At 32.3% G+C, this 72089-nt stretch overlaps 1 protein-coding gene across 1 annotated transcript; it reads left to right on the top strand.

The window, feature by feature from the left end:
* The first annotated feature begins 38633 nt into the window (after positions 1-38633).
* LOC128989491 (cholecystokinin receptor type A-like) lies at positions 38634-68593 on the top strand. The gene is made up of 10 exons (XM_054411385.1): positions 38634-38743; positions 56735-57112; positions 57794-57908; positions 58413-58607; positions 60041-60229; positions 60871-61043; positions 62137-62331; positions 63116-63360; positions 65971-66113; positions 68122-68593. Exons 2-10 carry the CDS (start codon positions 56846-56848, stop codon positions 68154-68156), a joined length of 1557 nt encoding a protein of 518 aa, XP_054267360.1. The 5' UTR covers positions 38634-38743; positions 56735-56845; the 3' UTR covers positions 68157-68593.
* Positions 68594-72089: the final 3496 nt, after the last annotated feature.

The raw sequence follows: 72089 nt of genomic DNA, 5'->3' as shown, positions 1-72089 counted from the left end.
TAAAAACTTTCCAAGTTTTGAGTTAATCTTTAAAATTTGTATATATGCTGGCTAAAATGATATTGATCAAGAAAATACCTTTACAGAAAATGGACAATTTAATACTTACCCTCCCTAAATCCCAGTTAAACCCTATTGTACTTCAAGGGTTGATAAATCGAACACTCTCTTGTCCTTTTTACCTTATGTTGAGCTATAAATCTACTTCTCGTTGGCTGAGAAATTTTCAAAGGTTTTTATTTCCCTTCCTACCCATACTTTTCGTATTATAAATTTACCAATTTCGTTGTCAATATAGACAATACTTTTAATTACGAATACAGTGATTCCTTAGTTTATTCTTGCTCAACTACCATTGTTGGTTTTAGCGAATTTCCCTATAGGGAAGTAGCTATTACCGTAGGTCTCATGGTAAGACTTAGGCCCGGGACCGATTTACTTTTTCATTTTAATGTCCCCAGAGGCCAAAAACACCATTCGTTCAAATTTTTGTATATGTATATATATATATATATATAGATTTATATATATATATATGTGTCCGTGAACACGATAACTTGAGTAATTTTTATCCGATTTTGATGAAATTTGGTTTGAAGGTGTAAGGCGGGATAAACTTGAATGAGTTCGCGATCCAGCATGATCGGACCATGGGAACAGGGTTTTATGGGGGGTTTTATGGGGTAAAAATTGGTTTTTCTCACTTTTTACCCTCAAAACACAAAATTTCCCAATTTTTCTCTAAACCGTCTTAAAGAGCTTAAAAAAACAAACAATTCAGTATATCAAAGTGTTTTTGTACGGTTATTGGTTACAGAGAAAACTAAAAAAATTGTAAATTTAAAATTCCCATGTTATTCTTATGGAGAATATTGTAAAATGTTGTAGTTTGCTTGTTTATGGATATATTTTGATCAAACTTGGTAAATTTATTTATTTTATAGTAAGCTATCAATATTTTACTAAAAACACACTACTTTATTAGTTTCCTTGTAGCAGCAAACCTAGGTACTCGTTAAACCTAATGTTATTTAAATAGATCAATTGAAAATCAATTCGGCCAAATGGAAATTCGCTTAGACGGCAGGTTTGCTGCGGCGGGGGTATTTTCTTTACATTACAAATACTACCTATGTTATTTTTTTAACTATTTCTCTTTTAAGATAGTTATTTAGTATATATACGAGAGGTAGTATTAAACTCTACAAGAAATATGTAATGTACAGACCTCTTTATTTTCACCCCACGCTGTAAATAAAACATGTGATTGAAATTTTTTTAATTTTTTTTGATTTTTCTTTAATATTTCGTCACCATCATGGCAACCCATAAGCCGAATGTTAATTTTTGTTTAATGTTAAATTAGTTGTTTGCTTGTTTTTGGGTCTATTTTAATTTATAAAGGGATTCTACACATCTACAGGAAAATATATTTCTAACAGTGTGCGTAGATTTTCCCAGCTATGTACACGAGCTGAGAAAAAAAGATTTTCATTAAATATGCTTGCCTTTTAATATGTAGGATATGTACATTATGAAGTGGCAGTGTAAGAAAATATGTGGGAGGGGGAAATAATTTTTACCTCAATAAAATCACATCTCAATACTGCTTTTCTGTTACACCATTCATTGAGCTTCAACGTAAATCAGGTTAAATCAGTAATTTAGTTTTGGTGGCACGTGGCTTACTCAACATCAAATCAAGGAAAATCCTAAAGACCAAGCACAAGTTAATTGATTTATTTAGTTAAATTGATGTAAATTGTACAATAAGGAAAGAGCATTGATTGTTTTCTCTCTCAATTCTGTTTTGAACTTTACGGAAGGATCTTGACATACAAAAACTTTGTTTTGTGATAGTAATTTAATTTAATATCGACATGGTATTTGTTTTGTTGTAAAAGTTTTGTTTTTATTGAAGTCATTGTCAACACACATATAGTTTTGGAAAAGCTTTGATTTTGTTGTCAATATTAAATGACACTACAAACAATATTCCTTGTCCTAAATGTCAAAATGTCTTAAATTAAATTTTAAGTCATAAATTAAACGTGCAAAATGTCTTGAAAAGGTTCAATTTGTAATTCATCCAAGGTCATATAACCTCATTATGTTTGTCGAGGAATATACACAAATCTGTTTAAATGCAATATTTACTAATACAGTGGAACCTCGATAAGAAGACCCTCGATAACAAGTCACTCTTGATAACAAGTATATTTTTCAAATCCCCTTGAATTTATTTTACCTCTAAACACATGTTATTGCAAACCTCAATAAGAAGTAGACCTTGAAAACCAGACTAATTTTACAAGCCCCATGAGAGTCTTGTTATCAAGGTTCTACTGTATACGTAAAATAAACACAATTAACATGCTGTAAAGTTATACATGTCATGAGGTTTTTTATTTCCTGAAACATAAATTTGGTAATTAACATTATAACAGAATACATAAGTTTTGTCTAATGAGATAAGTTGCTAAAGGCAAGATTGATTATTAATGAACAAAACTCCAAACGGTTCATTATTATGCAATCTATGCAGTATGCATACCTTCCAAACTAAAGCAATTGTGTTGACAACATGGTGTCTTGTGCTTACCATAGTCATTACAAAAATAATCATTTTAATTCACCTATGACCAATATTATAACTAGTGTTCTAATAGTATTCAAAGTTGCTTGATGCTAAATATATTTTTAAAGGAGGTAAACTAAACAATAATATATTTAGGTCAGATTAATAATTAGTGCAATATGATCAAAATGTATAAATCTATTTACAATAGTCACCCTTACCATCTACTATATGAAAGTGTAATTTTAAAGTTTGAAAAATAGTGACGGTTTAAATATAGTTACATTGCTTTTAACTCAGCTTTAAGTTCACTTTGACCATTCTATGCTATATTTTAGTAACGGAGTGATATTAAAAATAACAACTTATATTAATGAAAGTTTTATAAAACAATAATTACTTGTATAGTGATCAAGGAAGAGGTACATCTTTGTTAACTTAACAGCGTAAATTTAACTCAAGGTAAATTTATGTCACTTATATCACTCAGTATATGGCATAACAATATACATCATTGTATAACTTGTGTACGCTGCACATAGTGTATACACTGATATATTGATTATACATAAGCAATGGCCTTGGTTAGAACTAACCACATAGTAGTGTGAGAGATCCGAACAGTTGCATGTATACACGCACTATAGGAATCTATCTAGGTGGGTTGTAGGTTAGCAATGTTGGCATGACGTCACCTTGCTTATCACGAACGTCAAACGGAATGTAACCTATACAGTACCATTTGTCATATCTGTACCATGAAACTGATTTAATATTTAAATAGGTTCACTAGGAAGGTTTTTGCAGTTTTGTCAAATAAAAATGTCACACTGAATGTCTCATATGACACCCTTCTCAATCTTTAAACTGAACACTCTACCTTAGAAGTTAGTTATTGTTATTTTAGTGAAAACACTGTAAATGCCAACAACACATGAGTTGAAAACTAATTTCGTATTCCATGCTATTTCTTCAAAAACATCCTAAAATTTAAAATAATATAACAAATGGGATTAATTGTGGTTAATTGTAACTGTACTGGGTTCGTACTTGTAACTGTGTAGCTTTAATACCTCAATGGAATACAGTATTACATAGGTCTGTTATCGGGTGCTGAAGTCACTAGAAAAAGCAATTGCAAGTATCCATACAAAGGGCTTGCCATTAAATTATTGTACTCTAAAAGATATTTATCGTATGAGTTTTCATTTTTTCAATTGTAAAAATTAGTGTTAGTACTAGAAGGATATGGAACGAAATGTAATTTAAACATATTATGTTTACATTTCGTTCAATATAACCAAAAATAAAACCAATAAAACAACTAAATAACCAATAAAATGAATAAATCAAATATAGCCATATAAAAATAAAACAAAAAGATTCAAATTACAAATATTACATATGCATATTTTGGTTTGACCATAGATCATAAGTTTTACATAAATTGCATTAAAAAAAAATTTATTAGATCAAATAATATTCCGTTATAAAACATGGTAAAACACAGATGCTATAAAAGAATATTGGATCAAATAAGAATATGCAGTTGATCTTATCTTCCTCGATTCTGTTTTCCTCTCTTAGCCTGATACTGCTTCGTACTAATTAAAATGGCTGAAATTATATAATATATTTAATTTAGATATTTAATAAAAGCTTACTATTCCACACTTTACAATAATAAAAAAATCTACGATTTACTTTAGTTTAAAACAGGATCATACAATGAGTAACGGTTTTTAACTCAGTCTTTGGTTGAATATTTCCATAACTTGAACCAAATATACAACATAGTTTACTACTCTCACTGGCAGCAATAACTCTGCGGGGAGCCACTATGTTAACTTTATTAGTTAAGTTATGACCATAAATATTCCTTTAAGATACCTCAATTGTTTTTCGACCAATCACGTTCAGAGAAAATTGAAGATTTTAGTTCTTAAGCTATAGCTTTCATATAGTCTTCACCGTGGTGAAAAACATTCATTACGCCCTATAATTTTAGTTATTATTATCCTATTAATGAGGAAATTAAGTAGCCTACATGTTTTCTTGACATCGACTTATTATAAGTATTAATTAATTTAGGTGCCCTTTTGTTACTAAAGGGCACTAAACGTTTATTTAATTTGAAAACATCAATACTCTTTACAAATGTTAAATGTATTTGGGTTTGTAATAATCGCAGTCGCATAACACTATTGATTGACTTACCGCTAATTATTAATTATGTTCAAATTATTTCGTAATCCGTATAACAACCAAACATGTGGTGCGGCTCAAGCGATTACGTTTGGTGATTGGAGCAAAAACCAAACAGCAAATTAAATTAAAATACGTCTAATTGCACTTGAAACGTATATTTACACTCATGCTGGAAACGGTAAATGCTCTCAAAAGACGGTAAATACATATTACGGTGGGAATTATCAACTTAAATTGGACGCTCCATCATCATCACCCTATAGGCGAATCTTTACAGTCTTGCGAGTTAACAGTGTAAATAAGAGTTTCATGTGTTGTTAGATATATATTTTTATTTACTTTCTGTGAATAAAATAACACGTACAATGTTGGTCGAGAAGTAATTAAAAAATTAAATGATTTATTTTTCTAGTTGAAATAGTGGACATGAATTTAGGATAAACCAGGCATAAAAAAACACACCCGACCTGGGTATAATAAAACACTTTGTTATGCATCCTCAAGGGTTAGACGGTCCCGTCTGACTTTGACTGTCAAAATAAGTATCTATGATGAAAGCCCCGATAGTATCCCTATAATGGAAGTTAGAAGGAGGAGGAGGGGGAGGAGGAGAAGTAAAATATGTTCAAACATTGACTATATGGTTATGGTATATAGTCAATGGTGCAATGGATATTAAATATGTGACACAGAGTTTTGCTTCTGCACTATCTGTAAAATCAGTTACTTAATGTTCACCTATTTAATTTATAAAACTATGAGCAGTAGTAGACCTATATTTTTTAAATCGTAAAACCAAAATTACAGACATTTTAGAAAGAATAGTTTTTGGTATAACTTACAATATTTAAAATTATTCCGCTTATAGAACGTGTTTTAAAATCTTGGTTCCATCTGATGCTAGAAATATTCTCTTATAAAAACATAGACAAGCCTACAAAGATTAACCTAGTTTTAGTTTTCTTCCACCTGATGATTCGTCTAGGATTGGTTTTCTGGATCAATAAGTAATATTACTTATACAAGTAGGTACAAAAAATATGGGTTTAGGTCTCAAAATAGATACATTATCATGAATAATCTGTTGAAATGATTTGCTTTGTAGAAATCTTACAATATGTTTCTTTATTCAAAATATACCTTGGAAACCATTAAAGATATCTACATGCAATTCGGTATTCATTTAAGTAAGCAATAATCTATTTGTGAAAAATAATCATAAAATTATTTATTGTTTAGAAAATCGTACCTCTTAATTGCTTAGAAAATAACAATCACTTGAGAACCAACCAACTGTCCTCCCACACAAGACTCGTGATTCACAAATAGAGCACTTGATTTTATCCAGCTCAATAATTGTGATATCCCACACTAATACTTCTTTGATTTTTTAATTTAATTTAATTTTAATTTTCGTTATAAAGTTTTGAATCCTCGATTAAACCAAATTTTAGGGGGAAAACATATAGTTGGTAACGTTAAGACTGATTTTATACACGCATTTAGGCAAGATCGAAATCATATTTTTCTTCATCCAATAACGATGGGGAAGAATCACAAAAAACTTATATTCATAAAAGTATAACGCATAATTGTAATTGGTATAGAAGCTACAACTTCTGTAGCGGAGTCTCGGGATCAATTCCTTCAAATCACAAGCACGCTCTATATCAGACACATTGAGAAGTAAAATGATAGGTATGTCAATCAAACGCTTAGGAAACTTGTTCTTAAATTGTTCCTGAATTCTGTGTTTTAAAGTTGTATAACATTTGCACAGACTATAGGGAGTTAGACTAAACTTGCTTCAAAACGTGAGAAGCGTGGAAAGTCAACAAAAGTGTCTATCTGGAAAATATTCTTTTACTGAGTAGTGCTATTTTCTTCCACGTAATCTAATAAATGTTATGTCTTGATTATGATAGAAAATATAATTCTAAGTCTCTTATAAAATCTCAAGTATTTAAATTTGAATCTATTCATTTTGTGATTTCAAATCGTCTCCAGCTATTTAACCACAATAAACTACTTTACATAGTACATTCACTTTTTTGCTGTTAGTTAATAGTAACTTCATGTTTAGCAATGATAATTTGCTTAGTTATTCAAAAACTGTGTCACAATTAATACTAGTAAGCCATTTATAATTATAAAAATCCTCGATCAACAAAAATAGGCTAAAACAACTACTATTAACTAAATGGAAAATGTTAGCATTATGTGTAGCAACAAACTCATCATACTGAATGTCAATTACTGGATTTTTAGTGAGGCATCATCTATTTACATTTTGGAGGTTGGAAAAACGTTAAATTAAGGGAGCGACAAAGAGCACGCCAAGTTAATTGCTTATTCCTGGTAAATTGAGGTAAATTAAACAGTAAAAATCAGCAATGTCAGCTCTCTCAGATGTGTACATTTGATTGCGGGTAGGTTTGTGAGAAGGTTAACATTTACTTTTGGTAACATTTTAGCAGTATTTTACAAGTACCATTGTAAATACTACTGATCTTATCTTTGTAAGCAGAGCTGCAGGAATTAGCCTATCTACTCTTATGATAACTCAGTTTTAAAAATATTTGCTCAACTTAATCTACAGTTCTGGACCAATTGTGGTTATTAATGGGCCGTTTGAAAGCTTAACTCGTGTAGATTTGGAAATAATCATAAACATTATATTTTATTGGAGGTTTGTGGCGAAAAAGTAGAAACAAAAGAATACATTAAACATGGTTTTATCTATTTTCTATTAGTAGCCAAGTCTAGGCTACCTTAATTGAGTATTTCCAAGAAATGCTCAATAGTAATTTGTAGGAAATTGTATTCTCTTTTAGAATATATTACCTTCCACTTTGGTCGATTTCCTCACAATTTAAAAGTTATTTGCCAAAAGCTGAGCATCCTCCTAATTTATAGTAGTGAGTAAATACTGAGTTAGATATATTGTGTAAAATTTTGTACTACTAAATCTACAGTCCTACTGGAACAATTTTATTAATTAATATACCAATGGATAGCTTCTTCCGTAAGATTTGCAAAAATGTAACAGTTTGCTACAAACATTTACTGACTTGGTTGACATTAAACATTTACTATTTGAAATTGGGTTGGCGTAAATATTACAATGGAAAAAGCGAGAGAGCCTGGATAATTTTATATACTAAAAAGAAAACTGAATTAACACTGTGCTGAATTTCTTGGTAATCAATGAAAGAGCCGATTTGCAAACTATGGAAACATAGGAAAGTCATAAAACACTACCAAGGAGAAGAAATAGAAATAATGTTTTTTTTATATATTTATAATTGTTATTATGGACAACCTAATGCGGCTATAAGTAAGGCTATTTGTAGAAAACACTAAAAAACAAGATCAGTGTATTTTTTAGAGACCTTTGTATTTAATCACAGCGGGCTCTGTTGCTAGTTGAAGTCTAATAATTTTCCTGTCCCCCCCCATAACAGCAAACAAACTTTATGCAAACAAACTTAGCTGATGCTTCTGGCGTAACAGTCAACTCGATCTCCTCACAGCGTAGGTATGTCCACAAGTTGGTATGAGCACTTCAATATAATTAAAATGATACGTTTAAATTAGTAATAGTCTTACTATTAATATTCCTACACGTGTTTTTAGCTTAATCGTTATCACCTCGGACATAGACAAATTTGTCTTACTTCGTTCTCGTGATGCCTCACCCTACTGGACTGAGGCTGTTTTAGGACCCCCTCTTCAGCCAAGGATATATTTTGCTGTTTGGATCGCTTTTTCTAAATTGTTAAAGGCAAAAATGCAAATGAGTTCTGCCTAACCAGTCAAAAATTATGAATGGAGTGGTTTAGATTTTGGTAAATCAACTATTATGCACTTATATTTCGATGAACTCTTTTTTCATCTGATGTTCTTTTCCAGAACTTATATACTTGTGTGATTAAATAGTGAACAAAATGGTGTAGGCAGAATCGGGCAGAATCCTAGTGAAGCGAGCTGGTCTAGAGAGAGGTAGTGCACGGGATTCAGTCACCAAGATCCCGGGTACGAATCCTGCCAAACACCTAAGGGCAATTCCACGATCCAAACCGTTCTGGTGACGTTGCTCCTTACTCATGCTAAATAAATTCTGTGTACCGTGTAAGTGATACCACAGCATGGTGCTTTGTTTAGTGTTTTGTTGTTTTGGGCTAGAACAAAATAGGTTGCGTACCAATATTAAGACAGGTAAAGTAATATATGCAGGGGAAGAATATGAGGTTGTGGTTCCCAAGTTGACTTGTTGACACGGGTGTGTTTTCGCTTGCCAAAGCACGTTAAATATAGTGCACCTGGTACAACATTGATTGGACTTGAGTAAACATTAACGATTTGTTTAACACGTTCTTTTCAGAGAAATATTATGTACGACTCACATTTCTTCACATATTTGTACGTCCACGTAATTTACATGTCTAAATGTTGATAGGTTACACATTTCATGTCATATAACATGATTAACATACTTAACATGATCCATGTTTGCCTTTACATTAAATTTATATCTTGATTTAGGTTTTTTTAATAATCAATTTTACCAAAAAAATATGATTAAGCAATATAACATCAAATATAACATATAACCAATATAAGACTGGAATCGGTTTTCTTGGGTTTCTTTGAACTAGTTTTATTCTTGTTTCAGTCGTTCCAGGAACATATTTTTTGCTTCTAATGGAAAATCGTCGAGGTGCAAACGTATTAATCAAAACTTGTTGCAGGTTTGAAAGAGTTATTCTAAAAAAACAAAATAACATTTCCTTTAAAAGTTTATAGTTTAAATAATTTTTTGAGCAGCCATCTTATCTTAAGTTCTTGAATTAATTCGAATAATTCGCCATACTAATAAAAAACTAATTCCGATGCTTATATCAACAAATATTTTTTGCAGTTATGGCAATATTTTTAGCAATAGTAGCCTAATGCTGTTATACTTATTGTTCTAAAAACCAACTGTGTTATCAAACATAACTTGTCTAACACATAATGGATGTAGGTACTTATATTCATAGGCATCTCATCATATCATCACTAGACTTATGGATATATTGGTTTCCAATGCTTATGCTAAAATAAATTGTCTGTTTTATGTATTTAATGTACCGTAATACATTTTTACTTTTTCAAGAATAAATTTAAAATCTTGCACATGGTGTACAATATAGACTTCATGAGTAAGACCCTTAGAGTTAGACCAAATAAAAATACGAGGCATGTTTTTTAAGTAAGTACCGTTTTTAAATTTCTCCGTTCCAGCACTGCGATTGGCATTTCGGACATTTGCACTGTATATGTGCATCTATTGGCTAGCTCTAGCCGGAAATTCGACAAAAATCGGCCCTGTTTACATCCGGTTTCAAGCAATTCAAAATGGTGCCGCCAAATGAGACTGCCGCGAAATGTGAAGTGCGCGCTGTAATTAGATTTTTAAGTGCTAAAGGTGTGAACTCTATTGAAATTTATCGACAGATTAGTGAGGTGTATGGCGAGAACATTATGAGTGACGGAATGGTACGCAAGTGGGTAAGGGCATCTAAAGACGGCCCCACCAACGTTAATGATGAGCAACGCACTTGGTACTGGGGACATTGACGCCGCCCAGTGCGTTGCTCATGATGGACGTTGGTGGGGCCGTCTTTAGATGCCCTTACCCACTTGCGTACCATTCCGTCACTCATAATGTTCTCGCCATACACCTCACTAATCTGTCGATAAATTTCAATGGAGTTCACACCTTTAGCACTTAAAAATCTAATTACAGCGCGCACTTCACAGTCGGCGGCAGTCTCATTTGGCGGCACCATTTTGAATTGCTCGAAACCGGATGTAAACAGGGCCGATTTTTGTCGAATTTCCGGCTAGAGCTAGCCAATAGATGCACATATACAGTGCAAATGTCCGAAATGCCAATTGCAGTGTTGGAACGGAGAAATTTAAAAACGGTACTTACTTAAAAAACATGCCACGTAGCTTCGTACTATTCTGTATTGAATTTAGAATACATTCGACAAAAATATTCGAACAAATACAACACACAGCACCACTAAGCAGATATGGGGAATATATATTTGACCAATTCATATAAATAAAGTTACAAAACTTTACTGTTTTGTCCGTATTTAAGTATTGAGCTAAACCCTATTGCAGAAACAATGTAAATATTGTTTTATTTGATATAATTCTGTTAACTTTTCAGTTAAAATACGTTTTTGAATGTAGACTAGTCAACACAAATAATATTATAATATAATAATAATATAATATTATGTAATATTATCTATATAATATGTGTTGTGGAAATATTAGAGTACTAGTTAACACTGTCTAGCCTATTTTGTATTATGTCCTTTTAAGTTGTTCATGGTATACAAATATATATTTACCAAACATAAGAGAAGGATGTAATGTAAGAGATCAACAACGTATGAACTTAGGCTTGACAAGTTCGCATGTCGCTGCTCACTAAGAGATGATGGATGTGTTGAAATGAGAACTGTTGAAATGATACTGGAATTCTATTATACAGGTATGAGAAAAATATATTAGCTAACAGTACTAACGTGAATTATGGTGCAGGTAGGAGTTTTATTTACACATATACATTATGTATAGAAATAATTTATTATTTCCTAAAAAATACAGTTAGAAAAGAAGCATTTCAACCTCATAGCAAAGATTGGCAGATTGGCATAAAATTACATACAGATATCCAAAATTATATGCAAAATTATATCCCAAACCTAAAAATGTACTTTTGAAAAATGAAAAAAAAAAACTGTACATCCTATCAGTACAGCCTATAGATGCCATAAGCGCCACGTAATTATTTAGTATAACCAAAAATGGTTTCTTGGCATGTTGTAGTAAGAAGTACACCATTATTTTATTTGAAATATACAATTATATGGATGTAAAAGCTTCGAGAGAAATCATCCTATATTCTTATTCACCCCAAACCAAACTTTGGACCTAATTAGCTCAGCTAATTATGTTAATTAATCTACTTGGCAAACATAGTTAACTAGATGAGGTTCAAGCTGATGTCACGTGTTCAAACACCCTTGAGTAGAGGGGAACTGGGCGTTTAAAAACAGCGCGTGCAAATATATTATTTTAGCATGTTAGATGGGCAGTATGAGGAGTCAAGGAGTTGAGATGTGTAGGTGAGTGTAGAGGCGCGTGGCGCGGCGGTCCGGAACGGTAGGTGTGGGTTGGGCGAGGTATAATCAGAAGGTAGTATGTTATTATTATAATAGCTAGGGATGGGATGTTGTGATGAGCGTGTGATTATAGAGTAGAAGCGGCGCATTTTGATGGTGCTGTGATGGGTGTGTAATTATAGAGTAGAAGTGGAACATGTTGATGGTTATGTGACCCTAGTGTGGGAATGGGGTTTTATGATGAACGGCACGTGTAATGCTATAACTGAGGGTGGACCTAAATCATGATGTAATATTATATAGCTGATGGTTCTGTTGACTTTTTAATAATTTCTAAAGTTGTTTTATTTAAATAAATTGTTTTAATATTTTAACTGGGGTAAACCGATATGTTTAGGTGTAGATATGTCAATATAAGGATAGATGTTTAACATTATGGTAACATGGAGATGGAATGTCTAGTTTTGTTAATAGTTTAAGGTTTGAGTCATATTAGTTATTAGTCGGATTATTTTATTTGTGTAATGTGTAAAAAAGTAGTATAATGTTTACTATTAGTGCATATAAAATGTTGTATTATCATCTGCTTTTAATAAGCATATTAGGTAAACATAATAATTTTAACACACCATTGTGAGTGAATATAATTTAATTCTTATGGTAGAATGTTTATTATTGTTTTATATGGGAAATCATAAATCATAGGTTAACATAATATTAACCATTGTTTTATAACAAGTTAGTTTATTTGCTAATGTAGGATAGTTAAATATGTGAGCTAAGATGGTAATACATATTCCGGTTTTATTTTTTAAGAGGATAGTTTTAAAGGTAATAACGCGTATTAAATATGTTTGAGATATATAGTATTGTTATTTTTAAAATGTCCTACTCCACATTTAAATTTAGATTAATGGAAATTTTTGATTGCTAAATTTCATGTAGTGAGGACGTGCACTCGTATCTTGGCTGATACTGTTCTGCGCACTCGTCCACGTGACTGGGTGATGCTGATACCCACGTGTCAGCTACCGTCCGCATGTGCTAGTTCAGTCCGTCGAGCAACGACCTCGTGCGACCTCCGCGTCCGGGTATATATACTTCGATATTCTTATCGGGCTCCATCAGTCCCACTACAGCACCACGATGGCTTCAACTGCGTTGACTACTCCTTCAGTCTGGGACATCAGCTATGTTGAGGGAGCTGGGATCGAGTGCGCTGACGACCTTTACATAATCTTAAAGAGTATTTTTCCTCAAGGAAATATCGAGGTATGTGTAGTATATCCTAGTTTCGAACTTTTAACTAATAAATTTTTAATATTTGAGTTTTATACGAAGATTTCATCCCTAAACTATTAAGTTGTTCAGATTTTTGTCTGTAAACTAAACAATTAATTGTTTTTTACCTATATTATCTTTTTATTAACTTGTAAATGATTTTTTGAAAGAAATCCAACTCTGTGAAATAACAATAGTAGTTCTACACCTAATAATATTATTTGGTATTAAATTATGTAAGTACATACTTGGATTAGTTAATATTACATCTCATTTAATATGAATTGTAAACCATTTCTGTATTAAACTAAAACATATTGTTTTAATAATTTAAATTTTCTATTTACTAAAAATATTTACTAATAATATTATATATTGATTTTAGTTTACTCATATTGAAGCTGATAAAGGATTTTAATATAAGCTAGTTGCTACTCACGGGCTTTATTCCATTTAACTTCATAAGTGTTAATAAAACTATTGATTTGTTAATTTAAGCTGAAATAAGCAAAACATAATATAACAATATAAACAAAATATAATCTGACCTGATTTTAATAAATAAATTAGAAGAAAAACATATAGATGAATACAGCTGAGGTATTTTTAATACTAGGCATATGGAAAGTTATCTTTAGAAAGTAATTGCGACCTTATAAGGTAATTTAAGATATAATGGATATAATATAGTTTTGTGTAAGGTTTCTTGTTATGACGAACATTTTAAGTATATGGTTTATGAGGGTGTGACTTATAGTTTTCTTAAAAAGTTCATAGATACTTCTGACTTTATAGATATAATCGTGAGAGAGTATACTCATCAATCATATGTTTATTTAACCATTTTGAAAAGTTAAAATGTATACATAACCCACTTGATGTTTATTTCTGTTTGGGTATGGTTAACAAACCTCAATTAATTTGATTTAAATGGAGATTGAATTCTTTTATTAGCTGTTTTTATAATGTATTAACTATTAATATTTTAAAACATACTATTTTAAAATGACTTTTTTTAAATATATATATAATATGAGTTGATAAAGTTCATTATTACTTCATGCATAAATCATAATAATATTTATTAAAACTGTTTTAATGTTTGACAAATATAATTAAGCTATTTATTTATCCATATTCAAAAGTTTAATTAAACACATAGCCCACTTGATACTTATTTATGTTTAAATATAGTAAAAAAAAACTTCAATTAATTTAAATGGGGAATGATTTGTTTTACTAACCGCTTTTAAGATTTGACCAAGTTTATTACTGTATGAAAAAAGTTTATGTACAGATCAAAATATTATTTATTGAGCTGTTTTATTGTTTGTTAAATTTAATAAAGCTATTTTTTCTGTTTTGTTTAGATCACTAAGCGGGATGAAATTACCTACAGGGTGAAACTCCCATACTGTACAAAACATGCATCGATCATCTGCAAGTTTGGGGAGTTCGCTGCGGCCGTCACCGTGGTGTGTTCCGGGGCAGATTTGACCATGGCTCAGACCAGGAGGTTGGCGTTCCTAAAGGCTAACTTGAAGAGAATCCACTACGGTGACGGTCAGTAACAAAACATACTGAAATAGTATACCACTGTAGAAGCTAACGGCCATTAGTGATAGACATGAAGATTAGTAAATAGTAGTGAACTGTAGTTAAAGTGAAAATTAATAAAAGTTAATTGTGGAAAATGAGACTAGTATTTTCTAACCTTTAAAGTGTTAGGTAAGAAGATAAAAAGACTAATTCAAAAATGCAGTCATACATTTCAACTATAAAGTGCAAACGTTGCACGGTTTGTGATTTGTGGTACCGCGAAAGTGATGCACATTTAAAAAGCCTTGAACATTTTACTAAGCTATATGGGTTTTGCCCAATAGTTGAAACTGAAAGTGCTGCTAAATGCAGACTACAGACATTTTTTCTAAAAAATGGACTTGATATTTTAGACTATGTCGGCTTTTTTGACCATTGTAAACCGTTTATCATTGATAAACTAGAGGAAAAGCTTGCTACATGTAAGGCAGTGAAATGTAATTTTATTTTAAAATCTGTCTATGTGAAAGATGGTATCCTGAAAGATAGGAAAGAGTTAGCTTTTAAAACCCGTAATGAGGCAGTGTTTGAATCAACAGATTTAGATCAATTTTGTGACGAGTTCTTTGTTAAATTAACAAAGGAGGAAAACAATTTTCTAAGTAAAGGATCAGGTTGGAGTCTTAGTAAAATTATTGGTATTGAAATCAGAATAAACAAATACACACCTCTTAAAGGTAAAAAACATATTCCCCTTCCTGCGGATATAGCTTCTAAACATGCAGTTATAAATGTTGTAAATGATGACCCCAATTGTTTTAAATATGCGATATTGTCAAAATTTGTTGAAGGTGGTAATGCACATAGAGTTTCAAAATATAACAATCCAGAGCTAGAAAATAAATATAATTGGGATGTCATTCAATTTCCTGTTTCTGTAAAAGATATACCCAAGTTTGAAAAAGCTAATAACATTAGTGTGAATGTGTTCGGGTTGGAAAAAGATTTGAAAACTAAAAAACATTATGTATTTCCAATCAAAATTTGTAAAACTGAAAAATCAGACCATAGGGATTTGTTACTGTTAAAAAATGATATAACAACACATTTTGCATATATAAGTAATTTTGAAAAACTAGTATGTCACCAAATTACAAATCATCATGGAAGAATTTATGTGTGTAAGAGTTGCCTCATTCATTTCACAACAAAAACGGGTTTTGAAAAGCATAAAATAATGTGTAATTCAAATACGCCAGTAAAAGTTGAAATGCCGGATGAAACAGAAAGTAAATTACGTTTTACTAACTTTAAAAATAAACAAATTGTGCCCTTTGTAGTTTATGCTGATTTTGAGGCATTACTAGTTAAACAAAATCCTTGCCCGATTTGTAATGAGGCAACTTGTTCAGAACCCAAAGTGTGCTTTTTAAAATCTAAAGAAATAGATGAAAATCATTCATATACTGAGAAACAAACTAAACATGTTCCTATGAGCTTTGCTTATCATATAGTAAATACATTAGGAATAAGATCAGAACCAGTGGTGTACCGTGGTGAAGATGCAGGTAGGGTTTTTGTGGAAAAATTAAAACAGGAAGCTCTAAAAGTTATGGATATTTATAATGATATAGTTCCCATGAGGGATTTAACTACTGATGAAATAAATACATTTGAATCGTCAACAAAATGTCATATATGCGAATTAGATTTTGAAGCAGATGATGTAATTGTAAAAGATCATTGTCATATATCTGGCTGTTTTAGAGGGGCGGCACATAATAAATGTAACTTACTCTTTCAAAATCCAAACTTTTTACCCGTTATAATGCACAATCTTAGTTCATATGACCTCCACTTCGTGTGCCAAAATTTAAATATTGACGATTATGCTATTAAAGTCATACCAAACACAGAGGAGAAATACATTTCACTCAGTAAAAAAGTTAGTAATAAGTTTGAAATCAGATTTATTGACTCTTTTAGATTTATGAGTAGTAGTTTAGACGCATTGTCACAAAATCTAAGTCATGACCAATTTAGGGAAACAAAAGCACACTTTGGGGATGAATGTAACCTAGTAACTAAAAAAGGTATCTTTTGTTATGAATATTGCTCAAGTTGGGATAAATTGAGTGAAACTTGTTTGCCTGCTAAAAATCAATTTTTTAGCACATTAAATAACTCTGATATAACTCAAAGTCAATATGAGCACGCTCATAAAGTATGGGAAAAGTTTAATATTAAGAACTTGGGTGAATACTCAGATTTGTATCTTAAAACAGATACATTGATTCTTGCGGATATATTTGAAAATTTCAGGAAAGTGTGTAAATCAAATTATGATCTGGACCCTGCGTGGTATTATACTGCACCGGGCCTCTCTTGGGACGCCTGTTTAAAGATGACTGGTATTGAATTAGATTTAATTACGGATTATGAACAATTTATGTTAATAGAGAAGGGTATTAGAGGTGGCATCTCGCAAGTAATAACTCGTTTTAGCGAGGCAAAGAACAAATATATTGATAGTACATCCTCAGATTTGAATGTTGATGATTTAGATTCCACTTATTTAATGTATTACGACGTTAATAATCTTTATGGTTGGGCCATGTCCCAACCGATGCCTCATAAAGATTTTTCATGGTGTTCAAACGAGGAGCTAAAATCATTACCGGATAGAATTTTACAAACTAAAAAATCCGATGAATTTGGATATATTCTAGAAGTAGATTTAACATATCCACAATCGCTGCATGATAAACATGCAGCGTTTCCTTTCTGCCCAGAGAACAAGAAACCTCCAAATGGTAGGTTTGAAAAACTTTTGACAACCCTAGATAATAAAACGAATTATGTTTTACACGTCCAAAATCTGAAACAGGCTATGAAACACGGTCTAGTCCTAACTAAAATACACCGAGCTATAAAGTTCCGTCAATCGAATTGGTTAGAACAGTATATAAACAAAAATACTGAACTTAGAGCGGCTGCCAAGAATCCTTTTGAAAAGGATTTCTTTAAACTCATGAATAATTCCTATTTTGGGAAAACAATGGAAAATGTCCGTAAGAGGTTAAATATGGAGTTAGTTTGTAACAACAATCGGAGACTTTCCAAATTAATTTCAAAACCTAATTTCTTAGACAGAACAATCTTTTCAAATGACTTGGTAGCCGTTCACCTGTCAAAAACAAGGGTAAAATTCAATAAACCAATTTATATCGGTTTAGCTGTGCTAGAACTAAGTAAAAAATTGATGTATAGGTATCATTACCAAACCTTTGCGAAAGTTTTTGGATTCGAAAACATGCAATTAAACTACCAAGATACCGATAGTTTTGTGTATACAATTAAATGTCATGATGTGTATAATTTAATGAAAGAAAACCCTGAGATTTTTGATTTTAGCAATTACTCTGAAACCCATCCTTGCTTTTCATTAGCAAGAAAAGCACAGGTTGGACTTATGAAAGATGAATATGGTGCAATTGTATTGCGAAAATTCTTAGGATTAAGAAGTAAATTGTATTCAATATTAACTGCAGAATTCTCATGTACAAAAAGAGCTAAAGGTGTAAAGAAATCCGTAGTTCAAAAAGAAATAGATTTTTCAGATTTTGAAAATACTCTGTTTAATAATGTAACACAATATAGGAGTATGCATTTGTTTAGAAGTTTTAAACATATTTTGTATACTTGTAATTTAAGTAAAGTAGCACTATCATCATTTGATGATAAAAGGTTTGTAATGAATGATAATATACACACATTACCTCATGGTCATTTTTCAATAAAAAATGATCGTAAAAGAAAACAAGCCATTCATAATGAACTCAAAGTAAAAAGAATGAAAATTAATTGATTTATAGTTCTTGTTACTGTTAATGATAATATTATTGCACATATAGTTTAACATGTTGTTGTTAAAAGTTTTTTTCTTTTTCAGATAAAATCGTTTTTGTCGTAAAAATGAGCAAATTTAACTTTTTTGATACCGATTGTTTTATCACCCAATTAAAATAAACGTTATTATAGTTACATAATTATACATAGACTCATCTTCTTCTATTTACAGAAAATGCGGTGACAGTTAAAGTAATGCGAGTTCCCGGTCATCCAATTTATGAGGAGATAATCACCATCCCAAAGTACCACTCTGATGGATGTTCGGGCGTAGATCTACACGCCCACCTACCCGGCCCACTTAATCGGTTGCGCTTGTATCCGAATAACTACACATTAGTGCCTACGGGTATCGCTGTGGCCATCCCATACGGGTATGAAGGACAGATACGTCCACGTTCCGGCTTAGCTCTATTGAATGGGATCACCGTCCTAAATTCCCCGGGGACAATTGACTCCGACTTTCGAGGCCAAATTATGGTATTATTGGTCAACTTCAGTGCCACTATGTATGAAATTGTTGATAATGAGCGTATCGCTCAACTTGTAGTCAGTAAAGTAAACAGAATACGGTGGCAAGAGGTCTCATCCTTAAAGAAAACTAAACGTGGGGGTAATGGGTGGGGATCAACCGGTAGCGCTGGGGGCTCAACAGATTCCGATCCTCAGATTGATTTAACTTCAGATGCTAAGTCCGATTCAACTCTAGAGGAAGTTATAGTCATAGACTGAACAAGGCATACCTGCACGATTTTTATATTTGTTTTATAAATAAAACAAATCATATACTCTAAATAAACAAAAAAAAAATATATATAAATTAGTAATGTCAATAACTTATATTAATATTGAGAAAAATCATTTAATTAATTTCATATTCACACGAATTGCTTGTTTTCTTGATTGAAATTGTTATCAAAACACCTGTTCATATCAAACACCATGTTGTATCTGTAATATCTAAGAATGGTATGTATTGCATTCTATTGTATTTTATATTAATGTTGAATAAAATTAAAATTACTAACACCAAACTGTATTTATCTATTTACCCTATTCCCTATAAACTATGTTAATATGATTAAGATATTTCAGTCTTCATACGACAGCTCGTGGTAACGGACTGCTACTATAAATTGTGATCCAAATGGATAATATTATATATAATGATGTGCAAGCATATGAATATAATAATTTTAGTAGACAGAAAAAACGTGTGAACTTTTCAAACCTTTGCACTAAATACATTCCTGGTAAAAAGCGATTTTGTGGCAACTATTGTCATCAAAAGAATCAAATTTACAACCGAAGATGTTGGAGACATAAAAAAACTAATAGTGCTTCACTTCCTCCAATTATAATTTTAATGATAGTTTCAGATAAAATTTATAATAAAAACATGTGGACTGATTTTCTAGTTTCATGTGATAAGCACAATGTTCCTCTTGAGCTATTAATATATAATGAACATATGTACAAAGGAACAGTAAGAAACAGTTATAATTTTATATCTAGATTTCGTCCAATAGCTAAAGTTTATTCCAAAAAATATTTAATAGCTTCTTTAAAAAATGCACATGGTAGCATTACTTACGCAAACGTATATTACGATATGTTAAATTATGTTACTAAAATTCCACAAGTGCACAAATGTTTTGTTATAACTGAAACAAGTATACCTATCCGATCACCAATTACGCTTTATAGGACTGCAATAGCAATTAAAAACTGTGCACTTGATATAAGCTATAATGTAAAATATTCTAACAAAATACCTCATTCTCTTCCACTTAAGGCGAGAGGAAAACGTTTTGAACTTGTTAATAATAGAGCTCAGTGCATGTATTCTATTTCTTTTTTAAAAAATGCCTTGCCATGTCTTAAGCTGTATAGTAAGTATTTTGGAATCATAGATGGTATCCATGGGTATGAAATTATTAACCCAGATCTTTTAAAAGAATGGGAAGGTTATACTGCGGCAATGCTTGATGAATTTTGGTTACTGAATTCGTATATCATCCATCTTTACTTTAATAATAAGCTATATCCAATGAAATATATTAAAACTAATGTAGAATCAGAACTTCCTGAAATGGATCGGTTGATTGTTGCAGACATTCCAGAGTGGAGAAATAACATTCGTAGATCTACTCGGTTCTATTCATTTAAAAACCCCAACTGTTTAAAAATGTTTGATGATTATAGTAAAAGATATTATATTGGATTAGCTAAAGATGGGAAAATAAAGTTTGCTAATAATTTTTGTACATCTTTAAACAATATAATTAAATATCTGAGAATGACAAAACAAAACGTTCTTTTTTTTAGATCAGTGATGATAAGATAGTAGAATTCATTTTATCATAATGTAATATATAACTTATCATCAGTTACCATTAAACCTTTAAAGAGTAATGAAGTTGAGCATTGATAAATTTGGAGGTTATTTAGGTTATACAAGTAAAGATAGGTTACCTCCTGGGCTTCCAGGTGTAGGGTATAATTTGACACCTTCCAACGACTATGACATTGGTAAGAAACGTCTTACGAATATTGGTCTAGCAATAGATTCTAATGATGCTGTGAACATAGATTATGTTAAATCAAATTGTCTCATTTTAGAAAAAAATGAAGTTAACTTAAGAAAAAGGAAGTTGGCTGATGTAGCTGATCCAGAATTGGATACTGATGCGGTAAACAAACAATATTTAAAAAATAGGATTAACAAGGGTTTGGAAAATTGTGTCACATTTAATATTGTAACAAATACAATTAACTGTAGGAATAGTAGAATAACGAATGTATCTAACCCTATCAGTGAAAATGACGCTATTACATTAAGATACCTAAAATCGCATTGTTTAGAACATGAAAATGGTCATTTTAATGCAAAAAAATTTAAAATTACAAATATTGCTGAGCCGGAGGAATCGACCGATGCAGTTACAAAACAGTTTACTGAAAAATATACGACTCAACAAATAAATGATAAATGTCTAATATTTGGTGTTGATGAGATTGATTGTAAAAACTATAAGCTAAATAACTTCAAGATTGTGAATATTCCAACAAATAGTTTTCATGCAATTAACAAATTATACTTTGATAAGGAGATTCTAAACTTTGATAATATCATTAGTGGGAAACTCCAATCATTTATAAAACTAGAAAAAGGTGAAGTAAATTTAAAAAATTATAAGGTTATTATAAATGGTGCTGAAAATGAAGAATCACCAGTTAATCTGAAACAAGTTAATTTATTATTAGGAAAGTATATTTTTATCAATGATAAGAATGAAATAAATATAAATAATGTATACCTACGGAACGTTAAAAAACCTATAGAAACACATGATGCTGCAAATAAGGAGTATGTAGATCAAGCTGTACGAAGTAATAATACAACCTTAGTTAATGTTATAATTAAGGATTTACTAACAGGTTTTGTAAAGCCAGATGAGAATAACGTTATTGATTTAAAAAAATTTAATATAAAACTAGTTGTTAATATGAGTGATAATGATAATTCACCTGTAATTAATAGACAGTTTACTGCTTTTAAAAACAGAATAGCTTCAGAAATGTCTAGAATAGATGAAAAGCTCAATGTATTCTACCCTTCGCCAACATCACGTGCGAGATCGGGAGATAAAACTGGTAAGCCATTATCAGATGTGATTAATTTGATGGCTAATGAGTTAACTAATTTAAGATCTGAAATAAGAAAATTAAAAGAATCTAAATCGACTGAAGATGATGATAAGGATGATTTTTGGGATAGGGTGAATAAATTGGATAGTAAGTAAAAACTGTTTATCAGTATGGTCTTAGACTTCAAGCGAGGAGGTGGTCTGCTAAACAAATTAATTAATAGTCTACCATTTGAATCTCATATACCCGGCTATCGGTTTTGTGGTCCAGGGACTAAATTGGAAAAACGTTTAAAAAGAGGTGATGTAGGTATTAACCCACTAGACAATTACTGTAAGGATCACGATATTGCTTATGCTGAGAGTAAGGATTTGAAAAGTAGACATACAGCTGATAGGATATTAGCAGAGAGAGCTTGGACGCGAGTATCGGCTCCAGACGCTAAGGCAGGTGAAAAGGTTGCTGCGTACGCAGTTACGAACGCGATGAAAGCAAAGGTAAAACTAGGTGCGGGAATGAAAAGAGTGAAAAAAAATACAACTAATGGTAAAAAAACTAAAATAGTTAAAGGTATGAAGAAAAAAGGTTTGAAGGTACAAAAGAAAAAACATCTTCGAGATGCTATAAGAGCAGCTAAAAACGTCCTCAAGAAAAGCAAGAGCAAAGAGTTAAAAGTGTTAGTACCTGCAGTTTTAAAAGCCGCAAGAAAAGCAGTTAAGGGTAATAAAAAAGATAATATAAAAAAACCCAGGATTATTCCAATTCCAAAGTCTGGAGGAGCTCTACCATTTCTATTACCACTATTTGCAGGATTGTCTGCAGTAGGAAGTCTAGCTGGAGGAGCAGCTTCCGTATATAAAGCTATCAATGAAGTGAGACGTGCAAAAAAGGAAAATGTAAATGATGTTAAAATTCATAAAGGTAAGGGGTTGTACTTAAGACCTTACAAGCAAGGAATGGGAATTTTTTTAGACCAAACGCACTAAATAACTTTGACATTGAGAAATATGCCAAAATATTAAAAATCCCAAATTTTAGAGGTGTGTTCGCAAAAGACAATCTGCCTACGTCTCCGTGGGAAAAAGAAGCAGTTATAATTAACTTGGACAACGATGATGGACCTGGGACCCATTGGGTTGCTCTACGCAAAACTGGACTACAAGTTAAATACTATGATAGTTTTGGAAATTTAAAACCTCCATTAGAAGTAATCAAGTATTTAAAAAATTGTGTAATATTGTATAATTATAACAGAGAACAAAACTATAATACTGAAATTTGTGGTCATTTATGTTTAAAATTTCTTTGCGAATATAAGTAAATATTACTAATTAATTGTGTTAGTGTTTATTAGTTCCTCAACCCGATAACATGTCAAACCTATTTGTATTAACTGGAAAAGGTCCCATTTTAAGTTGTGAAATTTTCCCAAAAATTGAATTAAAAAGTGAACATGAATATGTTTTAGGATTAATTAATTTTGAAACCTTTAATTCCATCCCAAATGTTGAAGAGGGGTGTAATAAGTTTTATTATATCGACAATGAAGGATCTCAAGTTGGTATAAAAATACCTACAGGTTCATATGAAATTGCGGATTTACAAAAGTATTTAAGAAAAATATTTAATGATAAAAGAGGTGAAACCGAAACAGACATTGAAGGTGCATCCTCCAGTTTTAAAAGTGCTTATAATATAAAACATAATGTTCTCATTACAATACAGTCAAACAATAATACCTTAAAAAGTGAAATAAAATGTTCAAAGGATATTGATTTTACTCCTTCCGACTCGATTGGACCTTTACTAGGTTTCAAAAATAGAAAGTTGAGCAAATTTCAAAGTCATATTTCAGATGAGACTGTTAACATCCTTAAGGTTAATACTATAAATCTCGAATTAAATATAGTAACATCCTCATTCGTAAATGGGAAACCGAGTCACGTGATTCATACATTTTTCCCCACTGTGCCACCCGGTTTTAAAATTGTTGAAACACCTGCTAATATTATCTACCTCCCAATTAATACAAGGTCAATTGACCATTTATCTCTTAAAATAACAGATCAAAACGGAAAACCTATCAATTTCCGTGACGAGAGCATCACAGTAACACTACATCTCAAAAGCTTGTAACCATGCCGATGATCTATCTCCCCATCAAAAACACGTCTTACATGAAGATTGGTGGCATTACTACACCAGCCTCCGTGAAGAAAGGTTCTCCACCGAAACAAGGTTCTCTTACTAAGATCAACAAAGAATTTTTACTCTCATTAGGATTTAAGATAAAAAATGGCTGGTAATATATTACAAGTAAAAGAAAAAATTTATTTTGATGAATCAATAAATAAAATTGAAATTCACTCTCATCAGCCTTATGCTAATTCGTCATTTAAAAATAATGATGAAATTAGAATACCAATTCAACACCAGGATATATATACATATCCTTGTAATAGTACACTTTATATTGAAGGTGAAGTTACGGCTACAAATACTAAATTTATAAATAATGGATTTTTATTTTTATTTGATGAGATAAGATATGAAATTGGTGGTGTGGAAATCGATAGAGTAAAAAATGTTGGAATAACAAGCACGATGAAAGGTTACCTTTCATTTAGTGAAAGTGATGTGAAAATGTTAACTAATGCAGGTTGGACTAATGAAAAGGATGGTTTATTATCTCTTAAAGAAGATACTCAAAAACGTGGTACATACTACTTTAATGTTTGTATTCCTTTAAAAACACTATTAGGATTTGCTGAGGACTATAATAAAATTATATTAAATGTAAAACAAGAACTCATTTTAATAAGATCGAGGACGGATCTTAATGCCATATTTGGAACAACCACCACTACAGGTGCTGGTACTACAGCTACAAGCGTCGAACCCAATGCAGATATAAATATTAAGAAGATTCAATGGCGAGTGCCTTATGTGTATCCATCAGACAGCGAAAAGATTTCTTTGCTAAAAGTTATAGACAAAAATCAATCGGTCTATGTTAATTTTAGAACGTGGGAACTTTATGAATACCCCTTATTACCCGAATCGACCAGACACACATGGAGTGTAAAAACATCAACCCAATTGGAAAAACCTAGATATGTTATATTAGCATTTCAGACAGACCGTTCAAGCAATATTAAAAAACACATGAGTCGCTTTGATATATGTGATATTTCAAATGTAAAACTTTATTTGAATTCGGAATGTTACCCATATGATGATATGAATTTAGATCCGTCAAAAAACCATCTAGCAATTCTTTATGAAATGTATATCAAATTTCAAGAAAACTACTATTTTAAAAAGGGTGAGCCACTATTTTCATTTAATGACTATATCAATTATGCTCCCTTAGTAGTTATTGATTGTACAAGGCAGAATGAGTCTATTAAGTCCGGCCCTGTTGACATAAGGTTGGAATTTGAATCAAAAAATACAATGCCGGCAAACACAACAGCTTATTGTATGATCCTCCATGATAGAGTTATAGAATATAACCCAATGACAAGTATTGTTAAAAGATTGGTTTAGGAAGTGTTTAGGAAGTCATACCGTTTAAGGTTAAAGGGTCAACAGGTTATGAGCTCATAGATCATCATGATTAACTCGTAAGGTCATCAGGTCACGGGTATAAAAACAACAATTTTCTTCCATTAGCTCATTTCTACTTTAGTCGTCAACAAGATGTCAGACAGAAAGGTCATTTGTGATATTCAAGGTTTTCGTGGTTTCCGAAATGAATTCATCATAAAGGAAGCAGCATTTCTCTCTTCTTCTGGAAGCAAGGTGCAGTCGCTGGTTTTCAAGCCTCCATACCCTCTCACAGCTCTACCTGAAACACAGCAAAAGGTTGCATCATGGGTAAAACACTTTTACCACGGAATGGATTGGAATGATGGATACGTCCCATACCATGAAATGAAGAACGTTTTTAATAAGATTTTCGAAAACTATGACTCTATTTATGTTAAAGGGTCGGAAAAACTAAGTGTTATTAAAGGTATTTTAACGGACCAGAATAAACACGTTTTTGATATGGACACAATCTTTTGTCCTCGAATTAACGAATTAAAAAAACAAACACGTTTCAGAAAATGCTTTTATCACATGCAAAAAACAGATCAGTGTGCTAGTGAAAATGTTCGATTGCTTCTACACTGGTATACGGATAATATTTTGAAAAAGTCCGCACTTTTACAAACCGAAGAAAGTGTCATAAGAAAAATTGGTGAAATAATTGGTAAATTCAATAAACGTGATGAATATGGGAATCCATCATTGACAAATCTGCACATACCAGAAATATCATATCTCCCAAAAGAGTACATAGTCCATCATGTCTCACTGCCCGACCTCCAGTATGTGTGGGACTTTCTTCCGAGCTGCACGAAGAATAAACTGAAGGATCTCATCTATTGTACCGGTCACCATAATCAGCCCAAAGACGCGGACCACATTGACGGACCACCACCGAAGAAGGAGCATTGCCAACTATGTATGCAGCAGAACTAGAACTTTTTATCTCCGGAGATCCGCATATTACTCAGCATTTTAATGGGATATTTGACACAAGAGTAAATCTACATCGTTTCATCAAATATCCGAGTTCATATATTTTTAATACTGGAAATTATTGGGTTGCAGTATTTATTGACCAATTTCATCACGGGGAATATTTTGATAGCTACGGCCTACCTCCTCCTTACAAGATCTTTTTGTTTCTTGAACACTTTTGTACGAAATGGGATTATAACCATGTGAGAGTGCAAAGTGAGTTTTCCAATATTTCCGGAAAATGTGTATTATTATACTTGAAACTCCGCTCATCAAATCAAGAAACTGGCGACTTCATTTACAAACTTAACCACCATACCGAAGAAGATAAAGACATTTATATTGAAAATTTGTTTTTTAATAGTTTTGGTAGTTCAAAAATAAACTCTGTAAAACTTGCTATGGAAAAAATGAAATTGTTATATTGTAGAATGGAAAACAGGACCATGTGGAAATAAAGTGTTTTGATTATATCCTCTTCTTTCATTTATACCTTACTATTGTTAAGTTAGCATAAGTTAGTATTTTTAATGCATTATCATCATTTCGTAACAAGACTTCAAGCTAGAAGGTTGCCATAACTTACAAATTTGAAAATGAAAATATTAAAACAAAAACAAAAAATTAATATTGAAAGTTTTGATTGGAAACATACATCTTCCAGACAAAGGCATAGTAATCTCCTCCCTAACTCTATTAGGTGTTTAATTGCAGGGCCATCATCCTGTGGTAAAACTGCAGTATTATTAAGTCTGGTTACTGACCCAAACGGGTTAAGGTTTGAAAATATTTACATCTATTCAAAATCATTATATCAACCAAAATATAAATTTTTAGAAAATGTTTTAAATAAAGTTAAAGGTGTTGGCTATTATAAATATTCAGAAAACGAGGAAGTAATTAAACCATGTGATGCTAAGAAAAACTCAATATTCATATTTGATGACATAATATGTGATAAGCAAAACAATGTAAGTGCTTTTTTTAGTATGGGTCGACATAAAGATGTTGACTGTTTTTATCTTTGCCAATCATACACCCGAGTGCCAAAACAGTTAATAAGAGATAATGCAAATATGCTAATTATTTTTAAGCAAGATAGTAACAACCTCAAACATATTTTTAACAATCATGTTAACCCAGACATGACATTTGAGGAATTTCAAAAAATATGTCAAAACTGTTGGAAAGAAAAATATGGCTTTCTTGTTATCGATAAGGAAAGTGATTTAAAAAATGGGAGGTATCGTAATGGTTTTGATAAATTTATTATAATAGAATAAAAGTGAGAATATCAAACAGTTTACATTCATCTCTAGATGAGTATGGACATCAAGAGGGAGTTAATTAAAACCAGCAATGCTGTTAGAAAAAAATATTTAGCTTTAAAAAGGGGTACCATCAATGATGAAGAAATATTTAAAAAGAAATTCAAACCAATTGTTGAACCAATTACAGAAATTGTAAAAGATATCAAAGAAAAAAATAAAAAAAGAAAATTGAGAAAAGCATTTTTAAAAACAAAAAAGGATGATGGTGAAACTGATTATTTGTTACCACCGGACAACCAAGAAGATGCTGACAAGGAAAGTTTAGCTCACAGTGTCGAACAAATATCAGAGGAATCAGAGTCTGAAAGTGAAAGTAATGAATCATTTAATGATTATTTAGAAAAATCTACTAAGAATGTGAAAAATGAGATGGATCATACATACGGAGTCTATTTAGGAGAAGATGGTAAATGGATGATTGGTAACAGTAAAATCAGATATTCTCCATCAGATAATATCATAAAAATTAATAACTCAAGTTTTAAACCTACTAAAGGATTGTTAGAATTGATGTTTAAAAAGAAACCGAATAAATCACTTATCACGAAAAATGATTTGGACTCTTATAAAGAAATTTTGATGCTCACAAATGCTCACTTAGTCAAATACACCGATGGTGAGAGGATTCAAGCAACAAACACATTGAAATATCGAAATTATATAAAAAGCTTATTCAAAAGAGGAAGTGGTTTAAAAACACCATACATAAAACTTGATAGTTATCCATGCGCTCCAGACTATGTCCATTATAATAATGTAAATGAAATAGTAGAAAGATTGCGAATATTAAAAGCATCTGAGGCAGCTGGTAATAACAGTCATAATAACGAAATAGTTAATATTATTTCAGAACTTAAAGATAGTGGAGTTATATATTAAGTAAGATGGGTGTTAAGGAAGATATTGCAAATGAACTACACAAACCAGTGAGAAAAAACTTTATTAGACGTAAAGTAGTTGTAAAGGGATATGATAATCATTGGCAATGTGATTTAATTGATATGACTAAATATGCTAAATTTAACAAAGGCTTCAAATACATCCTTACAATAATTGATGTATTTTCTAAATATGCCTGGTCAAAACCATTAAAAACCAAAACAGGAAAGGAAATTACTTTAGCTATGGAAGAGGTTTTTAAACAGGGTAGATTTCCAAAAAATATTCAGTCTGACTTAGGAACTGAATTTTATAATGATATATTCAAAAAATTAATGATAAAATATAAAATAAATCATTATTCTACATTTAGCAATTTAAAAGCTAGTGTGGTTGAGCGTTTTAACCGCACTTTAAAGAATATCATGTGGAAACAATTTACAATAAATGGTAATTACAACTGGATCAATATACTTCAAACATTGATGAAGTTCTACAATACAAAAAAACACTCTACCATCAAAATGAAACCTTGTGATGTTACGAAAAAGCATGAAAGTGAATTACTTCAAACAGTTTACTCGTACGATCGGTCAAAGCTTAAAAGCAAACAAAAATTTGATATTGATGATTTTGTACGAATAAGCAAGTATAAAAGTGAATTTGCAAAAGGGTATACTCCAAACTATTCAACTGAAATATTCCGTATCATTCAAGTACAACCAACAGATCCCATCACTTACAAACTTGTGGATGCAGAAAATCAACCAATATCTGGAGGATTCTATCAAGAGGAGTTAACAAAGGTGAAACATAGTGATACATACCTGGTCGAAAAAGTCATCAAGAAAAAAGACAATAAGGTTCTTGTAAAGTGGTTAGGTTTTCCGTCCAGTAAAAACTCATGGATAAGTAAAGATGATGTTATTTAAAATTAAACATTGTAATACAATTTTAAATACTAAATAAATAATACTTTATACTTTTAAAGTTTGTTTTTACTAACACCCATATATTCTTTTATCGTAACCAATATTTTGCATGTAAAAAAATAAACTATATTAATTTACTCACCTTTATATATTGTGGAATCGAACCCGGGCCGCCAGTTTGGAAGCCTGAAGCGATGACCACTGCACCACCCCGCCGAGAGTTTTAGCATATCCATAAAAAACTATTAAATTACTTTTTGATAATACACTTTTAAAACATATAATAAGATAGTTACCCGAACAATAACATGCATTAATCATCACTTTTAACAACCTTTAATAACGTCAATAACCTCCGATAACCTTTGATAACCTCAACTGACTTTAACACAACATTACATAACACATTACATAACACACACACACACTTACAATTATAATACACCATTACATAACCATACATGCACCTACCATTACAACACACCTATAACACCTCGCCCAACCCACACCTACCGTTCCGGACCGCCGCGCCACGCGCCTCTACACTCACCTACACATCTCAACTCCTTGACTCCTCATACTGCCCATCTAACATGCTAAAATAATATATTTGCACGCGCTGTTTTTAAACGCCCAGTTCCCCTCTACTCCCTTGTAGACATGTAGTGGTAGAGTGTAGCAGGTGAGTGAACGGCAGCATCTATGTGACGTCATGAGGATGTTTCTGACCAACTGTGCTTTGATTATACAAGCAAACTTGGTTCTGCCATTGATTAAACAGACTCCGTATGTTTAATATATGGTTCTGCTTCTAGCGCAACCTCCCCTGTTTTCTCCACAGTGAGACGTGAACATTAATTTATAATAGCAAATAATCCCGTACTTTGCAAAGGGAAGATGTACTGTATGGCCTAATCCAAAAAGTTGCTGAGCCGTTTGAATTTATGAACAAAAAGCTACAAAATTTATACAAAAAAGTATAACCTGCATTGTAATTGTCCTACTGTTTACAGAAAATATATTACTGCAATAACATTATTTTCATAACTTAGACACTTTAATAGATCGAAAGCAGAGCCTGGGTTGAAACAGCAACGGTAATAAAATTATTTAGCGAATTTCCCTAAAGCTAAGTAGCTATTACCGTAGGTGGCACGGTTAGACCTGGAGCCGGGACCGTTATATTTTTCATTTTGATGTCCCTAGAGGATATATATGCTTAGTTGCAGGTTTGCTGTGGCGAGGGTATTTTTATTTTGAATAAATAATCTATGACAAAGTTTAAAAATTAGTAAGCCTACCACATATTTGGGTAAAATATTATATTCAATTTGTCAAGAGGACAACGTGGACCCAGGACAACAAAACAGGACAGAGGGGTCTAGAGCCGACACAAACGTCAAAGGACCGCCTTAATTACCCTGGTCTCTAGGATGCGTGAGCCAAAGACGATTGTATATATTGCTGTAAAGAGTCTTGTAAATCTTGAGATAAAATTCATGTATTAAAAGTTTTCAGATTGTGTGCAAGTGGGCAGTCCTGAAATCCCCCGAAATAGTCTTAAAGCAGGAATAAGGTGAAAGTCGAGAAACCTTACAATAGATTTAAGATTTAATAAAACTGCTAAAATCATACATTTAACATTTGCAAATTAGCTCTTATAAATTCGCAGATCATCCAATGATTTAGATATGTTTAGATTGAGTTATAAATTACACTCGAATAGGTAAATTTAAGTGAACGTTGTCTGAATTATCGGTTTTTTTTTTAGCTAAAACGGTTTAAAACATGATTTGAGGGGAAAGTTGAAATAATATAATATAATAGATACTTCATATTGAAATTTCCCATTTACACTGTTTTTTTTATTCCTAACTAAAATTTTAAATAATGTAATTATAGTATTTTTAAATAGAATCAGCGTGACCATGTACTTAAAGTGCTATTAGGTAAGTATTAAGTAGAGAAGCTATTAAGTATTTGGTAGCGTATGTGATGAGTAAATATCTGCCAGAGTATGTTTGCATTATGCAAATCAACTTGGTACTGCTTCTGGCGTAAACAGACTTGTGCATGCGTACTTGGGTTTGAATAAGGTAAGACTTCAACCATCTACGATATTATAATTGTGGTAAAATAATAGTATTTACTTACTCAAATAGCTAACAAGTCAAATGTAGCTTTCGGATACAAGTTTGAAAGCAGTAATGTTGTTTATTATCACCTGAGTATATGGGCATCTTCTTATATATTAAAAACCTTTGTTTTTCTTTTCCGAGTTCGTTTGACTATTCTACCAGACCGATTTTCATTTTTGCGGTCTCGAATTGGAGGAATGCACGTACAGATTTGCCATCAAGCATCGGCATAAATGCATCTATAATCCCACGTGACATATACGTAAACGAAATTTGCTCCCCATGTATTTCTTATGGGAGTTAAATATGGGTTTTCTTTGCCGAGTTCGTTTGGCTCTTTAACCAGACGATTTTCATGATTGAGGTCTCGAATTGAAGGTATGCACGTACAAATTTGCCATCAATCATCGGCATAAATGTATCTACAATCCCACTCGACATACGTAAACGAGATTTGCTCCCCATGTATTTCTTATGGGATTTAAATTTGGTTTTTCTTTGCCAAGTTCGTTTGGCTCTTCTACCAGACCGATTTTCATGATTGAGGTCTCGAATTGAAGGTATGCACGTACAGATTTGCCATCAAGCATCGGCATTAATGTGTCTATAATCCCACTCGCCATATACGTAAACGAAATTTGCTCCCTATGAATTTCTTATGGGAGTTAAATTTGGATTTTCTTTGCCGAGTTCGTTTGGCTCATCTACCCTACCAGTTTTCATGATATAGGTTTCGAATTGAAGGTATGCACGTACGGATTTGCCATCACCCATCGGCATATATTTATCTATAATCCCACTCGGTGTATACGTAAACGAAATTTACTCCCCATGTATCAAATCAAAATCAAACATCATTTATTCCATGATAAACAAAAAATTACAAAACAGTATTCTTAATATTAATGGAATTTCCCCACATAGGCGAAACCTGTGCGTGGGGAACGAGTTATTATCAGACTATCCATATTATAATCTAACATTGTTTTAATAATAATTGTTACTCTAACTACTAATAACACATTTACCAAAAAGGAAAAAAAAAAAAAAACATTTTTACCAGGAAGCCACAGCAGATAACGAAAGTATTATGGAAATATCTGAAAAGAGTAAAGATAGAGACAAATCTAATAATAATAAATAAATGATAAAAAAAAACTAGAAAAAAAGGGTATTTAAGGGTACTGTATTTAATAATACTGTGAAAAACACTGGTACTTGGAAACCATTCATACAACTTCTACCCCCACTCACGCACAAACAACACACACTCACACACAAACAAAACGCATGCAACGACTCACTACCACAGGCCCTGTACAAGCGGCTGGTAGCCCTAAAGGGCCGTCACTGCTCTGTCCCTGTGGGGCTGTGGGCCAGCGGCGAGCCGACTCTCTCTCTCCCTCTCTCTCTCTCATGCAACTCTCTCACTCACTCACTCACTCACTCACTCTCCCACTCACACAGACAGGCACATCATCGACGACACACGCACACGCACACGCACACACAAACTACGAATACAATGACACAAGATAACAATCAATCTGGCCACGGCCTGTTTCCACTAACCATTTGTCTACTTGATTTTTATATGTTTGCAAACTGCAAGGTTCGGGATACTTTAAACTATTAGGTAACTTTGAGAACATTATTTTTGCAATGTATTGTGGAGAAGTTTTATTTATCGATTTATTCACTTTTGGCAATTGGATACCAATATTAACTGAAAATCTAGTTGGATAGTTGTGAGTTGGTTGGCAAAAAATATATTGTTTATTCTTAAAAATATATATTATTAAAGATCTAGTATATAGCTGGGAAATATTAAGTACTTTGAACTCATCAAAAACTGTTTCAGAGGGATATCGAATAGGTTTGTGGAGTGCAATCTTGATTATTCTTTTTTGAATAATTTCTATTGGTGCAAGTATACTTTTGTATCCTCCACCCCAGGCCAGATTTCCATATTGCAAAACAGATTGTACATAAGCATAGTAGACATTCTTTAACAAATTAATTGGTAAAATATTTGATAGGTTTGCAAAAACAAAGATAAATTTACGTAGCTTGACCCTGATTTGATTAATATGGCCAGACCATTTTAAACGTCGATCAAATATCACACCTAAATATTTAAATTCACTGACACATTCAATACTTTCACACTTGTCACACACATTGCCAGCGCTACAACTATGTAGTTTTAATTCTAGGTTTCTAGGGTCGTAGTCAGCTCTGAGGGAGATTGGCATATACTTAGTTTTAGATATATTTACAGTGAGTTTATTTTGATCGAACCATCGCTTGACGGTGAGTAAGCCCCGCTCCGCACCTTGATACACCTCCTCCCAGCTATCGCCCTCAAAGAGAAGAGCGGTGTCGTCGGCATACAGGAAGATCTGGCCAGCTTCCAGATTAATTTTACCAAGGTTATTGATATATATTAAGAATAAAAGAGGTCCCAAATTTGATCCTTGAATTACTCCATAGTCAATGTTTTGTTGTGTACTACTCTTTCCTAAAATGGAGACTATTTGGGAACGATTAGAAAGGTAATTTTTAAACCAATTATAAGCAGTATTTCTTACGGGAGTTAAATTTGGTTTCTCTTTTCCGAGTTCGATTCGCTCTTCTACCCGACCGATTTTCATGATTGAGGTCTTTTACCCACTGTACTTACTCGACCAAAAACATAATTTGATTATTTTTTTTATTTTTACTTCAATTTAAGATCTATTTCACCAGTTATAATTTTATGATCCTATATATTTTGGTATGAGAACCTCCAGTGAAATACCGGCTTTCATTTAAGCTATTAGTTGTTTAAATTGAACGAGTTTTAAGAAACGCAAGGTAAACAACCAACATAAAAATTATTTTTTATAAGGGCTTTCTATTATTACAAGTTAATCTCTCCAGTATTGTTTATGTTTTATATGTTTTAGACTCAAAATAATCAGTAAATTATAGGCTTTAATTTGAGCTATTGATCGTTTGAATTAGTTAAGCTCATCAAGATACTGGATTACTCAATCAAAAATAATAAATTTGATTATTTATTGGATATTATATTCATTTTAACGCTGCGGAGCAACATGGGTCATCTAGTTTGTTATGAAAATTACGACTGTTAGCATTTCATATTCGTTCTCTCGTTTATACCACGAATGCATCTAGTATTCGTAGTATTTGGACGAGATAGCACTTGGCCAAGATAGCACTTGGGCAAGAAAGCACTTGGACTAGATAGCACTTTGACGAGATAGCACGTGGACGAGATGGTACTTGGATAAGATAGCACTTGAACGACATATCACTACATCGTGTCGCACGATTGCTTTTACAATAATATCCAAGGTTTTATGACAACACGTCATATTTTTTTCTGTGTCCTCGTTTGAATTGGCCTGGCCTGGAGGTCCATCATGATATGGGACCGCTGTTAGTGGACATGTCCATCTGTCCCGATGGGCGATGGTGACACTATGAAATTATAACATTTAAACACAAATCTGTCGCATTCCTTAAGCTACCTCTGGAAATGAAGTTTTTGTGTTTTAATGAAAGAAAATATGTAGTTTACCTATTCATGTGTTACTTACGTGACATTTAATGGATTTTGAATACTTACTGTTTTTCAAATACAAACCTTTAAACGCATAATATTCAATAATAACTAGCTACTTGTGACCACTTGTCATATGTAATGCTATTGACAAACTACAAATTTATATTGTAGGGATTTTCAAATTTGTTAGTAATTGATTACTCAACATTTCAAACATTAGACGTCATAATGCTTTCACCATCTTAATACAAGTTTGAAAGCAGCTTCTGTAGGCTAAAAATCTAAATTTAGTAGAAGGGGGTAGGATCTATAATTTCAATTTGGCTCTAAAGGAACTGGTTCAAACGTTATCACATGGTTATAACCATCAAGATCAATCTTATCTAAATTAGAACCTCCGTGACAGATGTTACTGCCTCCAACCAACCATGACCCAGTAAATCAATTGCCGGGGCTTTATCGACCCTTAACTATTGAGGAGAGTTGGCATGATTCTAACTTCCATTATGAGGTGACCACCCATCAACTAAGTATTATATTCAATAGAAGTGTTACATTAAATTAATATTATAGCCCTTACTCTGCTAAGAATATTGAATGAACGTTTATCTCCATCAAACAATCTTACTATTTATTTAATAATGGTTTAAATACCTTATACTGTCGAAGTGATCCCTAGTGACTGTAGGCTACTGCAGTTTCACCCCGAAGGGAACTTCTTCAGGTTGTAAAGGACATCAAATTTCATTCCAGAGGAAGTCGTCAAAATCCATCAAAGTCACATTTACACAAATCACGGACGAACGCACAAACAAATAAATAAACATTACAAAACCCCGGTACCAGAAAACACGATATGCACGGAGAACAGGTCTGTCTAGACTTGAAGTTACTATTTAAAATGAATTTACTCGGCTCTATTCACCTTTTGTTATTAAATTAAAAGTTGTGACAAAAAGTAGTAATTACTACAAAATTTACGTTTTGTATCGAAAGGCATGACGGATTGAAATAATTTTTCGTATACCTTTAGACGGTATGTAATCCAACGCAAGAATACTAAAATAAGCTTAGGCATTACAGTTTTATCCCTTGAGCAACCCTTCGGTGGCTAGCGCATTGCAGACGTTTGTAAATAGGTAAATCTTTAAACCCAGGAAAATACGGAGGGCTGAGTAGAATTTACCTTTTTGCTTTTGTGTGAAAACATCTCCGCCTGCAGTTTAATTGAAAATATAATATACATATTCAGACTTTTTTTTACTATTTGTTTCATTCATCCTCATTGTCATTGAATAGTCATTTATTCAGTCTTTAAACAGTACATTATTGTAATTGACATCGTCATTATTATTGTAAAAAGATATAAGGTGCAATACTTATATAATTAATAAAATTAGACATGAAAAATCCAAAATATAGGTTGCCCTTAGTTTAACAATTAACAGGTTTAAAATAATTTTAAAATAGGCAAACTTGACAAACTTCAATTATGAATGACAGTGGGTCTTTCTTAAAAAAGGCTAATGGTTATCACAGGTGTAACAATGAACATAGGCTAGAGGGACAAAATTTCTAACATTATCACAGATGGAATATCCACTCTATTTTATTTTTCAGCATTGTGTTATCGTTTATGTATAAAACATAAATTTTATTATTTTCACTTCACAAACGAATTGCTGCAGCAAAATTTGTCATATTATCTGCCAAGGCTAACCACAACGCTAAGGCCTAATTTAATCTATAAATGAAGCTATTACAAGTTTATAAAAATAAATTGTCACTATTAGATAACTTATTTCAACCAGGGGAAATCAAATTCACCAGCGTTTACCACTTCACAATTGATCGAGCCAATTTAAGTTAGCCCGAGCAGCCTTTACAGGCACGGAGTGTTCGATACACACACACAATCAAGATTGGTTCTTCAATCAGATTAGAAAGTCCAATTTCTCGGTTCGTTCTCAAAAGGTTGTATAAAACACTTTTAAGTGCTGAAAGCTGTCTTCATTTCTATGGAGCTTCAGAACTATGTTACTGAAATGTGTTTTTCACCCCCTGCTGATCGTCGACGTCATTTTGACGTCACACCCCTGGAGAGGGTACAATTCCACTCTGTACTCATGGATTATAACGGAATCTAACCTATTTAATGTGGGCAAGTAATCAGTGAACCGGATGACATTATTTGAAAAATCTGGAGATGTACGGCCCGGAATTGTACCCACCTGGATGTGTACTCATTAAAGTCATTAAATCAGCTGATTTCACTGTTGGCGTTTCTATTAAACATCCGGTAATAAAATGACATAACCTAAAAATTCACTTAAATGACATTTTATATACAACTAAAAAGTTAATATGTGTGTTATTTATTTTAAGTTAACAATGGCGGTAGGAAATACTTGTTGTATTGAGTGCAGGCCGCTCACGAAGTATATGGCTAAAGCTTCGTGCGGTCATCTACATTCTTGAGCGGCAATGACGTAATTTGCACCCTTAATACACAAGAAGCTATTGTTTATAAATAGATTTATTATCACGTTCAATAAATTGTAACAATAATTATTCTCAAACATAATTTGAACTAGGTACTTCGATAAAATTAATTTAAAACTCCACAACGATGAAAGTAAAAATTGTGAAACACACTGTTTGCAGAATCTATGAAGGAAGTGTATGAATCAAATGAATAAACGGAATAAACCACTAGAGGTCAGATGGTCATTAGTTGCGCAGGTGGCCGTGGGGGTTGTGTAGCGCTAGTGTCGTTCGCCCACATCAGACGCGTCAGTTTACCGCCGGAAGCCGCCTTGGTTCCCGCGCCCGCGTCACCGCGTCCCGCCAAATACGCACGACCGCGGTCAACTGTTTTGCAATAATATTGGACAAACCCTTGCAAAGTGAATGAAAAATGTATTGAGTGGTATAATATGTCGATTTATCAATAGTTAAATGTTTGTAAGTATGTGGAATCAACTAATTTACAATTGGGCGTGGTGTCACAATTTTATTAGGTGTCAATACATTTGTTTTAAATAAGAAATTCAGAAATTATTATTAATTATTGTGTCCATCGGGTTTATAATATGTAGTCCTAATTGACTAATTATGAGTTTTCTTGTGACAAAAATGTGGACTAACAATCATTTTTAACCAACCAACTTTGAAAAAAAAAATTAGTATTTATATTTTACAATACAAGTTAATTGTCAATTATTTTGCATAATGATGAAAATTCAAATTATGTCAAGCTTCTGATATAATAATATTCAAGTATTTATTATATTACAATAACCATTCATTTTAATTGTTAGAATTTTTTTAAATTCAGTAGCACAATCTTTTCCTGCATGTTTTACGAGACACATACAAAAAAAACCTATTACGATATCTTGACCATTATCCAATTTCTTAACACAGAACCACTTTTTCTCATGTTTATCTTAAAATTCAATTTAACGTCAAATCAAATTTCAACAATAAGAACTTTCAATAGTATAACTATATATTTCGTTACGTGAATGAATTATCTAGCATGCATTTATATTGGGATGTATGTTCTGGTAAAGAACAGGCTGTCTACAATGTTAAACAGCCTTCACACCAAAGACTTATTCTCGAAATATTTACATAACAATTTTAATTTTATTCCAATCGAGTAACTGATGCCGTTTGTAGTACTGAACGGAGATTACATCCTTTACGAACTTAATTTAATATGAACGTATTCTATTAAGTTTCTTAGCTTGTGTGTACATTTTTTAGATAGTGCTGGTACCTAAAGTAAGTAGTAAGTAGTATTCTATACAAGTTATGCATGACAAGAATTCTTTCTAGGCAAACATTAGTTATTTGTGCAGCTAGTGAGCAAAGTGAGCAATTGACTCACTCGAGAGTAATACTTACTCACGAGCCGTAGGCGAGTGAGGAATGGTTTCTCGAGTGAGGCAATTGCACTTTGCACTCGAGTTGCACATTATATTTTTCCTACAGTTACCATAAAACAAATAAATTGGTAAAGAAACGTAACATATTATTACATAGAAGTGAACTTTTAATATGACATTTAATTTTACAACAGTACAACAGCTGACCAGCTGATTTACAGCCAGTGCTGCCAACGTATTTCGCGCGCATACGACTTTTGTCTGCATGTTACGCGCTCACTATTTCGTGCCTTCACGTTGCAAATCTGGAGTGAGACAAAGTAATTAGAGTGAGACAATGTTAACATTGTCTCACTGGTGAGTGAATTGGCCACTTTGCTTTCTCAAATCGGTGAGAGAACATGTACATTGTTAGGTAACTGTAGGAAAAATTATATTTGCCTATACAACGGACCCAACATTACGTTTAACAAACACCAGTTGCTTTACTCGTGCTTCACAGGGCGAGGATAGATGAAAGATAGCTTTTTCAAAGTAACAATTTTGCTAGAAATGTATCTCCATGTCCTATCATATGAAATTTCATATTTCTTATAAGTGTCATATAAAAAAATTTATATGTTTTAGTTTTATGCTGTATATTTTCAAAGCTGAATAATCCGGTGAAAATATATTCAATAACGTTTGGGGTGGGTTTCGCTTATAAAAATGGTTGAAAACGCGGTTTTCTTAAAATGTCAAATAAAGACAATCAATGTGCACCTGTCTTCAAATTTGTTGACTCATAAATCGATAGTGTTTGAATAAAGATTGATGACCCACTCCAAACCTCCCCCTTCTGTGTTAGTTTAACGGCTTGGGAAGGTATTATGCATACTCAGCTGTTCATGTTAAGACGAGGATCCTCTTGTTTCAGTTATGACTTGTCCTCAAGCTTTAAACCAGTTAACTTAAATTAAGTCGCCTGTAACAGTATGATTTTTAATAGTTTATATCATGTTTTTCATAAATAAAGTGCATATATAAATCTTATAACATAACATAGTATAACATATGATTCTAGTTTTATTAATCGTTTTATAAACTACGACTTGATGTATTGCAAAAAATAATTTTCATAACTGTAATGAAACAGGAAATATGATTCTGGACAAGTTATTTTTAGTGATATTCAATTTTGTTTTATAATTTTGGAAACTATTCGTTGACTGTTAACCTTCGTAGTTTTAGCCAATTACTATATTAAACAAAAATCACGTTATCACTGTATTTCATTTAAGCTATTTTTGAATACACAATACATTTTTCTAATACACAATGCAATAATTAGGCTATACAACAATATATATATATATTAGTGAATTTACCATATAGGGAATACGATATTACCGTAAGTATTATGATAGCATCTAGACCCGGACCGTTTTTTCCCGTTTTGATGTCCCGAGTGGTCAAAAACATCACCTTTTCAAATTTATATATAGGGTGTCCCTGAACTCTCTAACGACCTTTTGAGGTATTTAGGCATTCCTGGACCAAATACGAACTGAAAATAATAAGTTAAAAATGTCTGAAATTGAAGAATTGCCCGTTCAGCCACCATTTTGTCTTTTTCACAAAACTATTTTTATTTGTCAACGGCAAAACTAGAGAGTTGATGTCACAAAATAACTAGTCAAGCTGTTAAACGTGCAAACCACTCACCATCAAAAACCATAAATTGATTAACCTAAGAAACAGAAAAATGTACATTGTGCAAATGGCGTTTATATCAAATAAGAGATCTGGTCCCACACAATTTTTGTACTGTTCATTCAATATTCTGTAAGATATCCAACGTTTTATTACCTATTAATTACGTATGGAATACACCACGTAGTATGTAGATAAAAATATATGCATTTAATTATTCTCAGTGCAAATTGAAATCATTAAACTAAAGCCAACGTGTTTGAATCAATCTGTTTATTTAGATAGCAAAACGCCCTCATTCTTATGCATAAGTAGGTGGTGTGAATGGGAGTTCCTGTTCTCTGTTTGTCGAAACCTACCTGCTAAGCCTAACCCCTAGATAACCAATTACACACTTTGCGTCGTCTATTTTTCACTACTTAAAAACAACAATCTAATTCCCTCAAACTAGTTTGTTTTTAAATAATTAAATCCCTTCTCCCTTCCCCAAATACTTATCCCCCCTTTCTCCAAATGCCTATCTCTTATGATCATTAGAAGAAGAAGAAGAAGGAGAAGAAAAAGTGTTTATTAAAATAAAATATCTATACAGTGTTTTTACATAAACACAAAGAACAATGGTCAAAGACCGTCTGTTTTGTGGTTGACACTGATTTTACAATATTTTAAATTTCTTTAATAGAGTCCATAATCATAAACTATAATTCATTAAATTAACTGATTTCTAGTAAAAAAATATGTTCATTAGTTTTTTTTCTTTGGGAAATAAAGTTTATATCAGAATAATCAATGATATATTAAATATGAATTGTAATTAAAAACTCGTAATACCTTTCATTATATTTACGTATGTGATTAATTTGTTCACACGATGTCTAGACCCGATTGATAAGATAAGAAATAGATGGTTAGTCTTTCTAAATACTGAACTTTTTATAGCATTAGATTAAATAATCGTAATATTGTTTCAGTTTTCTCTATTACTCATATATTTGAGTAAATCTTTTTATGATTATTAAATTATAAATGGACTGCCTCTTTATGCTCACAGTAGAAGAATATAACGTTGACTTACAATTCCACAATGATAGACTTTCCAAACAATTTTTTCAGGTGAGCAATAAGAAATCGAAATTGTTTGAAAGGTTTTAAAAACAGTATTTTTAACAAGGTGCGGAAGTTTTTTTTTTAACTTTACGGTAGGAATATAAGTAAATTGTAATACATTTGATCCCATACTACAGTCCGTGAATATGCTACATTTTCCTACGACTCTTAGAAAAAAAGTATTTTAACCAACTCCGCTTTCTTCTCCATTAAGACATTTTGTTCTTAATCTTTCAGTCACATATTGGTACAGTAATAAGGTTTTTATTTTACCATGTGTAATTTTTCCCTCCTGTATCATCTTGATATCGACAATTATTTTGAGTTTTGATGACTTTATTTCCTGTAACTATGTGTACATTTAATGAAATAAAAACATCTTGATTGATTAATTTTGGTGATTTAAGGCATATGTAAAAATAATTGATCCATTTCATCATTTGAATTCAAATATTATATAGACATTTTATGGCTTTGTATAGCTTACACTGGCTTATGCCAGTCAACCTACCCTTTATATGATTGTGGGTTTATATTATTTGTTGTACAACATGATTAAATTTCACTGCTTTAAAAAAGGTTTTATTTAACAATATTTTCATTTGGGCTTTAAAATAGCCTACTCACTGCACCGTTCAGAAGTATCAGTTGAAAATATAGAATGCATTTGCTATAAAGACTAAGAAGCTTTCACTAAACCAAAAATAATAGGAAGGAGAAAAGAAGAGAATCGAAACTGTTTGAGTCTTGTTTTTATACTTGTGATAACAAAATTCTTTAAGGGATGTTTACCTGCTAATTCGTATACTTAACTTATTATGCTATCTACAACCAGCCACAGGATTTTAAAATAATTTTGGTATTCATCCTTCTGCGAAAAATATTATTTTATAAAATTGTAAAGTGATAGCATTATTTTATATTTTTTTAATAATAGAACAAATTAATATTTATAATAGAACATTACTAATTTTATTGTATTTGTATAATAAAGAATGCTAACATAAATTATACTAAAAAGATAATTATACATTAATCAAACAAGTTATAAACATGAAATGGTTATCTCGCCGATGCGGCGTTGCATCCATGATTGAAACTAGAAAATAAAGTAATGCATATTCATGAGGTAAAATTTATAATCCAATAGTGACTTCATCTATTCTTGAATAAATAGCTAAAAAAACACGAGTCGTTTATATACTGGTATCTAAAAATAGATTCGTTCTGTTTTTATCTTTTGAAGCTTAAATTAAAATTCTGATTGGGTTTCACGAATATTGGCAAAATACAGCTTTATACCTAAATATATTTTTAATGCTATTGCTTTCGTAAATATTATGATTAAACGAATTTCGTCTTGGTGTGTCATAGTTTTAGAAATTAATTCATGTTCACGCCAATGTTTCATGTTCATGTTTAATTGCCCAACATAGCATTTTGAGCGAAAGGCTGACCCGAATGTTTGTCAAAAACCTTCCTCTTTGCACACTTTAACACTTCCTGGTGCTGCAAAAGTATTTCAATATCAAACTAGGCTGCTAGTAACAGCTTGTGTTACGCACGAGATATGTTTGGGACATGTAATCTACACTAACTTTGATACAAAGTTTTCAGCATGGTTGTTTAAAGCATATAAAATATAACATAAATTGGATGAAATAATAGAGGGTAATTCAGTTATCAAGCTATCTTCAGAATTGTTTTTATAGATATAATAATTTATAATATTAAACATTGGTGATAAATAATTCGTGGATCGATTGTAGCTGGCTGAATCTTTAATCAGTGGGCTATTATTTCTTGATTTACCTCTATAAGAACACAATGAGTGTTTATAATGAAGATTATGGGTAATGGATACAATCGTTTAGTAATATTACAATAAATATATAATAATTCGTATGTAAATTAAAATTCATTTTTTAGAGCAACCAGCGTGACCATCATCATTTTATGATAGTTTTTTTTCGTTCAAAATCAAAATCTCTGTGTGTCTGTGCTGATGAATTATTCTAACCACTAATTTATGTCAGATGCCACGTAATTGAATTTTCATAGTTTTAATAAACACAGCAAAGAAATGAAACAATTAAATAATGTAATAAGTAATCCAACAGTTTGAATGCTCTTTGTTATTCAACAAAACATTACACATAAGCCCTTACAGACATTTAAACTATTAGTTTAAATGTCTGTAAGGGCTTATGTGTAATGTTTTGTTGAATAACAAAGAGCATTCAAACTGTTGGATTACTTATTACATTATTTAATTGTTTCATAGAATAACAATAGTTTCCCAAAGGGAACTGCTGTTCATTTGTTTGGGTTGTCATCCCAATCGTGGAAAGCTTCACTCACACACAACATAATATATTACTCTAGTGGAAATGATAAATTAAGCTTATTCGGTTTACAGGGAAACTTTTATCTCCTCTAAAATCTCAAATGCGAGTTCCATTATTTTTATACAGTATTGTTTTGAGTTTAGGTTACGTATACTGAGAGGGAGTTAATATTTTACAATAAAAATCCTTTCTGCCTTATATAAAACAATTAAACTCAGTGATTGTTTACTGCGATTGAAGGCTTACTGGTATCGGTATTTGAATCCTGAAAATATGGGATGTAATATTTCAATGATTATTAGTAGAAAAGCTCTTGATTATTGCGTGAAATTTTCATTTGCTCGAGTTAATGATGTTGAAAACTAATGTTTATACTATTATAAGTCTATAAAGCAGTAGACTTATTTCATAATGTAGAAATTTAGTTTTATTCCACCAACCGTTTTCAATGTTTTTTTTAAAATTGTAATACTTTCTAATAACTCGTAATATAGCAAGAAATTAAAAGAAAACAAACCTATCGCAACATTATGGCATCTTTTATAGTATCTTTATAGTATTGTAAATTAAAGAAAAACACCACAAGTTTGAAAACACACTCATGTGGCAATGGAGAATACATTGTGCATTATTATGTTGCTATTAAGTTTACAGTATTGTAAGGTACTTGTAAAATATTTTTACCTTTGTACTAACATTTTTACTCTTTAATGATTCCTTTTAAAAAAGAAAAACATTACACACCCTCTAAAAAAACTGTAGCAGTCTTAAGAGGATAATTTTTCACTACCTGTACTTTAAATACTGAAGTAGAAAAACGTCTGTGTGGACCACCTGCATCTTGTTTGTTAGATAATAAAGTATTGAGAAAAAACATAGGCCGTAATACTGTTGAAACTTTCTACAATTCTCTCTTATTTATCTATACGATTTTATAGTAAGTATCATCATAGATAAAACATCCCTTTTGGTTGGTTAATCTATGGTTACATAAAAGAACTCACAAATTGTTTAATTCATCAGTTGTCCTTTTCAAGTTATTGTACATAAGTACTATTACTGTTAGTACTAGTTATAGTATTAGTTATACTATGAGTAAGCAGTACTTAATGGTAACATGAAGTACTTCATTCATGGTAACATGCAGTACTTCATGGTAATATGCAGTACTTCATGGAAACATGCAGTACTTCATTGTAGCATGCAGTACTTCATAGTAACATGCAGTACTTCATGGAATCGTGCAGTACTTCATGGTAGCATACAGTACTTCATGGTAATATGCAGTACTTCATAGTACATAAGTATTGGTATTTTAAATTAGTACGCTGTGCCTTTCACTAATAACTGTCTTACACCTTAAATACATACTGTACGAAGTATTTTGTTAAAATTGACACATAATGTCTACTTGCCGGGAGTAAACATTGTGAAAATATACCTCTACTCTACTTAGGAATAATTTTCAAAAAATATTTTTTTTATTAAATAAGATTATAATACAATTTTAACAAATTTTCTGGGTTGAAGCGCTTTTAAAGCAGGAGGTTTACAGAAATTCCTGCATGGATTTATTTTCCACCTAAACTTCTGCACAATATATATATAGATAAATAAATAATATTCTTTTCTGATAAAAATATAGTTAGTACAATATTTATGGGACTAATTGTAAATAGCATCCTGCAGCAAAAAAGATTGTTGTAATACCGTTTCTTTAGCCTCCACAAAATTTTCATATTTTCAGTGCCAATAGAGGTTGAATCAATTAATTAAAATATTTTTAGAAATGTTAAAAAATATTAAAATATTTACAAAAATTTAAAACTTTAATTTATTTTTAAATCAAAATTTATTTTTACTTTGAAGATATTCTAAAATATTTGTCCTCTTTTAAAAAATATTTTAAAAAAAACTTGATAACTCTAAAAATATTTAAACCAATAGAATCTTATATTTCATTCGTATACCCACAATCGCATTATGATGGATTACTCATATTGTAAAAGCTAGGATAAACAACTACATAGAAACACACTAACATGACATTGTTTTCACATTAGCAAGCAATCTTACGTTAGGCTTTTGAGTTGTAGCTGTGTTTTCCTCACCTCAACATTACGAATAAAACATTTAGTCGTGAGCTGTACTTAACTTTTAAGATACGAATACAAATTGGATCTACTGTTATTTATCTATATTTATAAAAGAGGAAGTTTGTATGTATATATATTTGAACGTTATGGACTCTGAAACCCCTCGACAGATTGTATTGAAACTTTCAGGCATTATTAAACATTATTAAAGGATGCTTTATGTGAAGTTTGGTGCAGATCTGTCAAAAGGGCTCCGCCCCAGTGGCTCTGGAGTTTCCCATGTTATCCTTATGAGTACTCGTATTTAAATGGAATTAAAGAATCTTAACAACTGTTTCAACTAAACATTTTGATTCTGTGATGATCAATAGCATTAAAAGGTTACAAAATGTACCAACAGGGTGCAGCACTATTAATCTTTTAAATTTATGACAACAGTAGATGCTAATTTCAACCAAGCAGCTGTGATACAAAATTAGAACTGTCAAAGTAGGGTTGTTTACGGGTATGGTGGCTAGCACACCATAAATTTGTTGGTTTTACAATTAATACTGAACAAAGTTATTTTCATAATAAATGTTTGGCTCAATTACAAGTGAATTTTCTATAAGGACTTCAAACCAAGTCAACAGTTCATAATGTGTATTTATATTTTTCGTTATACTGCAGCAAAACAGCCGTTTTTTATGCATACGTTTTGGGTCTAAAGTGGCATTTGTGAATAAAAAACATTTTCAGCCCCTAGGGAGTAAAAATAAGCTGTTGTCATCTCAGTTGTAAATTTCAACTGTAAACAGTCGCATGTATCGAAATTATGTATCAATTTTTAATTAATTGTAGCTTATATCGTTGCCTTATTGTAAATAGTCTGTCAAGTCGATAGAACAATATCACAATATATTAAACCATTGAATCACTTACTAAACAGCTGCTTGTTCCCATTAGCAAATTAATTGAAAACAAATTAGAAGTAGTTTGAAAGTTATATTTGATAAGTTGTATATTTGACTTGAGGAAATACTATGGATGATTTACTGTATACTAATTACAGCAAATATATATAGAGTTTATCATGACTAGTTTGTCAAGTGTTATTTCGGTCGTTGCCTTATTGTAAATAGTCTGTCAAGTCGATAGAACAATATCACAATATATTAAACCATTGAATCACTTACTAAACAGCTGCTTGTTCCCATTAGCAAATTAATTGAAAACAAATTAGAAGTAGTTTTGAAAGTTATATTTGATAAGTTGTATATTTGACTTGAGGAAATACTATGGATGATTTACTGTATACTAATTACAGCAAATATATATAGAGTTTATCATGACTAGTTTGTCAAGTGTTATTTCGATCTTTGGCCGAGTTTCTGATATCGTGTAGCCTTGTACCGGAAACCTACTCGCGTGCTTGAATAGAGTTGAAACTGACTTGTGAAACTAGTTTGGAATAACTATTTTTACCTTTCCTGTATACTTCTTCAATATAATAGTACATAAAAGTAAAATTGTACAGGGTGAATCAGACCACCCGTGTACAACGGTTTGGCCCAACAAGTGTTAAAAAACATCTTTTTTTAATTGAAAATCCGCCATTTTTTGTGTTTTACAATTTTAAAATGTCACTTTAGTCACCTTTCTGTCAATTTTGGGATCATTAAAAGTACAAATATATGTCCGAAAAAAATATAAAAAAATAATAAAACACGTCGAAAATCCAAGACATGTTTGAAAAGCACATGTTTGTTGAAACACATTTTTGAAGTAGGGTGAAGGAATGCGACTTTCTAAAATCACCGAAAAGTTTCTTGCTATAGCCGTTTAAAAAAAAGTGTTATCCTCCACTTTAGAGACGGACCTCCACAAACACTTTCAGATCCCTAGCTATCCTAGAAGTGGGTAAACATTTGTATACCTGATCAGTGATTCAGTGAGTTCCACTGTGTTTGTATACCCCGTTAAAGTATGTGCACGGGTGGTCTGATTCACCCTGTGTATGACCTTGTATTTGCATTATTATGGGTTTAACATTACTATTCATTATATTTTATTAAGTTTCTTTTCATTATTTCAAGTTATTGCAATTTAAAAAAAAACTTTATTTATTGCAACCAGTCCCTCCTCTCGGTAATAAATGGACGGGTTTAACAACTCTAAAGTCTGGCTGATTCAGATACTCCGTTACGTTTACGACTCGGATCCAAATAGGTTTTGTGATTGTTCTGCTGAAGCATGCAAAAACTAAATTTTATTCTTAGACCCTACCATGATAAAATGTATTACGTACAACAATCTCAAATCAAAATTATCCTAAATATTTAATATGTATGAAATGGTAAATCAGAAATAAAACCTTTTTGTCATGCAGCTATTTAAATTTGAATTGTCACACGTAAGGACAATGTGATAAAATGTTTAAAAATACAAATTAATTGTGTAAAAAAAAAGAAAATATATGAAATAAATATCAATACAGTACGTCGGAAATAAATAAAATCCATAACAAAACATGGCTCTCTTTCGTTCAAGTTTCGAAAGCTTCAATTATTTAGAAGTATCAAAATCTAAACTAAGAAATGGAACGCTTAAGGACAAATGATAATAGCTAAACGAGTTCAAATGTTGCGTAACGAAGTTTCCTTGCCGTTGAACAACATTTTCTCTTGTAAAAGATAATTTACCCGTCGAACTTTTACACCCTAAGGTGTGTTTTTAAGTGGTTCACTTCACTCTGACCCTGTTTCACTTTTTACTCTTTTACAGAAAAATATGTTTATTGAATGCTGAATCAATTGACAACTTAAAAATGAAGTTATTATGCTTGCAAATAAAATTTGGTTTTAAAACTTTTAACTCTTAATTATAATTACGAAAATATTCAAAATCAATCAATCAATCAATCAAATTCAATCTGCTAATAAGCTATCGGGTAACAAATATTAATGTGGCTTTTAAGCTTTTAAAATTACGTGCATATATTAATAAAGAATTTCAAAATATAAATATAAAATTAGGATGGATTTTTTATCTGTTTATTTGAATTTCAATGGGTATTTTTAAAATAATATAGTTATAAATATAATCAAAACTAGCATATGTATATTTTGATATAGCATAAATCCATAAATAATATAGGAGCTGCAAAGCAAAACGTATTTTATTGGTATACGCGATAGAACAATGAAACAAAATTTATAAAATCGCCAGTAATCTAGAACGTTGCTACATGGACGATTTCGTGTCAATCGAGAGCTAATAGCTCAGCGATTTTTGCGTGATTGAGCAAATTAAATGATCTTTGACAAAGGCAACGTACTTTTAAACGTCCACTGCTTCAACTCAGCTAATAGGTTAGTATTGATACGAGTATGAAACGATAAACTGAATCGTTTTAATGTGAATAATTTGTGAAAACAATAGTTTATTCGTACTCTGAGTAGTATATTTGGCGATTATTTACTACCAACAAAATACTCATTATTTATAAAATATTAAAGGAACTTTTTGTTAAAAATGCAAGTTTTCTGATTATAAGGAATATATGTCCATTTACATAAGTTATCCCATAAAAGGCACACTAGCGATAAAATCACTGAATAAGTATGCGCAATATTAAAACCAATAAAAATATTTTAGGAAATGTTTAACATTGTAAAACTAAAACACCGTTGGAACTTATATTGTAAATGAACTTGCAAATGCATAACAACCGCATTTATATACTTCATAACATACAGAAGATAATAATTGATTAAAAATAAAATACGTAATTGATTATGTAACCTTAGCACAAAGGGATGTTAAAAAATGTAGGCTAATTGTATATAGATTCTAGAGGGAAATGTTTTGCTCTGCAAACTGTATAAGCTTACATTGTTGTATTATAAGCGATATATCGTATGTTGTGCGTATGATGAGCTTACTGAGTATTGGCTTATAAAGCAAACAACTGAACATCGGTTGAACGTCCTCGGGGAAACTATTGTTGCTACATAAGCGGTTGTTAAATTATTGTGGTTGTTGAAGATAAAAGAGCACATTTTGGACTGCTAAGCCAACTTTGTATAGTAATCATTATTAGGTATTTGGTGTCTTTTACAGTCATTAAATTGTGAACAAGGTTAACTTAACATGTGATACCGAAAGCCATGTATGTCCTTTTCAATCAATTACATTTTAAAAGACTTAAGTTAACTCACAACTATTATAGACATAAAATAGTAATAAAAAATTGTATAATACGTGAGAATGTTTAGATAAAAATACCTCCGCCACAGCGAAACTGGTGATTAAGCTAAATTATATTTTGTTCTTAAACATGTCAGATTTATTCCCTATTTAATTATCATAAGTTTTTAGGATTACTAAGGTTTTCTGCTAAAGGGAAGGAATCAAGTACTTTCTTTGCAAAACTTTTCTTTGTATAGTATGAAATTTTAAAATGTTCTAAATGTTATGATTAAACTTGTTCATTTTAGAGTCAATTTCTTATTAAAATTTTATAAAAATAACATAACAATAATTCACTTAAATTCACTAAAACATACACAGCTGTAATATAACCCAATTTTAAATTGTTTTATGGCCATATGTTTTGATGTAAACAAATGTAAACTTGAAAATTTTCAGATGATTGACAATAGAATTCAGCACCAACTCTGAAATTTTAAAAGTCTATAGAACGAAGGGCTTTTACGGGATATCATCTAAACCCGTAAAAGGCACGTTTAGAGGATAAAAGCTTTAAATTGATACCCAATATGCCTGTAAAATAAATATTTAGGAGTCGATTTGTTGCACACAAAAATCAAACAAAATCTTGTAATAATATAGTTACTTATAGTTTCCACATTTTAAGGGCGAAAATTAATTTTTGAAATATTTCAAAATCCCACAACACCCTGTTTCCATACCAGAAATTGCTGGTTCGCAAACTAAGTCCCGTCTGTATACCTTAACTTGCCACCTATGGTAATAGCTACTCTATTGATCTAGCTCTATAGGGAAATTTGGAAATAAGGGGAATATCTTATTGAATATTCAGTTAGTCGTCGATCACTTTATCTAAGAATATTCATTGTCAATGTTTGAATTCCCTAATGAGTACGCCTGCAAAAAACCAATCGTAACTTAGAATTTATAAGTGTTGTTGAATATACGAAGCACCTCCCACTTGAAGGTGCAACTAAAATGTTCTTCAATAGGCCTACAATTTTACTCCTCGTTTGTAGACCAAAGAGCACAATTTGGATTTTCAAATTAACTCTGCCATGTGCAACAAATATAATTTTATGTTTTGGAGAATAACAATGGTAAAAAGTCTTATATACTTTAAATATGCATACTAAACAACTTTCTATTACACTTACATTTTTTATACTCCTAATACAACTGGAGCCTTGCACATAACATTCTTTGCATTGCGTTTGGAACTTTCATCCGGTCGCGGACACAAACTGTTAATAACAGCATAGTTTGATATTGAAATACTTTTGTAGCAAAACCAGGGAATGTTACAGCTGGATTTTTAAGCACATACTAGGGGTACCGTTAATTTAAAATTAGCTTTGGTGAATTTCAATTCTCACATTCAATTTCTATTATAGTCAAGTTAAAATATGTAAATTTATGACCCAACTTCCAAAAAAAACAAAAAAAAAACAACAACAAAAAACAAAGTTATGAAACTTTGCACACATATTTCTAGGTACCTAAGGAAGATTATACCAAAAGTCCCCATAAATATGAGGCGAGTTCTAGCGGCAGTTCAGGAAAACAGGACACTTTTTGTTATTTTCTGCTAAAATCTCGCGAACCATCGGTTGGAGTTAAAAGTGACTATATGCCAAATGAAAGATCATTAAATTTTCAAGAAAAATTATATTTATACTTTTATTTTATTTCTAATGGTTTCTGAGTTATAGGGTGCTAAAATTTCGCGCTTGTATAAACGAAATGCCTACTTGAGTTTGCACCATTGTTCTCACTCTGAGAAAAAACACCATATTTTAGCACCCTATAACTCGGTAAAAATTAGGAATAAAATAAAAGTGTAAAAATAATATCATTTTTGTGGAAACTTTAAAGACATTTTATTTGGCATAGAGCCACTTTTAACTCCGACCGATGGTAACAAAGATTTTAGCAGAAAAGAAAAAAGTGCCATGTTTTCCCTAACTGCTGCAAAGAGCTCGCTTCATATTTATGGCGATTTTGGTATAATCTTCCTTAGGTACCTAGAAATAAGTGTGCAAAGTTTCAAAACTTTTGTAATTTTTCAGAGGTTTAAAATTTTCTTGACTGGACAATTACAAATATTTATTGTTTCTTCAAGTGTACTATTCAAGTCATTAGTCATTATTACCGAGTTATTTACTAAAACACTCATATTATTGATGTCTTGTTATGTAATATCAATGTTTTCTATAGTTAGGTAGTATTTGCATAAGAACTAATCATACAATTGAAGCCTCTAAGTTTTTATTAGTCTGTAGTATGTACATCATATAGCATCACGTATTGTATATATTAACAACAAAAAGGAATAATTTCACCCCTTTTCAAAAGAGTTGCCCTCCAAGAAGCCTTGAAGGTTAACAAAGTTTGTCGAGAGCAATATTCTTTAACAAAAGCATCTGTTGTTGAGATGGATGAAAAGGTTAGTTAACGGAACAGCGATTTTATTCAAATTCTCAATAGTACTTGGTTTTTAATCAGCTGTAAGGATTCAAAGTTGCATCTTTACGTTGCAGTTATTCCTCAAAACCACCGATTGTGTTGTTTATGGTTTTTGCTTTGTTTCACTATCGTTTCGACAATCTTTATTTGTTATTGTTTCTAAAGCACAAAAATACAATCAGTTATTGTTTTAGTTACTAAGCACTAATAATAATATATTTATATTGATTATTGATTTATTCTTGTGTTTAATGGTGTTAAGTAACATGAGTGATTAGATTTATCCTCTCATAATATAGATCAAGACTTTTTTATAAAATAATTCTTTTGGGGAATTTAGAAAAAATGTCTATAACTGTAAACTTAGTATTCCTTAACCAAGGTCTAAAACTATTAAATAACACGCCTAAACCGTCTTATAATTGAATAATTGGATCATTTGTTTTAGGTTTGTGTTATAGGTAAGGGAAGGGCAGCAAAAGAGTAAATAATTACATATTGAGTCCTAGACATGAGCACTTTTTTAAATTATAATAATATTTTTACACATTGTTGTATTTAAAAAATGTGAAAACAACTGTGGCGTTTGTTGCAACCACTGTTTCACAGAAAGGAGTAGTGTAGTGTAAAACCTCTGAATTTAATATTGCACACAAACTAAGTACTTACTTAGTAGTAGTACTAAGTACTTAGTAAGTAACTTACTTAAGATCCCTCTTTGAAAAATCATGACCTGTGTTAACAGTTTATTTGGCAGGAAACCGTATTGTGTAATAAGAAGTGTTTAAATAACCAAAGACAGATACGTGACATACAGCATAGAACGAAGTAGGTGTTAAACAATTTTTATTTAACTACTTGTTATTGGTGACAAAATGGCACTATTTTAGATTTCCATACCCTCCCAGGTACGGAATGGCAGAAAATTAATATTTTTTCAAAATATTTGTATTTGCTTACATAAATTAGCGAGCACATACATAAATGACCATAAGAGCACTAAAAATAGTTTGAATTTAGAATGAAAGGTTATTAATTGAACAAGTTTTTAATAATATTTGACACTTTAACAAAACCAGTTTAACGTAGAAACGCGTATGTAAAAGTTTTAGCATTTTTCTTAAAAATCACAAATTCAAACTTCCATTGCAGAATAAAGACGTATACAGATGTTTAATCTTAATGGCTCTGTACTATTACTATTGGAAATTTAATCAGGATTTTGAAAATGACAACAAAGTCTAAATAAAAACAATTTTTCAGTGCACTTATAACCATTTTATGTATACAAATACATATAAAAAAATATTAATTTGCTTGCTTCTCCTACCTGTGAGGGTATAGTAATCTAAATTAGTGCCATTTTGTCACCATTACTAAGTAGTTGAACACACAAAAATTATCACTAACTTCGTTCCACCCTGTATATTTTACCACTCATACAAATACAACAAGAAACCAATGATAAAGATTAACCATATGTTTTACGTAAATAACAAAAAAATGTAATTTATTTCAAATGGTGTATTGTAGGATTGTAGCAGACTATCGTCCACGAAGTATGGTGACTTTAAAATAATATCCGTAATAATGTATGTCTAATTTACAATGCCTCCTACCATAATTACTCAAATTAAATCCCCACTCTAAAAATGATTAAAACTATTTCTAATCTACCGGTGTCTAAAAATAATTCATCAACCTTTCTAATCTAATTTTATGTGACTAGGCCCTAATCACAAATGGACTTAAATAGGTGTGTTTGAATGTTAATGCAACTGTTTGAATTTTTCTTGCATTACGAGTTTAATTAACCAGCTGAGGTTGATTTGTAACAATCCACTCCACTAGCCTCAAGAGTTATCAGTCTGCAAGGTCACGCTACAATGGAAAGGTCATAGGTCACGATAGCGTGCTTCCCAACCCTACACACAAGGTGCACATGTCAACCCCTCCAGTAATCTCACTCTTTTTCTTCTTATCTCTCGCAAGCTGTACCCACCGCTTTCCCTCTTATCTTTTCCTACTTACTAATTATTTTGATAGACCTGTACATTTGCTTATTTCCCAACCACTTCTAAAGTATCCTAATGAGCTACAGTAAAAATGAAATCGTTAAACATAATGTTAGACCAAGATTGTGTTATTTAAAAAAGATTTTCCATACCATAATTTGATGTTTTAGCTGATGATAATGAAAGTATGCAAATTAACATTAGGTACAAATATACCTGTATTTCAATGCTTTGTGATCAAATGCTAAGGATTTTGTTGAAGGAAACTTATAAAAGTATAATAAATATATAACTCGAATGTAGTAGGGTAAATTCAACATAAATAACTTCTATTTCAATTATTTAGAGCTGAGAGGTTTATTGAAGATCGAGAAATTGTATTTGGTAAGTTTTTGTGACAAAGTTTAGAGTAACAACATACAATAAACTGGACTGGAAATTAGACTTGAAACTTTGCTTGTCCCAAGTTTGAAACTCCTAAAGAGGTAGTCAGTTCCTCTTTTTTGTGTCAGATTTTTTCAATTCTTTTAACTGTAGTCTACTTCTAGGAGGAAAATGGACTTCACTGTCATTCATAAATAAACAGTTAGTTGTTACAATTACAAAACAAATTATTTTTGTGTGTTATAATTTTATTTGCTGTACAACTTAAACATGGTTAAAATATATTAATGTACCATGAAAACTGGTTATAATACACACATTTGGTTATCATTTTAACTAATTTTACATCCAACTGAGATACAAAATGTAGCCAAGCAAGCCTATTTATTATTTGAAAAAAAACCTTCAAAAATATTAGTGTAAAAATGTGTAACATGGACAAATTATCTGTTCACAACTGCTTGTGCTGCATTTTCCAATAATTTTACATAAGTTATATGATGGTATTTTCTGTTATACCATTATAAAATTTATTGAATTGGTTAGCTACCGTATAGTTGGTTTTATACAATGTAAAATATACAGGTACTTTTTAAATACCTGTATCTAGGTAATTCTACAATATTTGCTGCGTTAACAGTGCCTGACTCAACGAAACGTACACAATTTCATTAAGTATGACCTATAGATCATAAGTAACGAGAATTTTGTATAAATCCGTAACTAATGTTTCTCATTACAGGTTCACACCACCTCACCAATCGACAGCAACACCAAATTACTTGTGCAAATTAAGTGAAGTTTGAGTGAGCCACGGAAAGAAAGCCTTAAATCATGCGGCGAAGATAAAAACATGACTGAAGAGGCTGCCACGCATGCCTACATTCTGGTGAACACGGATCTGGTGAACATAACCTTGTATTGGGTGAACGAGTCGAGCAGTGCAGCGCCTACGGTAGCCAGGAGGGCAGCGACGGGCAGTACGGGCATCAGCGATGCTATAGTGCCCATGTACGTCGTGATCTTCCTGCTAGCAGTCGTGGGGAACGCCCTAGTCGTGGTCACCTTGGTACGGAACAAACGGATGAGAACCGTCACCAACGTCTACCTGCTCAATCTAGTGAGTACTGGTGTGTTTGAAAATGTGGTACAATTCAGGCTCATTTTGGTATCTTTGGGAAGTCTACGAAATTTGTTTTGGGGTCTTTTTCTGAAGAGGGGCCGCCACTTTTTAAACTGTGGTTTAGGTTAGGTTAGTTTATAGCACCCACAAGTGTTTTTTTTATATATGAAATAGGAATGATAAAAAAAACTCAAAAAATCCAGCCTAAACTATGAGGTTTCCACAGTTTAAATAGCGGTGGCCCTCTTCTGAAAAATACCATTGTTTTGTAGTTATCTACACTGGTGTCGAAAAAGATCAAAAACTATTTTGAAATCAGTTTTTGATTGATATTTACTCAAATTTATTTTTTGGACTAGGTTGTGTGAGATGTTCAGAGTGACTTTTGAAGTAGGTCTACCACTAGTCGTCTACTCAAACTGGAATCGTCACCGGATGAATTCAAATACTTTTCTTGCTTAGCCGGAATGTCCTAATCCTACAAATATTGTATTTTGTTTTTACTCATTTACATTGTATCAATGTTTTAAATTAATTTCAATGTATAATAAAACACAAATTAAATTATGTCGAGATAAGTGAGGTCTCACTAGCTCTATGAAAAATTACAATATTATGACTTTGAATTGTCATTAGTTTTTAATAGTTGACTTTAAAATAGATTTTATGATGTTGCAGGCGGTATCCGACCTACTTTTAGGAGTGTTCTGTATGCCTTTCACACTGGTGGGCCAGGTTCTGAGAAACTTCATATTCGGAAGCACAATGTGCAAACTGATTCCATATTTCCAAGGTTAGTTGACTTTCTCATTAATATTGTTATGCTCAACCTCATGTTAAAAACTTTAGATGCCACGAATAATTCATTTTATACTTTATACATATTGATATAGGCTAAGTCAGTGAATTATCTTTTTTTGGTTCTAATTATTTAAATAAGTAGTTAAATTTAAGTAAAGGTCGGAGATATAAAAGGTAATAAAAGGAGACATCCCGTTGAATTATTGATGCCATCAAGTCGCTACTCCTTAAGAATATTCAATAAATATTCCTAAAAATATCGTTGGAAGAAAATTTTGAAATATCGTTGAAAAACACCAGCGTTGATTAAAATCCCTCCTGAATAAAGACGTTTTATTTTAGCTAAACAACATATGTAATTTTATACTTATCCAAGGACCTTGAAAACTGAAGCCCTGCGCTCCATGGACCAACGCTCACTCAACTTGTTTAGTTAACTCATAATACAAAAGATTTGTCTATGGCTTAGTAGTTAAACCATCTTGTATGATTTTAGCAGTGTCGGTGTCAGTAGGAGTGTGGACACTTGTGGCCATCTCCCTGGAGAGGTACTTCGCCATTTGTCGCCCACTCAAGTCTCGACGATGGCAGACCCAGTTCCACGCGTACAAGATGATCGCGGTAGTTTGGATGTCGAGCCTGGCGTGGAACATGCCGATCCTGCTAGTTTCGAGGCTTCAAGCGATGCGAGGTAGGTTTTACCGTTAAAGATACATTTCCAACCAATCATTTCCCCAAAGTGTTTATAGATGTGTGTAGCTTTGAGAAAAAAATGACTGAACTTTACCCTCAAGTGCAGTGTCGGTGTTACCCTTTGTATGATGAAGTAATTACATAAGTTAAAAGCTGATTATCCAAGTTCGGCTTAAGCTTACGTAAAGCCTTCATTGTCGTAATGCAATAACTTGTAGAATGTCAAAGATTAGTTTGGATACTGTAATTAATTATATTTTAAACTTTTGCTGTAGGTTTATTTGATATTATAGAAAATGTGTAGGTGATGTATTTTGGAATTGTAAAACGTAACTTTTACTGTACCTATGTGATCAACTTGCATATTATGTGTATAAATATAGAAAAAAGATAGTTTTTTGTCATTCACAGTTGGCATAGGCTTATTTAAGTTAGTCATTATACATTACATTTGTAATATATGTTGAAACAGAATAGATTACTACGATTTTAGATGGTGCCCCAATTAGAAATGATCTTGATAAACGATATTCCCTATTGTTTAAGCAATTTGTGGTCCAATCATTAGTGATTGAAATATCTGCACTCTACTTTGGAGCATGTAAAACCTTCTACCTTCAGGAAATATTGTATATATCCATCCAATTCATTTTACCTTATTATTAATTCTCCATCTCGATGGCGTAGTCACAAAAACACTTGACTATACATATATTATGGATTTGAATAAACATATAATTAAAACTGAGGCTGTACTTCAGCCTAGACCTACTAGTGGGCCATATAAAATGAAATGAAAAATTTTTTTTTTAGGCAAAGTTAGGGCCAAACCAGGGGCTAAACGGCCCTTTCTTACACTTAACCTGACGTTCATAAATAAATAGAACTAATAATGTAATACAATGGGATTACTTAATCTAACTAGTCATAAACATACTAACAAATTAAGTACATTTTTCATAAAAAAGACGAAAAAACCTGCAAATTTAACAAAAAAAAAAAAAAAAAACAAAAAAAAACACATTTACACACTCTTGCATAAATGCATCAGCAAATGCGCAAAGAAACAGTAGCCCTAGGACACACGCCCTAGGATATAAGTACTTGTTCAGGGAGAAGGAGGCTTTGAATTCAATATACGCTTTGAGTATCTAAGGGAGTTCCCTTCCCGAGATGTAAGATAACGTTTGACAACTTATTGTATACTGTTATGGCTCCTTTACTGAAGGCCCTTTAAATCCTTCGTCAGCCTAAAGAGACATCTACTCGGACACAACGCTTAGTATAGATGTATTGATGCACTGGAAAATAAACTCCTCGATACCACGCGAACAATTACAAACACTAGGGTGGCCAAACAATTATCTCTTGAAATAATATTAATGATATACCTCCAGTATGTACTCACCATAAGTCTTGTCTGTTTGTTAGCCGGGAGACACAAGTGTCGCGAAGACTGGCCGTCCCCCGCTAGTGAGAGGGTATTCAACATCTTCCTGGACATGATCCTTCTGCTCATCCCCCTGGTCATCATGACCCTCGCCTACTCCCTCATAGTGTCCAAACTGTGGAAGGGGCTGCAGAGAGAGATTAAACACAACTCTTCCTGTCGTCGACGACGTGAGTATGATTATACACGATCTAAAAATAATGTTTACGATCATTTAAGATTATTCCACTTTCAAAGCTAAGTACTGCTTGCATTGAAGGGAGTATTAGTATAACAAAAATTCTCTTGTTGAAAATTGTGATTGTATTATACGTAAACTGTTGTCACAGGCTTATTTGAAGTGCTAAGTACATTTAAGTTATAACGAGGATGGTCACAAGAAAAGTGGAAAAAAGTAAAAGGTGTAAGCGTGTCAAGGTTTTAAGGGCGGCTAGTGGTAGTTATGAAAATGGCGTTTAAATTACATGGTACGGTTTATACGTATCACACTGCACAGTAAACGTCAAATGGAATAGTTTATAGGATGTATTTTTAACTGAATATAAACGAAGGGTGGATTTAGAACCTTATGTGATATTCTATGTAGCTTTGGTAGTACTACCAAACAAATTTGGATTCTTCAGCCAGGAAAATTTACTTAAAATTCAACAATGAAGAACACCTGGGCTTAGAGTTAAACCCAAGAGCTAAGCCACTGAGCTTTTGAAGCCAAATATCATCCTTAGGGTTGTCAAGAGAGCACTAAAACCACATTTTTAGGATCTGTGATCTGTTTTATCCTTTTAAACTTATAGAGTTGTTGTGTTTACAGTGGAGAGAACCAGCAGTTCTGCCACCATGAATGACGCTGTAGTAATCAACAACAACACGACAGGTCTGCGACAACACAGGTTGTTGCCGCCGCCTTTGCCAAGATCTGCAGCGCAGTTCCAAGTCACGTCTACAGATGCGTACGCCGCCACGCTCAACCTATGGCTCTTCAAGGTACGGATCAGTACATGAAAGTTCTTTTATACTTTAGGCACTGGTCCGGGATTATTTTCGGTACTTTGGTATTATCCCGACCACACCTAAATTGGGTTAGGTTCCCACACCTAGGTTTGGTTAGGATAAGATAACCGGAAGGTAACCTAGCCTAACCCTAATGGTAACCCATTTAGGTGTGGTCGGTACAATACCAAAGTACCTTATTTTCCAGACATTACCTCAGGCAAGGTATCACTTACATATCATGGCAGGTTCTCAACATCACCCATAGGTCATTAGCAGGGTGTAAGCCAGGGGCCTTGGGGACCGAAGTCCTGTGCTCTACCACTAGACCAGCTCACTCCCCTTATCCAACCATTAACATTTTAGAACAACACTTAAAAGCTAGATTTTTTGTCCTCAAGGCTTGTGCTGTCAGTGCATTAATGATGGTAGACAAAACAAGTCCTTGACAGAGACATTGATCTAGCTAAAATTCTAATTATTTAAGTTTCACGAATTTACTTTTAATTTTTTTTTGTGGCATGGTATGTGTTATTAAGTTAGTTCTTCTTTTAACTTCACATTCTGAGCAAACTGTTTTTTTTTTTTTTATTAACTTTGTAAGTTCATCAATGTCCCATCGGGAATATGACAAATACCAACACTCTTCTCTCTGAAACCATAGGGAATTACCAATACTGCATTACAAGAGTCATCAATCATCCTATTTTGAAGCTATATAAAAATGTTGAAAGGTGTTTAAAATTGAGAAATCCATACAATGAGCCTGTTTAAACGCCAGTCGATGATTTAATCTCACTTTCCATATATCGTACTTGAAAGAACAAAAAATCTTATAAGCAGGAAATGGTGGTCATAGTAATGCTAAAAATATTCTAAGGTTTGATCAGTGATTTAATTTTTTATCCAACATAATAATATATGTCAATGCCTGTTCAAGGAACTCAAAGTATTCATTTTTGTTCGATTACATTTTCTGTGAGGTTTTAAGAGGATCATCAATATGTTATAGTGATGGAGCAAACAAAGTTAATACAAAATTTTTTTGAATAAAATTAAATTTTGAATATCTTATACACTTCTCCAGTTGAGAGTACCGAAGGCGCTGCAGAGATCCCCGCGGTCGCCGGTAGCTGTTCCTCTAGTCACCAGCACAGTGACGACCCCCGTGGTCGAACCTACCCCTACCAGCACTGGGGATGACGACGAGACCACTTACACATTCAGTAGACACGCCATCCGGTCCAACTACATGGACAAGAGCATCGAGGCTAAGAAAAAGGTGAATTGTTAGCAGGTTGAATGATTGCTTGCTATTTCAGACGTGGAGAAATAATTAGACTTTTTATCATATGAATTTTTAATGTTGAAACATAAACCTCTTTTGCAGACTAATACTCGTTAATTGTAGATTTTGGAAAAACGCCCCAACATGTATTGGTAGTAAAGTGGGGTTTGTTTGCTGTGGTTTAACTTTTTTGTATGTAATTTTGCTGGAATGTTGTTCTTAGAGGGATTTTTTTTTGCATATTGTTGTGGTTTTTTTTAACTGAACTCTTTTAGTCACGGTTATATGATGTAATTTTTAACTAAACCTATTTTTACGGGTAATCCTGCTAATGTTTTTTGACTCTAAATTGTTGTTGACTCCAAACTGTGCTGTTTTTTTGTTTGTATTTTTTATTACTTTCCACATTATTCCAGACTTTTTGTCTCTAGGCACGAGCCTGGGCTTGTTTTTCACATTACTTCAGGCTAGATCTTGTGTTTGCGGCATTTCCAATTAGATAAAATCCATAGGTGATTTGGTGGGATTTGAACCCGCGTTCTAACCAATAGACCAGCTCGTTCCCCCACGGTCCAAAAGGGGATCAGTCTAGAGGGGCCTATTTAAAGGTATGTCTAAAGGCCGTGGCATTATCACTTATACAAAGTCCAATGGTAATTGGTGGGATTTGAACCCGGTGTCTTGGAGACCAAAGTCCCGCGCTCTACCAATAGCTCGATCCCCAACCTTATGTTTACAGGTTATTCAAATGTTCCTAACTCGACATTTAACTCTGCAGGTGATTCGTATGCTGTTCGTGGTGGTGGCAGAGTTTTTCGTCTGCTGGGCGCCCCTACATGTTCTCAACACATGGTACCTGTTTTACCCAGAGACTGTGTACAAGTACGTCGGCAGCACAGGCGTTTCGCTAGTACAGCTGTTGGCTTACATCAGCTCCTGTTGCAACCCCATCACTTACTGCTTCATGAACCGGAAGTTCCGACAAGCCTTCCTTGCCATTTTCAACTGGTACAAATGGAGAGGGTAAGTTGTACAAATGAAATGAACTGTGAAAAATGTGTTTCTTAAACTCAAACACATTGTGTGTTGCATGACAAGTTTTAAAACAACAAATTAAAACAAATTAATTCTGAATGTATTAAAATTAATATTTTGAAATTTAACTAACATTTTATCCTTACAAAAGTTTACATTTTTTTTCTTTCTGGTTAAAGATCCTATGTTAAAAAGATTTTTGGAGGCCTGCCAAACTAGACAAAAAACTTGGCGTTTGTAACCATATAATGTTGACATTTGCAGTAAAATATGATGAAACATTGTTTTCTACTGCCCATGAAATGTTATAAGCCTTTCTAATGGTAAAATGAATCGCGTCGTGATATTAGGAAATTTATAGTTATTTCCATTTCCACCAAATATGCTGGATAATTACATGAATTTATTATGTTACGTCATATAACAATTTCTGCACAATTATAGTTAATGATCGACCTGGTTTAAGATTCTTGTAACTTGAAAAGTACTGAAATTGCATAGAAATTCAATTAATAAATACCGCAGAGTTTAATTACTTGACAAGTGCATTATATAGTTTCGTGTAATTAGATTTCACTGATGCAAGATATAATTGTTATTGATGTTTGTATCGTTATAATATGTTGCGATGAATTAGTTAGTTGTACTTTGATGTAAATTACATGTTTGGCGGATGATTTTCATAATGCATAAAATCAAATTCATTTATTACATTTTTAATACTTAATATTTTATAGATTTATAGGGTTTTAAACTTCGTTGTGTAGGTAGAAATGTTTTATTTTAGTTTTATTGCAAATTATTTTTTTTTATATCTCAATAATTATATAATATATTCCACTGTTAAAGTTTCTAAGATAGAAACAAAGCCATGAAAGTGAAGGAAACAGGTGTTTTGTCTTACCTTGATTTATTGGTAGCAGCAACACGATTCTTTCTTGGTCAGAATGTGGTCAATAATGTATCGCAGATGGAGTACTTGCGCACTGAAACCATTATACGTGTTGGCTGAGCACTTATTCTTGTGGTAGTATAAATTGTAGGTTTAAAAACCTTCAATTCTTGTTGATATTTAAAGGCTTTGTAAACAACATTATACAGTAGTTGGTCACAGTAAAAATAAACATGTGTAGCAAACCTTTGTGAAACAAACCAGATTGCATGCCTACACTTATTTCTTGATTTTCTATGCCAGGGGAATGATGTAGAAGATACATTGAAGGTAACGCTTTTTATGATAGCGGTCCAAACTCATGTTCCGAACGCTTCAAAACGATTAAACCACAACGTATACTTGCCTAAGTGCAATAGCATATTTCACTACAAGTCGACTCGCATCTAAAACACTAACTAACCCCGAAATAGGACTTTCTTGAAGAGTATTGAACGATACTTTTGATCAAGATGAAAAAACGACTTCACCAAACTTAAAAAGATTATCTGATATTTCGTAATCTATTCATTTTTCTAATCTAAACACAATACGACAATTAATATTAGTGTAAAATTCAGCTGATTGGACATCAAAAAACTGCCAAAACAATTAAATAAACAATAATGGTTTCTTTACATGTGACTTTGCTGATGTCAGGCAAAGTATTGTTTGTGTAGCTAAAGTAATGTTTATTTCAGAAAAAGTCAGCTAATCACAATTGGTTTTTGGTGTATGGAAATTGACTATTTTCGAAGATATAAGCTGTATGAAAATGGGCTGTTTTCGAATACAGAGTGATGAAAAGTATATTTTCTTTGCATATATCGCTAGTAATACTAGGTGTGCGTGCACTCTTGCTCGGCCAAAAGAGTAATTTCAGTTATAAAAAGTTAACTGAAATTTTCTGTCCATCTTTGTATTTTTATTTAGGTTATGCTGTATTTTTCTACATTTTACATCACTTATATAAAATTTACAGTTTCATTTACAAGTAATGTCCTGCATAACTTATTTATGTTAATCAAACATACTTATTAATAGAATTAAATTAACATTTAATATTATTTACAGTACCATTCGATAATTAGTGTACAGACGGCATACCCTGATACCCTGATAACCTAGTAAGCTAATACGTTTATCATAATGGATAAAAGGTTATTAATTGGAATTAATTGGACATGTAATTAATGATATTTCATCTGCAATGAAAACAATAAACATTGAACAATTGTTATTTTGAATGTTAGTGTGGTAATTCATTTTCTAGCTTTCTCTTTCAAACCAGCCAATCCATTTGTTACCTTTTCTTTTCGTTCTTTTCACACTCCAAGCAATATTTGTGTCTTTATTTATTTCTATACAATACTAATTTACAATTCATACTATTTAGCTATACAAGCCATTAATGGTCTCAAACAATATGACAACCATTATTAAACGACCGAAATCATGTTGTATTTCTGGCTTAAGATTTGTTCTCATTATTCCTCTTACCTAACCAATCTGTTCGAACTACCACCAATTGTGTGTCAAAACAATATTTCCCCTCATACATCTAAGATATTTTGTTAATTTATAACGGTTCTAATTTTAAGCTAAACTCAATTACTATGTATGCAAATACGTATTTTACTCGCTAGAATGATGCTTTTTCCCAACAGATGTTGTGGGGTCAAGGCCCCAGTAGACGCTAACGGGTGTCCCCTGGACAGGCTCGGCGAGGGATGTGGAACTGTTGGACCAAACAACTCAGAACTGTCCGGTAACGACTCTACCATCTACATGGGGCGGGGGTGCAGATCTGGTATGTGCCTTTAATCATAGGCATGTTTACAGAGTAAAAAGGTCACTTGGGAGGTGTAGCTGATGATATATCGTTCTTAACGAGACTGTGACAGATTGTAGAATGATTCGTCAACGAAGTAATAATGTAGAAATGGATTACTATTTTGTTTTCTTAATACAAATCAAAATCAGAAATAACTTATTCATGATTTATAACAAAGTTGAATACAGAATGGCGTCAATAACTTAGAGAATAATATTATTTTTTTAATACACCTTCATTTTCTTTTTGAAGATCTTGGCATTATTTTTGGCCACAATGTATTTTGGCAGAGAGTAAAAGAGTAAAACCTTGCACTTGCAACTGTGTTTTTTTTTACTATAGCTCTAGATTATGTCTCAGGATGGCTGGATTGTTACGATGTCAAGTATTGTACTCCCAATATTGGAATTGTATTCTTATTAGTTTCAGTCTTTAGAGTAATTATAGTTTTAAAAATAATCCATACGATGTAAAGATATTTAACTATGTATTCTGTATATTCAGCATTATATTCTGTAATGCAGACACAAGGATCTTTTGGATAGTGCAACATATGAATCACTATACTGATACAGTGCTAATAATTAATTGTTAGTTTCGATCCGACACAATTAAAAAAGATAGTGAATTCAAATATTTTTTCTGTAAGTCTTATAGTTGTCTTTTGGATGCCGTAGTAGACATCCCATCTATATGGCCTCAAGCCATTTCCATGTTCAAATAAAACGTTACTAGCAGATACCATACAATAAGTTCTCCATTCAGGTTTCCATTGGTTGAAAAGTTGGGTATTCGACACAAAATCAATATTTGACAGCAGTGCACTCTGTCGGTTAGTTGTTTCAACTACTTTAATTTAATTTTTAACCTTGCTACAGCGTTTACATAGCAATCATGTGGCTACTTTTGTTGATATAAAGGTTATTCAGTTTGGATGTACTCCCAAAAAGGTTGGAACTTTATTGAATTTGGGTGACATTTCCACAGCCTAGCCCTTACGACCAATGATAAATGTTACTTCGATGTCAATTAATCATTTAGGTTATTTGTGTGACGATTTGGGATTTATTAAGGTTGTAGATTCTAAATACTATTCCAGAACACAGAAAATGTTTACCATAGACACTGCTATCGGTGATTAGGCAAAATATTGTGATAAAACTCCATCAGCTCCATTATCTTGCAATTTAATTAATTTTTTGTTGAGTGTCGTAGGGTATTCAACACCACCATTGTTACGTTCGATTTTTTTGGGGGCAGCATTGAATGTGCGGCTTGATATTTCTGATGAAAAGATGTGTCAACTTTCCTTTTGACTGGGACGGGTGTCGTCGTCATGTAATCCAGCTACTAGGAGGTCACGAATTGTGGATATTTATAGGCATGCACTGTGGATGCGATACTCCCTGGTGTGGATTAACGTCCGCACGAGTGAGTACTACGACTATCCACAGTACTATACTGATAATTAGACCAATTCGTATATACCAAGGCAAAAATACGGTTCGGATTCCACTATAAATTGTCGGTCCCTTAGTTGCCATTAGTCGTATGTTCTATTAATTACCAGCTGTGTCTAAGGAATGTCGGCCTTAGTCACTACTACAAGATTGCACCACTCATCCTACACTCATCTCCATCTTGGCTTAAGATACCCACTTTGTCACCATTTCAATGAAAAGTATAAAAGTATAAAGTATGACCGAACCGGATGTAAAAGGGGGAATTTGCCGTCTCATCTTTAAGCTATCTTTCCCTCCCCGCTGTTGTCTCTGGGGTTTTTATACGTCCAAATTATGTTTCGTGACAATTATTTATTATTTACAAATACCTATTAAATAATTTCAAATTAACATTTGTCATCCTTAATTAATTCATTGAGTTTCCCAGTGCGTGGTTTTCACATTTGAATTGATTACATTTCCCCAAGAGTCCTACCAGTAATACATGTTCCAAAGTGTACATCGTGAGTTTTGTGTTCCAGAAGTAGTTGTGCTAGAGACGGAGGAGCGTGTTTAGCAGCGGCTGCTACGATCCTGTCGACGACGATTCCTTCTTGTACCGGGTCACCTGGAAAGACCGCCGCCCAGTGGACCAGTTCAGGGTGTTCTCATAAGTCCAGTGACAACCGTTGCAGTTGCGGAACCAAGTTCCGGAGTGACAGTTACCCAGGTGGAACATGTTTCGCGTGTAAATAACAGTGAAATTAACTTGGGAGACTCGTCTCCGAAATCAGGACATTCTGTGAAGTTTATTTGCAAACGATTGCCAAGAATAGTTATCAACGAATGTGAGGACGCTGATGAGCGTTTTGCGAAGCACAAACAGAAAAAGGCTGAAACTCTGTGTTAATAAGTGATTTTGTACTCAGATCTCTTTTCAACATTCGCATTAACACGAACCTCTGTGGTGTTAAGCTTCCAACGTTTTCTCTGAATGTATCTTTGCTTCTCATGTAAATACCAAACTAATAAGTTTTAAAATAGAATCGTATTTTGGAAGTATGTTGTATCTTTATACATTTTTGATTTTTGATAATTAGTAAGGTATGACTGTAATTTATATCACTAAAATAAGTTTTTATGCAAACCATTACTATTCATATGTATGAATTTCAAATCATCTGATTTAAAATTCGTCAAAAGCGTTCTTTTATGATTAATACTGTACGTGTGTATCGAAACCAAAGAGCTTATAAAATACCACTTAAAATGTGCCAACTGATTGAATTCCAATATTTTTTTGAGTTTCAAACACAAACACGGTGGTTACAGGAATCCGTCAAACGAACCAACCTGTTCAAAGTTCAGATGTTTTGTTAATATATGTTCTTTGACTCTCGAAAAAGAAAACTTCTCTGCATAAATTGTTAGTTTATTCCCTACAAGATATCAACAGACGAGACGTTCTTTGATAGGAAGTTCAATACTTGTCAGTAAACAGGTGTTAAATAATAAGTAGTACAGTTCTTATACAAATTACTGGTTGCACTACTTTCTGCTGAATAGAACGACAAAATCGGAGCAAAGTGGTTCTGGTCTTATTATTTTATAGTAGACTCTCTCTTATCCGGAAAACTTTTGACTGGACATCGGTTTAAGGTCAATTCATAAATATCAGTCTAGTCACAGTTCCGTTACAGTCGAGTCTCAGTTACATCCGCAATTCCTCACTCAACTTTCCGTCAGTTGGTTTCAGTCAGTCTTCCGTCTCGAATATTTAGAGTGATGTTACAGTAAATTTTTTTAAAATTAAAACCCTATATTCTATCAAATTTTCATCGTGCATCTTGTTGATTCTTACAAACAGTATATACTCAAAATATAAAACAATAATTTTAATAACAAAAGCAATATTTTCTAGTCTCAAATACGTCCGTCAGGCTTCCGAGCGATCGAAAAATTTCGTTGGAAAGAAATCTAATCTTGCCTGACGGACGCCGGCAGAGCGACTGACGGATCTACTCCGGATGAGTGTAGATAACGCAATACAACATCCATTAAAGAATATTTTTTTACTGTGACGAGAGAGTGTACTGTATTCATAGCTAAGTTGCATTTAAGTATACATTTCATTGTGTATGTACACATAAGGCTGCTTTTTAATCGATCACTTTAATTTGAAAACAATTTGAAATTTGCCAAAAGAAAATTACCCTCCCCTGGTTATTAACTAAATCCTAATCTTAATACAGCAACTAGAAAATGACAACGTTTTTAAGAATCATAAAAGTTAATATGTATAGTTTAAGCTTTTACAGAAATTGTTATTTTAATATTTTAAAAACACTCATATAGTCTATTTACTAATTATTGATCAACTGTTGACTGCAATGTTCAGTGGATGATTTAACTTTTTAACTCATTTACGCAAAAAATACATGTAATATAAATATATTTTTACAAAATGAACTATATTTAATCCAACGATAACAACGAATTCTGTATTTTTAAGACTGAATGATTTTGTCTACACTTTGTCATTGACGTTATTTGAAGTCAACTTTCATACTTTACATTTAAAACACCAACTGTATCTCGTTGATTTCAGCATTAATTATAAATGCAATAATTGTTCACGACTATTCAAATTTAATGATAGCCAGTTGGATTGGTTTACGATATTCTTTATTATTCAGTTAATATTCACCACATGTAAGATTATTTAACTCTAATACTACAAGAATTACACGATTTTTTGTAATGTTTCTATAATGTTTATATTTGTTCAAGATGTGTATGTGTAATATATACAGTTTACTATTTTTGTATTATCGCTAAGAAAATTACTTGAAGACTTTTGTGTGTTGTAAGTGTACACTGAAATGTTCACAGTTGAATTAAATTTAAGATGTCTATCATGTTCTTTCAGTTGCCTTTTTGAATACTGTTTAGGTATTTAAGGTTAGCAAAGCACGAACCCTAAATGCACAAGTATTATCTTACTGTGTTAGTCATAAATGAGAAGTTTTTAAAACCAAAATCAACATTTAATTTTGAAAATTATTATAAACTAGCTGAGTACCCGTCCTTCGTACGGGGTTGGTAATACAATGCTTATTGTAGTTAAATACTCGTGCTTTGCATTTGCAATGAGAGAGGACACGTTTTGAGAAAATTTTGTTTACTATAATCTACGGTATACTATAGTTTATAGAATATCTACCATAGCCATCATGTTCTACCACTTCACCAAACAATAGAAAGAAGTAAAGTTCTCACACTCAGGTTTTTGTTGCGGCTTGGTTCAAATTAGCTGTTGTCATAAAGGTATAAAGAACTTATGGTGCTGCACCCTGTTGGTAAACCGTATAATCTTTTAATGCTATTGAATATCATAGAAACAAATTGTGTAGTTGAAACAGCTGGCAAAATTATTTAATTCCTTTTAAATATGAATACTCATAAGGTTAACATGGGAAACTCTAGAGCCGCTGGGGCGGAGCCCGAAAGGATTTTTGAGGTAAGAATATGTCTATATGTTAATCGGGAATGTTAGCTATCATCATACCAAATTTCAACACAATCCGACCAGTAGTTAATGCGTGATTGAACTTCAAACAAACAAACAAACACACAAACTTTCACATTTATAATATTTGTATGATTAAAGAAGGATAAGACCTGGTCTCTTTTATTACTAGGCAACATTCAATTGTATTGAACTTTAATGCAACACAAATTCTCTCTGATACATTTTTTGTTCTTTCTTCTTTGCTAGCAGAAACCTCATTATAGTCAGTAAAATTATCAGATAAACAAAAAAAAAAATGTTATCAAAACTAAAATTGTAGCATAATAAGATAATTAATTTAGTACTGAAATCAATTCAATCCCAAATTTATCAATAGTCCTTACAAACTTCTACGAGTGTCGTTAACACTATTCACGCGAGTTGCGTACACTACTTTACCTATGACAGTGTTTTTATTACTAAAAGCACTACTCATAACTTCTTAGAGAGGTTATGTTATCGTTAATAACTTCTAATCATAGATGAAGATATTACTTCATCTATGCTCTCATTGCCACTGACAGTGATGCAACGAAACATTGTACCAAACACTAATTGCACCACTCAACAATTAAATTGGTCTGAACAGCTGATTAGTTAAAGGTCGAATCATTACATTTTACTTCTTCTCTCTCAATCCTTCAACCTCATTGGTCCGTTACCCATAAACCATGCTGTTATGAAAGTAAACAATGTTGTTATGAGAAACTTTTCAATTCTAAGAACTGAACTGAAATGGCTACTTTAAAAAACAGTCGTAGGTAAAGGACATTTTCAACACATTCGTGGTTTAAGGACATCAGCCCAGGACGTCAGAGTATAAACATTCTACCTAGAGTTTATAGTGAACATTAGCTGTATAGCACGCTCCGAGGACTGTGTCTTCCTGAAACCTTCAAGTGGGCACGATATTCTAACATAAACACAGTTAAATGATTT

Source organism: Macrosteles quadrilineatus, unplaced genomic scaffold (genome assembly GCF_028750875.1).
Source record: "Macrosteles quadrilineatus isolate MER2022 unplaced genomic scaffold, UCM_ALF_1.0 Scaffold_3__2_contigs__length_128488019, whole genome shotgun sequence".
In the NCBI taxonomy this organism is placed as follows: domain Eukaryota; kingdom Metazoa; phylum Arthropoda; class Insecta; order Hemiptera; family Cicadellidae; genus Macrosteles; species Macrosteles quadrilineatus.
This window is presented reverse-complemented; position numbering and strand designations above follow the sequence as displayed.

What these genes read in the sequence shown, in the direction of transcription:
- LOC128989491 (XM_054411385.1), top strand. Translation starts at nt 56,846, where the DNA reads ATGACTGAAGAGGCTGCCACGCATGCCTACATTCTGGTGAACACGGAT. An exon ending in TCAACCTATGGCTCTTCAAG is followed by an intron (nt 61,044 to 62,136) that starts GTACGGATCAGT and finishes ACACTTCTCCAG; the next exon opens with TTGAGAGTACCGAAGGCGCT. An exon ending in AACTGGTACAAATGGAGAGG is followed by an intron (nt 63,361 to 65,970) that starts GTAAGTTGTACA and finishes TTTTCCCAACAG; the next exon opens with ATGTTGTGGGGTCAAGGCCC.